Genomic DNA, 72089 nt, shown 5'->3' on the forward strand with positions numbered 1-72089 from the left:
TAGTGTAGGTGGCTCCTCCTGTCACCCCGTCTTGAGTATATGTCATCTACTCATGTCAACCCATTTGTGTTCCCCTGAGTAGCAGCTAAACAGATCAAAATGGACTAATCTTGTTCAGGCTGCTCTCATCTGCTCCACTAGCGGTAACAATCTGTGTCGCTTCAGTTGCATGTTGTCTGACTGTCCATGTCTGTGATGCTCAGCTCTGTTGAAGGGCTATGGATGAAAGGGTTTCAGATCAGCTGTCAATATGGCAAGGGAACTGAAAGACCGGTAACAGATTGAGAGTGACAGTGTATTATGGGCAGATCACATATAATTCGCAAGTCAGACAGCACCGATGCTGAAAAGGAATCTCTTTTTTACACAGTGATGCAGAAGGATCACATGACACAGGGCGTGTCAGCATCTGCTTTATTTATCTTGCTAGTGTGTTATGTAGAAAGTGCATCACCACATAAAGAAACACCAAAGTTTGCATTTTGTTGTCATAAGTGCCTTTAGCATTCTATATAGCATAAAGACAAGAGGACAGGAGTCCTTTCTTTTCCTCTGTGTGTCATCCTTTAATCCTCACTGTTTCCTTTTTTGTTTGTGTTTGCTCTGTATTAAAAACATAAAACATTTTTTGGACTTAAGACAAGAAGTCTCCAAAGCAGGATTTACAGTAAGATGAGAGTGGCTAATCCATAAAATTATGTTGAGTTAGTTGCTCCTAGTGGGCCTCCTGTCAGCCTCTGTGGGTGGATGACTCTGTGTCAGACAACTGATGCTGGTTTATTTAGAAGACGCCACGGCACCACAATGAGGGGAAGCATTTTCCAGTGCAGCTGGGAAATGGTCATTAGTTTGGCAGCTTCATCATCATGATGAGGCTTAAATAGGTCAACCACTGACTGCAGCAGAGAGAAGAGGTGGGAGATTTGATATCTGTGGTGTATGTTTGCAATCATTTAAGTGAATTTGTCAGTTGAACTTTCATAGGTTAAATAACCAGACATGCTTTTATACTTGTATGTAATTAAAATAATATTGATACTGTAAAGTAGCTTTGTGGATTGCAGCTTGATCACTGAGATAACAAAGCGCGGTAAAACAGATACGATAAAAGTCCATTTGTATGCAAACCCATGCAAACAATTCCCCTCTGGCACAACATAGCCCGGGATATGCTCTGCTTTCCAAGACAATAAAGGTGCTGAGGGAGCAAACATAAATTTCATTTCACACACCAATCATAGCTTTACTTGACTCCACCTGTTTGATAATGCTCACACTGTGGCTTATATTGTGATTTTCTGGGTTGAATAGGCTTCTTTATGGCCTAAAAAAATAATAGAGACAAAATATGGATTAGATACACATTTATCATACACTGTGAATAAGTGTACAGAAATGTGCATATAAATATGTAGTTTCCTCAGCCTGAATATAAACAGGTCTGTATATTTAGAAAAAAAATAGCTTATTGTTATTCAGGCATGAGATTCATCTCAGGGTACTTCGCCCTGATGGAAAGCAATGTTCTTTGATGTTCAGTCATTGTTTTATGTTTGTGCACATGAAAAAAATGTGTGTAATTCACTGTTTGCCAATTATGCCTTTTTATTTTTTCTGACACTTAACGTGGATCATTTGGCTCACCACTCGGCTCCACTCCGGATGAGTGTGTTTAATACGCATTTTAAGGAGCATAAGATCAGTTTAAATATATGACAATAGCTTATTATTTATGTATATGTAGTGTTTATTTAAGAGGTATGTCCTTCTCCAGCCCTGCATACACAAAATGCAGAGAACTCCATGTTGCAGTCAAAATGCAGATTTTATTTCATTACATGCACTCTCTAAATTAGGTGGCATATCCTGGCATGTGTATGCACATATATAGATGACTGAACAAGCTGCATATCATATACATAAACCCACATCCCAGTGAAAACGATAGGGAAAACTGACCTTGGGGTTTTAGGTCCAAGGACACTGCCATCGATCTCCCGGTGGAGGCAGTCAGTCTGCAGGTGTAAACTGGATTAGTCTAAAAGGGATGCATCAGAAAGTGTGTGTTTGTGTGGATTTGTGTATATATGTACTATAAATGCCTGTTTGTTCCTTTGTGTGTCTTTGTCCTTGTTAAAGAAGAGAGATGGCACTCATACACACCCATGAGGAGTGAACAGTTGTATAACACAGATCCTTGCAGCACAAATTATCTAATGAACTTTAAAATGTACATCTCAGATACATTCATATCACTGTTTTTGGTGCTACTGTTGCCTCCAGGAAAATAAGAATACCCTCTTTTGTTTGAATAGGAGGACATTTCCTAATGCAATATGCAGTAGAACAGAATATTGTACAGAGGTTTCACACCTATTGCAGAATGAAGAGGAAACCAGTTGGTATTGATTACACATCATTTCTACCAATGATTTATGACACCAAACAGTTGGTTGGGTGTCATATCCCACCTCAGTTTGTCATCTAAAATAACGCGGCATGGTAAGCGAGAGTCATTTTGCCGTTATGTTCCTGGAACTCTGAAGTAGTGCCTTAGGGCAAACTCTTTGAAATATATCTCTGTGACAGTGCAAACCTTCACCTTGGCTCAGATCTGCCTAAATGATTTTAGCTGCAGGTGAGAAATCCCAGCCTTTGATTTAGCAAGGGGGCACACAGGCGCAGATTTCTCAGAGGAGGCCGAGTGCAAAGATATACATTCAGAGGTAAATGTCTACCTCATTTCCAATTATGGTTTAACGAGACGGATTGAGGTCAGCGCCAGAGAGCAGGGCATCAGAAACCTGCCATCAGACACACTAGTAGGAACACCAGTGGAGAGAAGAGGGTACGAGGTGGCAGGAACATTGGAAGTCCTAGCACGCCACCCTGAGTGAGAGGAATGATCTTCCCTCTGTCTCCCATCCATTCTCTCATACACACACCCAGGGAGCAGTTTGAGGCAGGGGGCTGAGATCGTGCCAGACGCCCATAAAGGCTCCAGTGATTATGTGTGGAGAACTATCCTAGCAACCACAGAGAGAAAGTGAAGCAGCCAACTCCTTTCTCTCATGTCCACTTTAATGCTGTGTTTTGGGAGAATATTGTCCTTTATGATAACTCCTCTGGCACAATGCATCATTTTGGATGGACTTGGTAAAAGTGCTTTTAAAGTCAGCAGCAAGTCAATGATAAGGACAGGGGGGAAGTGACATTCGAGTTGAGACTGACAGCTTGGAGACCAGCTGAGAGAGGTGTCACTGCTACTCTGTCTGAAAGGCTGGCTGTTGTCTCTTCCTGTTTGTTCACTTGGTCTTTTCACTGTGGTTTCCTGTAGAAGGACAGACGAAAGTCCCATTTTTAACACAAATCCCTGTTAAAACATCTTGTACTTATAGTTTGCTTTACCTGGAAACAGCCATCTATTTTCCTATTACCAGATGTAATCCCTGAGGTGGACACTAAAGTGTTTAAAAGATTTAGTAAAGCATATACAGTACTCAAACACAGGTGCAGCTGCATTCATACACATACTGTGATCGAAGTATAGACACAACTGCAGCTGTAGATGCAGCTCTATAAAAAAAAAATCACTTTACCTTAATTTTAAATAAGTCAGAATAGCAGAATCTATTTCATGATATTGCACACAAGTGTCTCCTCCTGTCAACACACTGTCAATTGATCAAAAAATGAAAAGCAAATATTGTTTGGTTTATGCAGAGCTGAACTTCCGCAGGTGCAGCAGGTGTTTGGCTGGTAATCTCATTGTCCATCCTGTATAGTAACTCTGATTCAATCTACTGTACTAGCCATATGGAAAGCAACTCATGGACTTCACTTCTCTATTCTTTTTTTTTTCCTGCCAAATGGAATGGAAAATGGAGAAGAAACAGATGTGCTTCGAGGAAAAAAAAAGATGAGTCTTTGCAAAGGTCAGAGCATTTGGTCCTGCGGGATACCGTTCATATTTTTCATGCACTTGTCTGTGGCTAAATCATGTGTATGTCTGAGCAGTTGTGCTTGTGTTTATGTGTGTGCGCACGCAAAAAGTGTTGTTCTTCAAGAGTGTTTTTATCTTGAAGGGCTGCTGCTTGAATCAGTTTACGACAACCCCACAGCTAATGCGATTCAGAGCAGAGAATAAGGCTGTGCATTTTAACAGCTTGGCCAGTGGCGCAAGCCGGCCAGCAATGCACGAAGGACCAACAACAGCCGAGCTATATGTCTGTGCCAGATAGTCTATCAGGGCTGCTTAGTGAGGGACTGCAGTTCCAGCATGTCTCTCTAAGGACGGGCCAGGCTTAGAGATGAGGAAAAGGAACAGAAAATCATTCACCTGTTTATATCTTAGTAGCTCACAGGTCGCCTTCTGTTCCAATCTCCTTTCCCTTTCGTCTTCCCCCCATTCCCAGGCTTTTCTTTCAAGCTCACCCATCTCTCTAACTGTCAACTGCATGTGTGTGTTCATGCATGCATGCTCATAAATCTCTATGAAGGCTACCTTCTGGAGTAAAACCGTTGTATCCATCAGGGATAAGAAACAATCCTGCTTGATGTACATGTGCACAGGCAAGTTGTGCACTAACGCAATAGACACGCTATGATACATGCCTCACATGCTGCACAAAAACTGATGACAGACAATCGGGTTAATTAATGGAGACAAAAGGACCAATATTTTCGGAGTGGACATATGACAGAGCTGCAGAAACGAATAAATGCATCATGTCAAAACGCTACTTTATATATAATAATTTATATATAAATATATATATGAGCCAAGGAGATATATACAAGTATATGTATATACATACATATATATATATATAATATACAAGTATATTGTACATTATACAGTACAATGCAGTTACTGCTACTCTTCTTTCCAGACCTGCTGATTTACTTAAGACAACCTAAAACCTAACTAACTAAGCAGAGTTAACTGTTATAGATAACAAGCAACCAAGAACGAAGGTGAAAAAGGAAGCCAAAAAGAAAACAGGATGTGAAAATGTGCAAGGGATGATTGTAGAATGGGAAAAACAATTAAGCACAGTGGACTGGAAAGAAAAGTAGTAAAATGCAGCAGGAAATAGAGAGGGATCACTTGGAGTAGAGCGAGTGGGGAGAAATCTTAGCCCAATTGATGGAGAAGGGTGAATTAGCAACGTAGATTAGCATGGCAGCAAAGGGGATTGATGACAGCATCTTTCATCACGAAAGAGGGCCGTCGCAGTGTGACGGTTCGCTCCCACTCAGGTCCTGACCCATGTTATTACAGAGCAGCTCTCAACAGATCACCATCCTAAATGAAGCCATTGTGCTGGATGGTGCACAACCTGATGTTGTTCTAATGAAGACAAAGCCGTGTGTCAAATGCCAACCTGCAACTGTTAACTACATGCTCATATGCACACACACACACACACACACACTCAGTCTCAGGCAAGGTCACATCAGCATTTCATAAACACCGTACATGGCAAGTTTCCAGACAGGTGCAGGACGTTACTTGTATTCATTTCTGAAGCTGTGCATTTATTTTCATACAAAATTGTGGTGCTATCTGTAAATTTAGCCGACGGAGCCTTATATTAGGTTTTCAAAGCAGGCATAGCCATGCAAAAGACATTGCTGCATTTCAATCTTTCAAGGTCCTTCCTACTTACCCACAACGCCCACAACCTGCTCCACCAGCACACACACACACACACACACACACACACACACACACACACACACACACACACACACATACACACACACACACACATAAGAGGTTGATGTTTGATAAAGGTCCAGTGGGTTTCTCTGGTTATGTTGACTCATCCTTGTGTGAAACAGAGACCAAACATTTGCTCTTCAAGGCTTTAGTTCCTCAGCACACCTGTTTCCTCTTACCCAGCATTGCAATAATGTTCATTAGATTTCTGCTCATCGTACTCAGCATACGGACTATGAAGAGAAAAATATTGATCCAAGGAGATAGGTAAATCAGCAATGATGCTTTTAGACATTTCAATGACTAAGGAAATATCAAAATGATCCCAAACCAACCAAGACTGAGGGTTCATGTTTTCAGAACAAACTAAGATGATGAATGTTAAACATCCCCATGTTTAAATGGGGATGTTTAATCACCCTGTTACAGCATCAGGCTGTTGTCAGTCTTGTGCCTGAGACTCATGGAGCTGATTTTTTTTGTTTTTGGACTTTTGAACTGCATGTGCCTGTGTGGATTTCTCTGCTTGCAGTTGGATGTGTTTCGCTAAGTGATCCAGCTGTGATACGAGAAGGCTCAGAGAGGCTGTCAGACACTTTTTGCGTGGTGGCAATGCTCCCAGGTCAAACCGATGGCACTTCTTCCTGTCACCACTCCCCTGGGGTGCTTGCGTGTGTGTGTGTGTGCGTGTGGGCAGTGTATACCCTTGAACTAGTGAGACAAACCATAGGGAAACTGTATCAGCTGAACTGTTTCTCCTCCAAAAACGAAAAAGCAGGCGTTACAACAGATGCAGTCAGGAGAGATGACCTCAGACAGACCTTATGCCAACCAACCTTATTTTCTTCACCCAGGCAAAATGACAAAAACAGAAACATAAGCTCAAAATACCTGCTTCCTTATATTTGCCACCTCTGTCATCACTTTTCTTTTTTGCCCATGTATCAGTTGTTTAACTTTTCCGCTATGAAAGTGAATTACTGGAGCTGGAATACATTATGTGATACATGATTACATGTAGTATTAGGGCTGAGATGGTGTGTGTGACATCCAAAATAACCTTTTTTTCTGCTAAAAATGCTACAAATATTTAATCATGCTTTAGTGTGTTTTTCTTTCATAATAAAATGGGTATTTTTTAAATAATTTCTTTAATAATAAAATTTAAGATGCTCGTTGTGTTGTGCGTTCTGTTAATATAGAAAATTAAAGCTTCCTCTGTTCGCTTTGGTCCAGAAACAACCACCTGAAGTTAAAACATTAAAACTCATTAGGTCTGATATTATGAGTGTAACTCAGGGACACACAGAACAGGAGAGTGCCAGTAAGAACCACGCACAATCCCACTGACGGTAATGATGTTCTTTGATAGCCTCTCTCCTCCATCTCGCCTGTGTTAGATCCATGAATCCCCGACTTAATGGACGATAACTGAAGCCATGCAGCCTCTCATAGCTACTATAGAAACACTGTAAGAAACTTCAAGATTCTCATTGGGCCCATTGAGCTGAGACGGCACAGTCCACTGGGATAAGACGTAGCTTCAAATCGGTCTCACCAAAGTATAGTTGCTCATTAGGGGTTGTGATGAAAAGATACTCTGACTACACCTTATTTTACAGTGAAAGATGAAAGTACACCTGTGCAATTTAAGACGATCCCATACAGTGGCTCTATTTAGGATGAATAACATAGGCAAAACATTAGAACCACCTCTTCTCGTAATGCCGTCCAGGACAACTCCTCAATAATAAACACATAGTAGAATTTAACCTTGTAACCTTGTGGATTGTATTAAATTGCACAGGTGGTTATAATGTTATGCCTGATCAGTGTACAGTGTTTGACTAACGCTGTTATTTTTTCCTGCAGGATTCACATATTCTCATTTCTTTAGATCAGTAGTTTTAGATGCATATCTGCTATGTCTTTTTTTAATCACAATGCAGAGCTCACAACATGACTCTTTACTTGTAAAGGCAGACTTCCCCTCCAGCAGTAGAATCACTCCGAACCAGGAGCAGCTGATGCAGAGCCTTTAAAAGTTTGCACTGTGGTGGCTGAAGTACTCAGTTCTAACAAAATCAGCTTTCTGGCAACTGGTTGACACTCCTGAGAAGATAACAACTTCTTTGCAGACCACAACTTCTCTCTTTTTTTTCAGATGCATAAACATGGATGAATGAATGGATGCGTAGATGGAGAGATAAACAGCAGAAGCGAGTGGCTGTTTGGCTGCAGCAGATGGAGGAGCAGCAGGTGTCGGGGTGGGGAGGGACCGAGGTTCCCATCGTCAGTGTTCCACAATGATGCTCTCTGACAGCACAGGGAATGGATGTGTGGGAGAATGTACTTACTCTCTCCCCATTAGCACATCTTCAACCCAAAGCCGCCTGCACTCTAGGCTGTCCCCGCTCTCCTGCTTCCATCACAAGCTAAGGGAAATAGAAACAGGTGGGGAAGGGGTTTTCTCCCTTGGAGGTAGTAGCAGAATCATGTCATGATGTTGATAGACGTGCAGCTGGACTGGTCACATGTCACAGGAGTCAAGGACTGTGCCAACACTTGTCATAATGTGTCTTTTATCATCTGTTCGCATGAGGGTGCATTAAGTGACAGCTGTGAAACATGAAATTTGATCACATTTTAATTGTGTTTTCAAGAACAGACAGTTGGTTTGGATTCTTATTGCAGACTTCAGAGTGTTTGTTAGAGTTTGCATCAACAGGCAAATAGGGTTAATGACACTGTAAAGTCAGATACCTTGCCCATCCAAATAAAAACTAGACTGGCCATATGAGTCCAAAAATCCCAAAGTTGTCTTTACCCACTGGTGGCTTTTTGTGAGAACAATATCTTTCTGCTCTGTGGACAGGGGGTGAGTCTGACTCAGGAAATCACAGGCTCTGGTAAAGACAGAGCAGGAAGCAATGTGAAATGCTCCGAATGAGGCTGGGAACCGTTGCTCTGAGGGACTAATAAACACCCAGGTCGGTGCCTCAGCAGGACACATATAAACACAGCAAAGTGACACATGCACACAAAGCTGCTTGCCATGGGGAAAATCAGTGCAGATGTATAGAGTGTTGCGCAACATTTTTCTGGAAACAAACAAATAAGCAGCAAGTGCCACAACCGATAACACACATCCCTTGCTGTGGTGTGTATGTGTTTGAGGACATCTTATGCATGTGAGCATGGCAGCATTTTTCCCGTTTATTTAACACAGGAACACAGTCACATTGCATCTGTGATGTTTTCCTCTTAATCATATGGCTTTTATTTTTACTCCAGTGCTCCACTCCTTATTCTCTTAAATCCAACAAAACATAGAAAATGACAGCATATTCTTTTAAAGTGTGTGGGTTAGACGTCTTTAGGAAAACATACAGACTTAGTAAATACTAAAGAGCCACACCTGGCAGAAACAGGGGGAAAAGGTGATGTCTCACACAAACAGATCGGAACAGAGAAGTAGTGTTTGTCTCTTGGCCTCATAACAAATGGTGTTGATTCCATTTTGTGATTTGAGAAAGACATTTCCAAAGGCATGCCCACAGTTTTTCTTGTTCCTAAAAACTGAATGACTCAATTTTATTTAACTGCATCACACTGAGACATATCAACCGAAAAAGCTGTAAAAGATCTATTACTGCAAAATAGCAGACATTACTTGATCCCTCTGGCACGAGTACGCTGTGTGAATTGGAGTAAAAAATATGATTGTGGTCTGTTCTGTTATCTTTCAGCAACATTCAGAATTTTTTTCTCATTGGACTCTGCACTGATGCGAGTAACAGCTGCCCTCTCAATTTCAGTGAATTAGAAAAGAGATGAGGGTTTTTATTGATGCAGTAATCTTTGGACTGTAGTCATTTCACTAGATTTCAAGAAGCGTATTAAACAAAGCCAATTTTGAGAAAAAATGCCGCATATTTGTGGAAACATGTATCTCTGGAAAAAGGAATCACATTATGAATATATTCAAGACAGTGTGATTACTTAACGATAGTTGCCATAGCTCTCTGTATCTTGTTTTGTCTCTCTCTTTCATTTTAACACATATATTAATGTGTTTGGATTCATATTTCATACTACATTCATAAAACATTATTAAACCAAAGCATGAGATCCAAATGAATGGACAATTTATTAAATATTCAGTGAGATCAGGCGTCATTAATGAAAATTACCATTCTAATTGATGAATGAATATCTTCCTGTAATGAAATTATGGGGTGAAAAGCTAAAGAGTTATTTTAGGAGAGTCGGATAAGGTGCTTTTGTGGTAATAGCCTTTTTTTATCAAAAAAGATAATAGGCAAGCTCTAATTGGAGTGTTGATGAGGACACTACAATAGGTCCTCCCTCGAGGAGGGATTTCTGGGGGTCTATCGCTTAAAGATAGGCCCACCATTTCACACAGCTTTTAATTGAAATCGTGTAGAAAAAAATAGAAAGAAAAACTTAATAGCTTTTTCCTGAGCACTCAACCAATCACAGAGATAGTGGCACCCATTGACTTGGGTAATTATTTCTGAGTTTAACTCTTGTGTGCTCTGAGCAATTGTACTTGTTCTTTACTGAGGAGCTCCTTCTAAATAGCGGAATGTGTTATGTTTGTAGGCTTCAGCTGAGAGCAGCACCAGGTGGAATTTCTCTTAATGAATTTGTGTTGGTATTCGAACTGATTTGATTGGACTGGTTGCTCCATACCAGGACAGGAAAATACTAGAAACTGCACTATGAAGCTACTTCTCCTCTGACAGGGTTACACTAAGCTGGATGACAGTGATCTATGTCTGGATGTATAATTTAATCATAAGTCTTCTCTAGCAGGGAGAGTGCGGCATCCATTCAACCCTTTTCTCACTTCCAGGTTATTTTGTCAAACCTGCTGTCATCTCATACGTGCAACTTACCCATTGGTGTGTGTACAGGGGAGCCAGTGCAAGGGGTTTTCAATTGACTCCAGTATTACCCATTTTTAACAATATCAGCAGCTGCTCCACTTATCTATTGACTCTTGTTCAAACCTGCATGCTGCAGTGATTATGCTTTATATCTTCCATTTGAAAGCAAAGACATGACAGATTTCATGCTCACAAATAGTTTGTGCATCTGTTTATAGAAACACGAAACTTGATCAACAGACAACTGACATTTATTATTCTTATTATATTATTTATATATGCTAGCTACATACACATGTAAATATTTGAGAACAGCAATACTAAAGTAAAGTTATTACATTTTGATCCAACTGTATGATTGTGCATAATCTACACCTTTTCACCTCCATACTGTGCTGTCTAAAAATTGTGGATTTCATTAACTGGATCTAACTGAGTCCTACATAAACATATTAATCCTAATGTGATTATTTTCCCAGGTACCAACGACAATGAGCTAATGGTAGTGGGAAAAATTGTCTTATGTCAAAGTGTCTCTGATCATACACTGATCAAATGCATAAATTCATGACTAAAACTGTGTGTATGCACAAAGACAGAAATACCGTATGCATTGTTTTTGTTAGAGTTCTAAAGATACATGTATACTTTTGTTACAAATCCCAGTTGTTGTGGAAATAAGCGCATGCGCATGAGCCACATCTCTGTTTCTACAAGTCCTCATTACTTATTGATACTTGTCTGCATGTGAAAAGTTATCATCTCAAGGAGCTGACCTAAGCTAAATTAAGAAGGTAAATGTTGAAAGCATTACTGTATTAGGATGCATGATAGCTTTTGTAAGAACATGTACCAATACTTTAAAACGTGACATTGAGTATCTCACAATGAACACTTTCACAACATGGCACCTTAAAATGTCAAAACAAGAAAAGAAAAACTTAAAAATAACTTAATTATTGATTGTTTTTTTAAAGAAAGCTCCCACAACCCAACCATCACCACCTGCTCCACACACCACCATCCCCTCTCCTCAAACCGCTCATTCTGCTCTCTGAGTACTGATTATAAGAACAGCCGTAGTTATATTTATCTCACTGTTGAGAATATTCTCAGGAATTGTCATTCTCCTGTGAATTTAAAGAGAACTTGAATACAGGACAGGAGGTGAAGGCTTTTAATTTCTAACTCAGTTGTGTTTTCATGGCCTCTAAACACTAACAGGTTGAAGGAACATAAAAACGGGATAGGAGAAAAAGTTATATTCATTTTTACTTAGGCAACTTCCTGCAGTGAGAAGGTCTAAAATACAACACATCAAACAGCACAGAGCAAAACAGATTTTCCTTCTCAGCATTGCAGCTGATTCTGGTTATCATCAATGTAAAAACATTGTGTAGTGTTTTTAAAGAGATGGTTTATGTGATGCTGTTTTCCTCGGTAGGCGTTAAAGTACAGTAGAGAAGGAGCCAGTGAAATGTCAAAAACTTACTTTAATCTTCTTTCAGGTTGCACCGTTTGAAGCACCTGGGAATGCCAGTGTAGAGTTCCTCTCATTGTCATTTTATCTCTCTGTTCTATCTCTCACCCTCTGAATAGTTTCATCCTGTCCACATTTTCTTTTCTTTAATCAGAAACTACAGTATGTGTTGTGTTTCACTGACAGATATTTTGTGGGTTTTTACACAGCAGGCCGTCCCTCTGGGAGGCTTCCCATGTCCAGGCCTGCAGTGGCCCTTCAATTGATACAGTGGTTCCCTCATAGACACACACATTAAAGTGCATCTGTTTAGGGCCTCCGCTTATGCAGAATACACACACAATTCAATGAGGCAATGAGGCATGCTCCAGCCGTAGTATGCTGTACTTACAAATAATTTCCCACTGCATGAGTTAGCCCTGTCTCAACTGCACACTCACACCTGAAATCATATGCTCTAGCTTAAACCCAGATTGAGTTCACGTTGCAGCAGGGTGACAGCTGAATGGGGTGTTGTGTTTATACACAAGACAGTTACTGAGAGAAAGATACAACGTAAGAAAACTTGGGGCCACACCTCCAGCCAATCAGAGTGGGTTCTCACTATTATTGCAAATTTTATGTTAATAGCTTTTGAAATGGCTGTTAGAGGTCAGACTGTAATCTGGACTGTTTAAAATAATGGATTTATTAGAATCCAAGCAACTATGGGTGAATAAAATTGCATTTAAGATACCTAAAATGTTAGCTAAATGGATTCAAATATAAATAACTATACAAATATAGTTACAAAAACGAATGGGTAATAAATGTGTATGTAGGACATTACATGAGTTGATTTTCTTTTCCTCCTTAAATACATGCACATGCACGATGTCAAGGAATCAAAGTATTATGAAAGTGTTGAACACAGATCTGAGATGTATTATTCACATCCATTGTGACCAATGTGATCGACTTGAATAAACATAAATATAAAGCATAAAATATTAATGACTGGGATGTAAATGTGAACAATTGGTGTTGCCAAGGGCACATAAAAGTTTACTATAAATGTTTAAGGGATTTGGCACAGATCAGACTGTGAAAACCTTAGTGCCAATGCTATTGTTTGAAAGCCCAGATTAGCTCCTTAATACTGCAGGTCAATTGATAATCATTATGAGCTTAACTGAACAAAGACATCAGTGATCATTTGAAATGTAGGTGATGAAGATGCCAAAACTGGACAGTCAATTGAAGCAATTTTCTACATAACAAAGTTTCGCTATGTTAGTCTACTGCAGAAGATACTGGAAACCGGAACATAATACTGATCAAACCGTAAAAGTGCTTGCAGAGATGCAAATTGACAGAGCAGTTACTGTATAGATCATATTTGTTGAATAGTGTGAACCTGATTAGAGAGGAAGAGTTGAAGGCCTAAAGCTGCTTTTCCTAATCCAGAGATTAGAAAAATAATAAGAGGCCCTTCTTCCTGCTCACATAGAGACAGAACGGTGGTTTTGGCTTGGCCCTGAAAAAAGAGCTGGTATCTCCACTCTCTCAGAACAGTCCCTTGGCCACAGTAGTGACAGTCCTAACTGGGAGAGCCTTAGCAAACCAGCTAAGCTCATTGCCAGCACAGCTTTCAATGCGAGCAGTGTAGAGAAACCTGCTATTGTGTTTGGTAGAGTAGCCCAATGCTGAGTTGAAGATTAACCTACTAGCACAATTGAAAAAGGTCCAGACGTTTCCTTTTAGACACTGCAGATTTGTTTGAGTATTTAGAGTCTCTTCTGTGTCTGCTGAGGTTCAGTTGTTCAAATTTACTGGAATATACACATTAGGCACCAAAAGTTGCAGACAATTCAGTGCCTAATTGCTAACCTCTGGGGGCACCATTCAGTTAGATCATGAAAACAAAAGCTACATGAATTTACAACGGTTACATTTTAGCAAGTGAAGGAACAACATTTTCTCCCTGAAGGAGCCTAAAAATACCTCACATGGTTGAGAAATCCGCTCCTCTAACACACTTTACTTTTGTGAGAAATACGATTAAAGATTTATTGGACATTTACTTATTTTACCATTCCTGGGACACAAAAAGGAGACAAAAAGATTTGCGATGATCAACGCAAATATCAAACAGACATACAAATATGTGAGTGGAGTAAGAGGAGTGACGCAAAGCAGGGAAAATGGAAAATACAATTATCTGTGTCAGTTTGACCCCAGGGAATTTACAGCATAATGCCTCTGGATCTAATTCACTTGCAAAAGAGTTGAGGAGGATGTAAAGCTTGATTCACATTGGGCTGAGAGCATGAAAAAGCCTCTTTTCCTTCAATCTTTCACACAGACAAAAAGCTGTCGCATCTCCACTCAATGTGAGAGTCACAGCTTTGAATCTGCATGTGGGACAGAGGCACCCCGGCTAAAAACAAACACTCACTGTGAATGAATATATACGTTTGCTTTTTATTGAATGTCCTTTCATTCAAACACAGTGAAAAGGGGCAGGCCAACATACGGTTGTGAGGACTGGCCACTCATCCAACATTAGAGGGAGATCAGGGAGTATATATTTTAATGTATTCTTTTTAAAAACTGCTACTCAGTGGACCGTGAACTGAGCCTTTTCATAGGAACCCATCTCATACTGGTGTGAAATGAGGTGAAAATAAGCAGAAATAAAAGAGAAGGCTTTGAGGGGAGTCTTCCCGAACGTCTGTGGAGGTTTGCTGTGGTGACCCAAACAAATCAGCTTTTGAAGGGAGTCAAGGGTGAATTCAGCGCACTGGGAAACAAGCATATGCAGCCTTCTCTCGCTGTCAGCAGATCTGCATGTCAGAGCTAGTGCTGTTATCTTCTCATTGCGGGGCTTTTATCACATGGTTACCTGCCTTCTGGGCCCTAAGCTTGCAGGACTTTGCCAGTTCCTGGACTGTAACTGTAACCACAGCATACAACCCAACATACAACAGCCTGTCAGACGGAATGCAACGCACACAGAAATACACACAGTACACACAAGGAATACCAACAAACACTTTTAAGGCTTGATTCCAAACTGAAAATATACAAAATATTCATGACAGTTAATAAATTCTGAGGAAAATAATAAACTAAATGGCACCTCTATCTGCAGTAGAGAGCTGTTTCGTGCGAGGGCATCTGTGTGCCGCATATTTATCAAAGTGACAGCAGGCGTCAGGGATACAGGGGCTCCAACATAACCACTTACTCACTAATGGCTTACACAGCCACGGATCATTATCCCTCACAGCATAGCACAGCGCAGCACAACACAACACTGTGCAACACAGCACCATTCTGTACGGCAACCCCCTCAGTCCCAGCAATACATTGGCTTCATTGCAGTTTGAAGAGTGTAGGAGGCAGATTGGATCTTTTGCCGAAATGCTTCCTCACTTTTAGCAACTAAATGGTCACAGAGATTAGCTACTTGTCAGTTAACAGTTTTCAGTTACTAGTCCAGTTTTGTATTTCAGCACATTTAAGTGTTCAGTTCAACAGTTTGCAAATTTTTCTTACAACTTCATAGTTTTTCTAAAAATAATGTAGACATCAAATAATTCTGTCAAAAGATGTTGCAGCTTCTTAATGCTCACAGTTTGATCAGATTATTTCAACCGCATTTATGGGGAGTATACAGTGAAATATGCCAGGTCAACTTGAACCAGGAAGGCTGAGCGTAAACTCTAGTTGTTTTGGAGCAATAATTTTATTTTTGTGTTCGGTTCCCAGTACATTTGACAGACTGGGGCTTTTGTTTTGGCAAATCTCAACATGACAAAGTAATTGTATTTATTAGAAATAGTGCTCAAAACTATTTAAAAAAGATACAATGTGTTGTCCCATCATGTTGAAATCAACATATAAGGTTAATGCTGTCTCCTAAAAATGTGCTTGCATGCAACTAAACTGCAAAAACAATATATATTGTAATTAAAAACATATATATATATATATATATATGGTTTTCATTCGCTTAGTGGCCTGTGAGCAAAGCTAAAACATTCAATAATAACAGTAGTAACATTACTACATTTTGATATAAAAAAAACTTTACATTCCCTAAGCATACTAAATTTTACCAGCGAAGGCTATTAAAACTCTCTTTATAGTTGCCCATGAAGCTACTAATAGTTTCGGTTGGTCAGCAAAATGTGATATATTTTGCCCAGACCGTAACATCATATGTTTCAGTATTGTAGGTAAGTTCCACCTCAACCCACGATTTAAAGTTTAATTTAAGATGTAACATGTAATATTTAAGATGTGATATTCAGCTCCAGTCTTTTTCCTGTATGGTTGGAGGGCAGAGTCAGCTTGTGAGCAAAGAGAGGTAAAAGAGAGAGACTTTCACAGATGGTGAGAATAGGATCGACCCAGACAAAGCATGTGTGAGTTTATGTAACAGGTGAGAAAGGTGTGGCTTGCAGGTACTGTAGATAGACTGATGGTCAGTGGTACTTAGAGGTGTATAGGACAAGTGAAAATGGAGAGACAGTTGCAATGCCATGTTTGTTGGGTACAGGTGTGACAAACAGTGCTGGATTCATTGTTCAGTCAATTAAAATTCAGAGAGACAGAGGGAGAGACACGGCATGGATGAGAAACACGGTGTGGCATGTTTAGAGCCCCTGTGAAGACAGTGTGATTTCACAGGTGTGAATGGCTAACGCAGCTGAGTGAGAGCAGACCCTGAGGTGAGGGAGACATATTGGGTTGGAGGAAGGAATAGTCACAAATCACATGATAATTTATTATATCTGGTACAAGAATAACTCAATAAAAGGTCTTATATACATATTTTAGTATGTTTAATAGATTTTCAATTGTCCAGTTCAGAGTTGACAATACATAAGTCATTACAAATGTTGTGAGACTGAACGATATAAGGTGTTTTAAGACCAAACTGTTCAAGGGACTACCCCTTAGGAAGCTTCCCCAGGAACTACTCACCTTCAGGGGCTTTGTATCTGTTTGCATTCACAATACCAGTCAGAACTGAGTCTGCAGGTGTTCCTACAGTAATATCCAATCAAATTTAGTCAATTTTTCCTTCCCTAAATTAACACATTTAGTGAAATAAGGCTGTTTACCTCCACAGGAATGAAGGTGGACGCCAGTTGCTCAGGAGCCAGGCTGTAGGCTGCAAAGTTCACACCGCTATAACCTGGCAGAGCTGAATTGCTGACATCTACATTGGTAGTTCTGGATTAATCTTAAAGAAAACCAGGGCACTATCTTATGTAAAAAAAGAAAAAGAAAAAGAAAGAAATTTAGCTATAGACTCTAAATTGAAACTTTTTGAAACATGAAAGAAATAATAAAACTTAAACAAAAGATAAAATAATAAAATAATGAAAAACGTTTAAAAACTTAAATAAAAAGCTCCAGTTTTAGGTTGAAAAGTACAGCTTTAAGCCTCAACTCCACACTGCTTGCCCAGTGTTTGACCAATCAGCTTACTGTTAACATTTAAACATGGTTCCCATTTAACTGAGAAACTACCTATTTTGTAGCAGGGGCTAAACAGTCCTTAAAATTGTGTACTAAAAACTTTTATGGTTCCTAGATTCTGCGTTCCAAATACAAGAAAAAGGGGGAACTTTATAACTGGTATAATTCTAAGAATTACAAAAGTTCCTCCAGTCCAGAGGTGCCCATAGAGAGATGCAGCAACCATGAAAATCTGCATGTTCTGTGATCTACCTGACTGTGGTTCTGTGTGCTCTCAAAAATGTCCCATTGTTACATCCATGAAAAACAATTGTTATTCCTCCCCATGAGACAATCGCAATGCTGACAAAGTTGCGTGATGACATCTTCGTAGTCTGAGGAAGAAATTAATTCCAAAGAGCTAACAATATGGAAGAGTACTGATAAAAAGTGACTCATGGCCATAAATATATTAGAATGTTACTATTATCATATATTCATATATTTTTGATAATTGTGTTGCTGATTTTTGTTAAAAGAAGCAAGATACAGTTGGCTAATAAAATGATAGGCCAACAAATAATCGGGCAAAATACAATATGACTTTATTTGCTAATGGTTTCTGTACAGTTTAAGCAATTAGCAAGTCAGGCACTTTGCCTGTCTTCCCAGCTTATTTACAGCATCTCTTCACACATCACACAGTTGTATAACAACAACTAAATGAGTCTGTGTTGTCTCATCACATGCAAAGTTACCTCAAAGTACCTCTTGAACAGACACCACATTTAAATTTGTTTGTGTTCATGATTAGTGTGGTGCAAACACAAATGGGCTATAGCAACTTTCATTTTCTGGTATTATTTAATTCCTGGGACTCTGGTCACAAAGTCTTCATAGCTCTCCATGTGGAAAGAAAGAGGAACTTCCCGAGGGGACAGGGACGAGGGGTGAGCAAAAGGGTGTTAGAAGGCCATGAGTGTTTCTGCAGCAAAGGTACTTGTGAATATTGAGAATGCCAATAGGACGCTAAAAACAGCCCTGCCCTATTTCTGACAGTTGCCCCCCCCTCAAACAATCACAAGAGGAACATAACCATCTATGCCTCCCTGTGGGGTGACTGTGTTTACTCCTACTGCTGCCCTGCTCTGCAATAGTGGAATATTTTTGCTGGCACAGCACTTTTCCGCTGAGGCAGTGGTAATTCAATTAACCAGGCACTTTGTTGGGGTCTGCATTACACATCTGCATGCAATTGACTTGCTCACCTATCATATGAATTCTAAATAGTTACATTTGCATGCTGCTGCACCACAGATGGGGTTTCCTGTCATAAAGTTAATCTGGTTATAGCATGTATGTTTAATGCAGGGTTAATATTTAATAACACAAACAATGTAGAGGTGAGGGACCCCAGTTTGAAGAACATTAAAACAAAAGACAAATTTTGTTGTGGTTCACAACAGGTCAGGAAGGAAAGCACTTGTCTCTTACCCTCTCTGTCCTTCAGTCTTCCAGTCAAAGAGGGAATAAAGTTACACTAGCACTCACTCCGTACAGGTCTGCAAGGTCCCAGACTGGTGGGCAGTGAGAACAGATCCCTTTCTGTGACCAACGAGCCTTGCAGAATAGAGAAAATGACCTCTGAGAACTGCAAAGATCTAGACAAAGGACAGAGAGAGAATTGCAGTGGAAGACATGGGATATTAAAGTTGCAGAGGGAGAAATGTGAAATGATCAGGTCTGTGAGAAAGCCAGCACCAGGGTGGAAGACACATAACACACTGAGTCACTAATGAGACTTGCCATGCCAATGAAGGCTGAGGAGGATTGAGAAAAAAAAAAAGGTATTTCAATATGTCCTTATATTTTGGAAATGGCTGAGATGCATCTGGTTAAGGAATCACTTTGCATGTTTCCAGCCTTTTTTTCCCAGTCATAATGGTGTCACGTTTATAGCACTAGAGCAGTTACTGTCTTCCCGGAAGTGTCCACCTGGTGATGCGCATCATACCACCACCTGCGAGACTTCGAGATTAACAGCTGCAGCTGTCAAGATAAAGAAAGAAGTCAGCTTGTCTATTAATTTCACATATGAAGTATTTCACAGAGTGAATGGTCACTTTGGACAGGGGTTGGGGGGGTGGGGTTGTTATAGACACAGCCTGGTATTCTGAAAAACTAAAGTTAACACGAGTATGTTTTTTGCAGGATTTTTAAATATTAAAGCTACAGCAGCTTTTTGACAAGTATGCTGCAGAGCTTAACTGTGGTGCTGCAATTGCCTCGGTGACATAAACTTATAGAACAACACTGAGAAAAAGACAGAGATATTCACTTCTAAAGGGTTTAAAGTGCACTTCTAACCAATCAGAAAAACTAAACCCTTTGCTTTAAAGTTTGAGAAGAAAGGGTATCTTGTATTGGTTAGTTTTTGGAAAGGGCGATGGAGGCTGGACTGTGTATTGTTTTAACTCAGCTAGCAAATGGAAGTGAATAGTTGAGTCAAAAAAAGGAAATTAACATAAAAATTGGACAAACAGACAAGGAAAGTGGCAACAATAGACAGAGACACTGGAGAAGCAAAAATGGTGCCACAGTGGGGGTGATGACACTCTGCCCTGGCGTCCTTGCATGAGTGTGAAAGATCATCTGTATCCAGTAGCAACAGATGAGATATTCTTCATCCCCTGCACTTATTCGATCAACTGCACTCACCGTCACACAGACATTGTACTTTATCATAGTCCCATGAACATAAAATATACGGGTTATGTCCACTTGGTTTGCTTATGCACTCACACATTTTATTCATTCCCAAGTGACACTATCCCCACAGTGGGTGCCACTGCAGCCAAAGTTGACGAGGACAAATGGGGTGGCAGTGGGTTGAATAACTACAAAGCTAATTAACACAGACACACACAGACACAGCAGTGCCGAAACTTACATTGCTGTACATGGACATGTAAGTACTGTATAAGGGAAAACGTAAACACATATTTGCACGTTTTGCAAGTTCACACAAACACATTTAAATATAGACAGAAAATGACTTATCTCATGGACTCGCATTCACTGATAAACATATGCATATAATATAACACAGGGCATCTGTTTATCTGATGACCAATCTTAATTGGAGCTGCTATTTCTGTCTGGTGTTCTCCTGTCTCCTCCCTCCTCTTCTTACTTCTGTTTCTCCTCCTCCTCAGTCTTCCAAACACTTCTATGTCATCTTTTGTCCTCTACAAACCTTCTCTGTGTTTCTATTTTGGCTTAGTTACGCCAACCTTTCTCTCTTTGTCTATCTGTAGGAGATCCAGAGTTCTCATCAAACATGACCTCTCAGCACGGCCTCTCCCTCTCTAGTCGTCTCTCTCCTCGTCTCCTCTGTCTGTCCTTCTCCTACTCGCCTTTGTTCTCCTCTACATCAAGTGAGGGGGACAGAGGGTTGGGACCTGCAGCAGCGGGTGCTGCTGAGTAGAGGCTTTGATCAGATGGAAAGCCAAGAAAGGTCGCTGACAGACTGTTAGAGCTCATCCTCAGCAGCCTTAAGACGTGAACTGTAGCTCAATCTATTAAACACACAGTGGAGAGTGTGATTTATAGAGAAAACAAGGTGGCTGTTCTGTTATATGAGCCACTCATATATAGTTTTGATAATACAGTATCATGCACAGCAGCTTTGTGTCCTCTGATTGTGCATAACCTCCAATAATTCGTCCCTTTCCAATAATGCATACATTTTTACTGAATGGCTTTCTGTTGTAGTTTTTGTATTTACATTTTACCACAGACAGAATAAATGTCCAACAGATCTCTACAAAGTAATCTAAAGTTTTTAAAACGAGTAAATAAGTGATTATATTTACCCCCCTTAAAGTGACTCCACTAAACAATCACAGCCGCCAACTGGTTTCAGGGGGGAAAAGTGATTTCTTTAAAAAAACACAAAAACAAAACACAGTGAATTCTTAGTGAAAAGTTTTTATAGACACCATGTGGATTTTTTAGGTTTACAGCATTGTTTATATTGGTAATAAATGTGAAAATGTGATCTGTACAAGTATTAGTAGTTAAACTTTTGATAATACCATCTAAACCTCCGGGGCACTTAGAGTGAGGCTATTTTTCAAAGTGAGCCACGCTTTCATAGATTTCCTGGAGAATTCCTTAAATATGCAGTTGTTTTTTTTTAATTCTCCAGTGATTTGAATGAAAGTTGCATTACTGCAGTCTATAACAAAATATAGATTACAAAGAAGACACTGTCAAAGTGTTGCCTTTGGGGCTTCTAGACATTCAAACTACCAACCTGAAGTGCTTAAGCAGCTGTGTATCATTTGTAAATAAATCCTCAAAGGAGTACTGAATAATACCTCTATTGTTCCCACTGCACTAAATGACCATAATCCTGTATATCTGCAGCAGCCATATGGGGTTATTAATCATGATCAGTGACTCAGGGAGCTTTAAAAACATTTCAGCTCCTGCTCTAAACCTTGCAAAATGTGTTGTGCCTCCACAAGACAAAGCAGAGGATAGAGCTGCCTTTTGTTTTTGAACAATTAGTAATTACCCTCACATTGAGTTCAATGTGAAAAGGCCTGGTGGGAGTTGTTATTAGGAAAATATTTGAGATTTGAGATTTCTTTTACTCAACTTTACTATAAACTGGAATACATTTTTAATGTAGATCGTTAAATGTGACTGTACATGTGGAGTATGTCTACCTCCAAGGTGAGGTTCTCACGCTGAGAGTTGTGTCAAGATCCAAGGTTTTCTATACAGTACATCAATCCAAAAATAACTGAATGTTGTGTATGTACTGCTGGCTCCAATGAAGCAGGCATGTTGAAATTTGCAAGAGTCGGTTAAAAAGTGGGAAGCGGGAATACCAAGAAAATCATCAACATGAAAAGATTAAAAAAAGAGAAAATAATGTGATCAACAACTGGAAAGTGAGAGTGTGGAGAACACAGCTTGTTGAGAAGGGTTTTCTCTCACAGGGAAGCAGGGGCTGCATCAGGTAGAGCACAGGTGAGTGCTGGCCCAGGTGAAGTTGTAATTTCCTGTACGTAGTGTGTGTAGTCTGCACCTGCAGAGAGATATCCTGAAACACAGCTGCTCACCCTCAGCACGGCACAGGCCAGTTAGGTAATAAAGATGCTAACAGTATGACTAACTCACACTCATATTTAGCTTCAATCTGTGCTTTTCATCTGAACTGCAAAACCACCCAGTTTCCAGTGTGTACGCTGCTCAGTTTTATACTTTTAGTGGGTTGTTCAGTTCAGAAGGCTGGGAGGGAGGTGCCGGACCAAATGTTAGGTTCGTACTAAAAAGCACAGACACACTGGCCTTTTGGAGAACATTAAGCAAATGCTTTGAGCGGGCAATGTGAAAGAAACCAATCACAGCTGGTGGTCGGAGAGAATACTAATGACTGAGCTTGACCATTTGAACATCAGAGAATAATCTAGTGATGCCTGTAGAAATCAAATAAAAGGGTACTTGAAGCTGAATAGTAGAAAAATGGGCATTCAGTTCTTTTGGGCAATTAGAATGGGCTGTGTGACTTAACATCAGATTTAGCAGTCTCTCAATTACCTTTTGCATATGTAAATGGGACATATGTTTAGCCAGTAGCTGTATCTTTTAATGTGCTGTTATACTGAAGTGCTGATATATTAGCTTCATAAAATAATTATTATATTTAGTTCCATCCAGACTATGCTAATCACCCACAATGTTTTAAAACATCTGGGGAAGAATATCAAATTGTATCACTGCACTGCACACTTTGGTGGGCTTTCACTGGTATAAATATTAAAACAGACACATCCACGTGATAAAATAGTGATAATTGAGGGGGGGTAGATGTGGCTAATGTCAGGATTGTCAGTTGTGCAGTGGGGAAGTCGGTAGGAACATCAATAGACAATGGCCTGAGGTGGGACTGAATAATTCAGAGTGAGGCAGTAACATGTACTGTTTTCTCTCTCCCATTAGGGAGACACATAGTGTAGCAAGAGCTTGGCTGCACTGACTTTGATCAGTTCCTCTTTCTGAAGGAAAACAATTAAAACAATTAATTAATATGAATTCATTCCACTACAATGAGTCATGATGTTTAATCCTGTTGCGACAGGGTTACACCACCATGAAAAGGATCAGCTGAGATGGACGGATATGGCTGTTGAGACTCTTCCAACATTCATCACACATCATGCAGTGCCTTATCACACATGTAAACACTCTGGTGTGGGACATTCACAAATTTAACATGGAATATTTGTTTTAGTCTCCTTGAAAATCACTATAATCAACTTGTCGTACATTTGTGTCTCACTGTTCACTGCTGAAACAGACCTTAGTGGAGTGGATGATGCTGTTTTCCTCACATAGTGTTCCCAATCCTCCATCTTCCTCCCTACAAAGTGAGCGTTTTTTTTTTTTTTTTTTACTAGTGTTCTATTTTTGATGATAGCAGATTGCGTTTGCGTAGGGTCAGCATTTTATTCTACTTCTGGCTGCATGAAACCAACATTTTGTACTTCTTCAGGCAGTCCTCTATTGTTTGATCTGCTTCAAAATGGTTCAATTTTCCCAGAACAATGGAAACTATGTCCAGTCAATGGCCCCAGTAAAGGCAAATAAACATTAACATTTCACAACTGTTTGAATAAAGTGAATAGGTAGAGGTTTTTTTATGCTTTCGGTTTGTTTTTCTTAAATCAGTCTTAATGAATTTTCAAGTGTATCTATCTATCTAGTGTTTGTTCATTTCTGACACTAACTTACACACAAATACTTGCACTAATTCACGAAACCCCACTCTGTCTCACAAGCCTCCTTAACGCAGACAGGAAAAAAAAGGTGAATGAGTGAATTTAGACTGAGGGTAGGAGGGGCTAGACATGGAGAGGTGAAAGACTGAGGATAAAAGGAAGAGGAGGAGGCTTCACAGTAAGTGGTGCTCCTGCACGGGTGGAGGTGGGGAAAGAGGTCAGGAGGGGGTTAAGTGATGTAATTGGCATAGGACGCAGGTGCAAGTGTTTTTTCAGCTCCTCAATTTGAAAGCTCATACACACACACACACACACACACACACACACACAGACACACTCGACTGCAATCTTGTAAAAGAGAAATCCTACCTTCGACAATTAGTAGTTGTTGAAGGGCAGTGAAGGTCAACGTGTGTTAGAGAGAGATAAGTCTCCCATTAATGTGTAAGTATATGTTCTTGACTGTATAAGGTCTGAGTCACTTTTACTCACAGAAACAAACTCACAGACGTTGCACACCTATTGTAGCTATGAATTCTAAAATACACCTTCTCATGTTCAGCCAGAGCATTGTTTTTGTTTGTTGTCTTGCCACACATCAAGAAGTAATTCACAAATAGTTTTCAGTTCAAAATGTCAAAAAAAGAGTGAAAGTTAATTGATTTTTATGTGCTCTTTGCAATATTCTATATTGTTCACAGCCTTTAATGAGACAAAAAACCAGCCCTACTAATTTTGAATACGTTTGTTATGTTGTTTTGTTGGAGCCTATTTTGCAATAAAAACAAATCTGCATTGCTTACCTTTGTTGTAATTTAGATTTTAATTTTACCATGTTTACATAGTTATTTTATTTTAACAAGCAGTCACTGGGTTTGGGTGTAGCGTATATACGGAGAAGCCTTCTGTCTAGGTGAACACTAACCTTAAGTCTGTATCTGTGCTAATGATTTTATGCAATCGGTTCTAGATTTTCAACAGTGATGTTTGCATATTACATATCTATGTATGATGAGAGCACAGGTTCTGTGTTTTCTATAAATCTCCATTATTTCATGTTTTTGTATCCCAGTTTATTAAATAGATAAAATAATATTGATCATCATAAAACCAAAATGTCATTCAGTCAATTTAATAATTTGCATTAATATTAAAACATTTTGTACAATATAGTCAGATTTTAACCACATGTTAAAGTCTGTTTCTGTGGTTGGTTTGGATTAAAGTCTTTCCTGACTGCTGTGTAGATGGAAGATGGGCACTTCTAAGTTTTTATAGGTACATTCAATTGTTGGGAGGAAATAAATGTAAAAATAAACAAAATAGAAGATAAGCTGTCACTGAAGTGGATTTGTAGCTTTTGTATACGTATGTATACTTATGTACAGTAAATTGTTTTAGATAGAAATGGCACTTTAAAATGTTGCTTCCTCTTTATTCCCTTTTATATCCATCTGATGATCTGCACAAAAAATAAGGGCCATACAAATATACACAATAATATCTGTCACTGACTCACAAACTGTACACCTGTATTTCCACAACTATAATTTCCACCTCATCCTCAGTTCTCACTATTTATTGTGCTTGTTACATATGTCCCTTCAGTACCTTCTCCCACCGTAGGTTTCCATCAGCTGGTCAGAGAGGAGAGTGAAAAAAGAAATGTGTGAATCAATAGAGTCTTTAGACACCTACAAATCAATGGCAATGGGAAACTAAACTGTAGTCTTTGAATAAATTGAAAAAATTGGAGCACACAACAAAACAGCGTGGTGCAAAATAAGTAAGCCTGGTCAGATTAAAATGTAAAGGATGTTTATTGGGCTGCACTCTGGAAATGCTATTCCACAGAACGCTTGCCTCTGTTTAGTGTCTGAGAAAAGACACTTTTGTAATGGTGGTGTCCTGGAATAAAATGATAACCAGTGTATTCAGTCTCCAAAGAGGCAACAATCGAAGGTACTTTATGGGAACATGAGGCAATATTTGACAATCTAAGTAATATATGCCAGCCAAGAGAGACTTTTGCAGAGAAGGAGCTAAATAAAGAAGACAGTTAACGGATCGGGCTGTTTCTCACCTGTTTTATTTGCAATTCAGACTCTCCTTACAAAAAGAAAGTGTGTTACCTGTGTAAAAGACAAAATAACTACTCTGGGATTTGTATTAGAGAGAGCAGCTTGACACCTTGGCAAGAGCAGAACACAGCACTGAAAATAAAGACGATTCTTCTATACGGTAAATACTGAAGTGTTATGTGTGAGGAACAAAGATCAAAAATCTATTTTAACAAGCAAGGGATTATGGATGTGATGTTAAAGGGTAATATAAAGTTGATTTTATGCTTTACTGAAGCGGCCATGACAGGAAATTCAGCAATAATGATTTGGTGTTGTCTTTTTCTTTGAAATTTAAAAGATAACTATTACCTACTGCAAACTGTGATTACCAGGACTTTACCCATACTCTAAAAGTCTGCACCATGATCAATAATTCATTCCAACCCTGGCAGTTTATTTCAACTTGGAAAAACAACATAAACAAAAAAGGGTGAGACAGGGGAGACAAAGAAGAAGAGAGAATGAAATAAAAAGACCAGCAAAAGAAAGAGCAAAGCAGAGAGATAGGAGGAAAAGAAAATGATGAGACATAAAAAGGGAGAAAGAAAGTGCGAGTCAAAGAGAGTGGCTGACAGCATGTTGAGTGAGACAGAAAGAGTTAGAGAGAGGTAAGCTCTGTTATTTCTCTGAGGACCTGTGTGAAGTAGCTCATACTAAGGCCTCTGGCACCACATCACTCCAACCAGCCTAATTGCAGTCCAACGGGAGTGGAAAAGCCTTGTATAGACCCAAAGGATTTCTGCATAAAAACAGCACCAGAAACCAGCAACCTTGTGTTGCATAACCAAGTCAAACTTCTGTAGTTTCCAGGATTTTGATCATTTTTTTCACCCCTGTATTTTCAATTTGATTTTGGTGTGATTTACAGCACATGGCTGGGGTTATTACCGAATAAAATCAGCAAAGTTAAAAGAGGAACCAAATCAAGTGACTTTAGATCTATAGGTGTTGGTTTGAAGTTACAGCACACGGTGGTCTTATCGAGGGGAATGCAGAAACATTCAAATCGCTTCTTTAGTCTCGGCCACTGGGCTCTGGTTAAGTGGGTAGGGCAGTCATCCACGAAGCGCTAGGTCAGCGGTTTTAAACTCCTGGTTCCTCACCCCAGTGAGCTACAACATTAAAACCACCATGTGCAGTGTGCAAGACAGTCTGAAGTAGAGGTGTTAGGATAACAGGGTTAGAAACTTAAAAAATACATGTGGGAAAGCTGAAGAGTCCCAGAACTGTGATTTAACACGGTCTCTGAACCTACATTTACTAAAAAAGGTAACTTTAACATTCAGAGGGAAAAATCAAAGGACAGTATAGATCACCAGTTGCTTCCATGCTGTTTTACATTTTCATTTGTTTTCTGATTAGAAACAAGTCTGCAGGACAAGGTAAAGAAGTTACTTACGTCTCTGACTTCGATGGTAGTCAAGCCTTTTAGTTCATTTGAAAAATAGCATCACTTCATAACGTAACGGATCAGAAACATAAAGATTTTCTGGCTTTTCCTTTTCCTCATAATACAGAATAATCTAGCCCAGTACAGGCTTTTGTCGATTGCATTTATTCTGATTTTCACTGCCTGAAAAGAATAGTCATGTGATTGCAAAAAAGTAATTTAACAGATGTCACGATTATTTTAAAAAATGTATTTATTACAAATACATATTTCAGCCATTGCGAAGTCAAGGTCTAACTGCACATTATCCACAATTGTAACTCAAAGCTAATATATACCATGAAGGAGAAAACACATGTAAAGAAAGTCCATAAATGACTGCTCCTATTCTGGTCCTGAGTTATTTCAAAATGGTTTGAGATAAAAAAAGAAAAGTTTCCTGTGTTTTGACATGCCAAAATTTGAAATTGTTTTTGGAAATTATAGATGCCAATTCCTCTAAGCTAAAGAGGAGAGAGAACATCTGGCTAGTTAATAGTGCACTGTTCAAAAGTCAGCGTCTATGATAGTATGGGTGTCCATTGTGCATGACATTTGTTTAGAGGTACAGTGTACTACAATAGCATGAGTCCAGAATAAAGTAATAAGGTCCAGGAGATAAACGTGGCTGTGGTCATTGCATTTTCTTTTTTGTGTTTTGCATGGAGTCCCACCTTTTGGGGGAATGGGGATGTAATTTTATAGTAACATGAACCAAAAGTTTTGCCAAAGAAACAGACAAATCTAATGTTTTCAGTTTTTTTCTGAGAAAAAAAAGCAAAAGCCATTTTCTCAACACTGACGCTAATAATTGTGAGATCTTTCTTGTGTGATGACAGTGGCACACCACGGGGACCAAAGGTTGCCATCTAGAGGAAAAGGATGGGGTTGGCTCTGAGGAAGGGATAAAGAGCTGGAGGGCAAGATTGGAAGGCAATATGAAGCAGAATGGCAAAAATATCACTCCACTTATTCAATATTCATTATTGTCATCACCCCACACACAGACATCTGTGCCCTGAGGCTACTGCTCACCAGACATGGTCCATCACTGTATGTATGCCTGTGTGGTTTGATGAATAGCCGGGTTCATACAGTATGTGTCTGGGCAAGTGAGGATGTACAGGATGGGAGGCTGCATGGATGTAATTATGTGTGCACTGTAAGCTCATTTACAGAATGATGAGCCAGTATAGCTTCATCACAACAGCGGTGCTTAGTGCCATAGATGACAATCTGTAGTGCAGAAGTCAGCAGGTTTACCAGCTGGAGTTCAGACCAGGTGTTACATTCTAGGCCATGAAAGCCTTACAGTAAAATTCATGTAGCAGGTTATTGCCAAAAGGTTATCTAACATCCATTTTGAGCAGCTCTCCACTGACAGCATGATTTGATTAAAAAAATTACGTCAAGGTGTGAAGAATGGAAGAACGGAGAAGGGAGACGAAAGGAAAAGGAGTAATGGTTTTGCACAGTGAAAGGGCAAAGAACCCCGTCATGTATAATCTACATGCACAGTGGTGGAGGCACATTTTTCTTCATAAATGATAGATCTTAAGGCAGTGGACCTTGAACTTGGCTGCTCTAAATGGCATAATTGCTCCTGACGATCAGACCCACTAATTACTAGCCAATAGATCACTGCTATTTGTCTGTGTGTGAATGAGAAGAAAACTTTAAAGTATGAAGTGCAATAAAAATACATTTAATAGTTATGAAAGCTAAATGCTGTTTGTGGTCACCTGAGATCATCCATACAGCAGTGAACAGATTGATTCTTTGGGGTTTTTTTGATACCACTGAAACTTTCTCTCCCTTTTGCTTTCGTCTTGTTATATTTCTATTTGATCAGCAAGGAAGAGACTTCCCCACCTGTGCTGAATGCACACACATATACACACAGCAGTGTGGTTCTGAAAGAAGTAGTAACACTACATATAAATCTGTCCTGGCCACTGAGCATTCTTCACTCACCGTATGCAGTACTGTGTATGCTAATGTAGGGTGTATTTCTTAAGTGTGACATAAGACATAAGCGAATTGCCACCTAAAAAAAACCCAAAGTAGTTAATCTGCTAATATATTTGTGGTTTTCAGTTCATTTGATTTGAATTCTAATGGGAACAATGCGTTGACATGTAAGATCTCAGCTGGGTTGGAGGACTTTTTCTGTAAAGGCCTGGTTCTGGCAATGACCAGTGGGTACTGCAGTGTGCTTAAAGCCGAATAGTTTGAATGAATACTAGTTTTAGCCTCCTTTCTTAATCCATTCATCATTTTTATTCTTTGTTCAACCTCTTGTACTCTACTCTGCCAGCACTCATCCAGAGCACTGCATTTTCCTGGCCTCCCACTTTGTCTTTTATTCAGTTCAGACATTTTCTCACACCTGTTTTTACTGTTATTTCTCCTGGCTTGTAGTCCCAGCTTGGGCTGGTGATCAGATTACCCTTTCCCTTTCTATGAGCTGAATGCTCCTCTACTCAGTTCACTTTCTGACCTACAGAGTTTTGACTTTTAAAATCATATTTGAGGGCAGCTTGGACCCAACTTTTGTTCTCTGCACTTGTGTGACCCTGAATATGTCCTACTTACAGAAATCTCCCTTCCATCAGGAAAAATATTCTTGTAACCCGCCTTTCTGTTGGGCACTTTATGTGCAACTTTATGTTCAAAAATGTCTTATTTGAATTCAACATTTGCTCATTTACCTACTTCTTCTGTAATGGCTCCCTCACAGCTGATTTTTTAATCTTTCTTCTAACCTAGTCCTTATTTTCTTGACTTCTCAAAATGCAAACAAACATTATTACAAGCATATATAGCTAGTCTTCCTGACAATATTTAAATTAATTAGATATTTGTATAATCATTAATCATGGATTACTTATAATGTAATACATTGTGTTACAGTACTTAGCTATACAAGACATAAATAATTTGGCATACAAAAATGCTAATAATTATGAGCTAAATAATCATGTATCATTACCTAAATGTATTAATATATTTGCATAATACATTGGTGACCTTTTCGTACATATTAGGTTTCAATATTAGCCTGGGAATGAAAGCACAATATTGGGCAAATACGTAATCACTGTATTTGCCCCTTATACATATATACGTTATATATACATGCATTCAATTTCTTGAAGTTCTATGTGTATGTGTGCACTGTCAGGGAGGGTGCACATTAGAAATGTCTTTCTCTGCGAATTATGTGGGAGGAAGTTAATTTAGTCCGAAGCTAATTAGTATGAATAAAAGATAGCTTGGAGTCCCTCAGGGCACCACACACTGTCAGGCTTTCCTTCAGACTCTCTGCCTTCCGCAGCCCCCCTCCCCAGCCCCCCTCCCCAGCTTTCTCTCAATTCAAATTCTGTTTTGACTCAACAGACCTATTATTGGCAAGGCACACTCAGCATAGTTATGACTGAAACTCACTACAATAGTGATACAGTGATACTAATGCTATTAGTAGTTAACCTGTAAAGCTAAACAGTGAAGTGAATTAGGAAAATTAATACAGTAAACACTTTTAATTTATTTTATCTTAAAAATCATTTCATAATCATTTCATAGGACAGTCATTATTTTTCTCTGTTTTCTTTCTTCCAGAAAAGCAGCGCTTCTGGCTAAAATATTGATCATTGCCCAAACATAGTATTAATCCTTTGATATGAAGGCATAATATAGAAAGGGGAACATCATTAGGAGAAAGTTGCTGTTACCAGGTAAATCAAGGAGGAGCCATCCTCGCTCCCTCTCGCAGCTCAGGCTGTGATTTAAACGGAAAGGCAAGTATGCTGAGGGGGAAGGACATCATTGTCACACTAATCAATAGCTGTATTTACTTTAAAGATAAGTCACAATGAATTAAGTTATTTTATCTTCTGGGACTTTTGAGTGTTGCTATAGCAAATAGCACCTCGAATCAAGCTGAGAAGCTGAAACATGTAATCCTTTAAACATAAATTATTACCCTTGATCTAAATGATTTTATGGTAATAGTACAACAAAACAGAATAGGTAAATAGCTATCAAGTTTAATTCAGTTTTGCAGGTTGTGTTATATAATGGATGCTTTTTAAATCTCTCTGTCAAGTAGAATGTTTCATCCAAAGGATCTGATGAAATCTCACGAGTCTTCCGTCTTCAATTTATATCAAGCCAGCCTCACAGTTTAGCCTCCCCAAATCTACCAATGCCAATCATGCTCACATAAAAGGGGGCAAAAGTCAGTGTTGGATTCCCTGTTTAAATTATGTGATCACAGTAATAATGTTTGAACTCATTTTAGGTGGATTTTTCTTGCCAATATCAGCAAACATTCCTCAACTGTGGAATTAAGTTGCACCAGTTTATTAAAATTAGGGTAAGACTTTATGGCTGACATGATAAAGTCAGCTCTCAGCTGTATTTGGATTCTACTGTGTTGATCTGTGTGCTGCTGATGAGGCAGAGTAGGTCAGTCCATGTGAAACTGGCTAATTTGACATGATTTAATGTGAGGACCGAAAACAAAAGTGAAAAGAAACTTGATTGTATGCTTTTTAGACATTAGGATTTTGTGAGTATCCAAAGAACATTGAGGTTTTGTATTTCACTTACAATATCCAGATATCATAGAATCCAAAGTGATCCACTCAGATTGTCCCCGATTTTCTCGTGGTTTTCTTTAGGCTTGTGCTGTATAGTGACATGTTACACTTAATGTAGCAAAGCTGTATAGAAGCTAGTGGCTGAAAGCAGCTCTCATCAATGATTTCATATTAGCATATAGTACAGTACCTATAAAATCCATTTAAAGGCAGACCCCACACGTTTTCTAATGAAAAAAAATGTCACCCAGAGTAGCTGTGTGGCTTACTGGTGTGTTTGAATAGTTTTGTATTTATTTTTTTAACAACAATGGAGTTCTACAACACTGACTATTAATCTAAACAAGGCTCTGAATTCATAAACGATAAGGTGACTAGAAACAATTCGGTACTGGTCTTAGTCTCTATGCGATGGTTTGAAAATAACTGAAATATAGAGAATATCTCTGCTTTGCTACCAGTGCTGTCCTGCGAGTCTGTAACAGCTTTTGACAGCACCTCTCCACATTAAGATAAGGTATTGAGCATACTTCATCTCTATTATTTTTTCTACAGTATAGGTATATACTGGAGCAATCAAATCTGAATTATTTATGCAAGTGACAATTTTGTGGATGCAAATTTTCACTGCGTGAACTGCAACCTAAAAATATGAAAATTTGAAGAATCTCATGAAAAGCTACTCCTCTGCTGTCTACTCTGCCTTGACCCCAGATTGCCATTAAAAATGTCTGCATTGAAAAGAAATGTGCAGTAACAAACAGCTAGTACATCAGTGTCATGGTCTTAATCATAATTCAGCACTTGTTTTAAACCCATGTCAAGCTTGCACCTTATCTAGAACAAATCCTATTTGCCAACAGTAATACAGTCAGGGATACAAAGTCAGGCACACAAATACAAATGCTGATTACAGATCTGCAGCACTAAGTGTGTGGGGGCTGTGGGAGCATGCTAACGGACTTGGAGTAAGTTTTATGATCCTAATTACAGCCTTGTATCTCCACGAGTGTAATGTTCCCTAGAGCAGGGAAGCAACAGCAGATGTGTGGTGTTTCTCTGTTGTATCTCATGTCATATACGGTGATCTGCCTGATAGATGTGATTTATCTGTAGCATGGGGGAATAACACTTCTCCCCTCTGACATTCACACCCACTACACTTGTACAAAACACGCACACCACGACGTACACACTCTGCCGTCTGTTCACTATTCCCAGCTCTGACATTTTGCTTCCGCTGTTTCACATTTTCTGAACTCTGTGGAGATAATTCTCGCTCTCTTTCCCTCTCGCCTTCTCCCCATCACAGCAGGGACGGCACAAGGTGACAGCATCCATCACCCATCAACCATCACATATCATCTGCTGACTGGTGTCTCAGAACAAGGAGCCTTAAATAAAAGTCGCATTTCCAGGAATTGGATTTAAAATTGTGTGTGTGAGTGTGTGTGTGGTGTGTGCTTGTGTAAAAGAGAGACTGCATTTGGCCTATAACACCAATCAGTGTGAGTTTTACACAAAAATGTGCGTGTGCACGCGCGCACACACACACACACACACACACACACAGAAAAAATCCCTCCTGTCTTTGTCACATAGCTATCACTTGTGTCATTGCTTGACCTCCACATCTGCTTGCATACGTAGTTCTTTTGCTTCATTAGCATGATCAATACAGTCACATAATGACGTTCTGCATTAGACCATGAGTCAAAGTGCCAGGGAGTACACAAAGCTAAAGAAAAGCAGTAATAGAAGCAGTTTTCAGTGCTTAAAATTCCAGTATAAAACACATGCTTGATAAGTTAATATGATAACGTAGAAAGTGTTTAGTATATTTATGCCTTTAAAGTGTTACACAATCATAGGATTTCAGTATTGCTGACATAAAAAACACAACTGGGCTGTCCAAGTGCCTTTGATGGGAGGCAGCTTCCTCTGAGAGAATTATTGTGTTTTGCCTGCCTAGGCAACAGGCAGAATGTAGTGGAGAAAGACAAATTCTTCCTTTCAGTCAAAAGCAGATAAACAACTGGACACTGTTCAAAAACTGCATGTGGTGAAGCTTGAAGAGAGCAGAAAAGAGGAGAACATACACCTCAAATACAAACATCATAGAGTGAAGCAAAAGACAAAATGCAGACACATAACGGCCTAATGCGCTCCTTCAAAGAAAGAGACAAACATAGGTATATGCACCAACACCCTCTTATCCCACAGCATCAAATATTGTCACTTTTTATGTCTTATGGAGTCTCATGATGCCACTGGTATCCGTTTCTCCCCAGGAGTGCCACTATTTGACCCTATGGCAATGACTTAACGTTAAAGTTAGGCAAAATTACTTCAGGGTAAGGCAAGGTTGAAAGATTAAATCGGTTAGGGGTCGGCACAAAAAATTTAAGGTAAGGTTGAGTTAAAAGACAAATAAGGAAAAAAAAACGTGCATACCTCGTGGTGAGTTTAATTAAAATCAGTTTTAATTAACAATATTTACATTTAGACGTTAGAATTATTCAGTAACTGTTAAAAGATGTTACTGTTAATATTTCAAAGTTTAAGTCCCTTCAATTGTTTTAAGGTGGTAGCAGACATCTCAGGGATAGACATTTGCTGTTGCTGTCAGGGGTAAAGACTTGGATTCAGGTTAAAGGTCAAGGTAAAATTAAAGGTTGGGGCTAGGCATTTAGTTGTGATGCTAAGAGTTAGGGTTCCATTAGTCTCGAACAATAAATGGCCAGGTCATCCCACTGTAGAAAAGACCAGGGAATGCATTATAGCACTGAGACTTTCACACAGATAGTAGTAAGATTTTAGTGTGTGTGTGAGAGAGAGAGAGCTTGAGAGAGGGACAGATATTTTGCTGGAGCCTTTGTTCTGTTTAGCACTGCCTATTTTCCTGGGAAATGTTATTTTGATCTTTTGCATTGAGAGTGATTATAGTTCACTTTGTTCACACATGCTGGCAATAAAACTTTGACAAGCTGCAGTGGCGAGAGTGTTGAATGTGTTAAAGAACGTGTACACATTGTATGTTTTCATGTGTGTTTCTGTGTGTGCCTGCACATCCACCTTAGCCAGAATCCCTGGTGCTTGCAGATGGCAACCAGAAATGCCAACAATACACAGACACACACACACACACACACACACATATACTCTCACATACACACACCTCCGGAGCCAACCTGGAGTCTGGGCCTTGGATCCTGGAGGTGCTTGCTGCCAGGTTACAGCTCTCTTGGACAGTGTGGTATTCCAAGATGCCCAAATGCCTCTCCAATTGCCACGGACTCTTATCAAACTGGGATTTGGGTTTTTCAGTTTCTTTATAATCAAGGCCAGCATGACCTAATGCCAACACGAGTACAAGTTGTGTATTCTGTGTAGTATGGTATGAGTTAGTTTGGATAGATTTACAATACAGCACTTACAAGTATAATGCTCAAACTACTACTGTATTATGATATAAAAATGAGTACGAAAAGAGCAGTTAAATGTTGAGTTCTTTCAGCAAAATGGCCAAAAATAACATTTGTTTACATTCAAGTGACAAGTGCTTGTAGCGGCCAAAGTCATTACAGCTCATATCCCATGGGAGCATGCAAGGAACATATGTGACATTATTTAAGAGCTACAAAATAGACAGAGGTAGGTCATTCACTCTGGGAGGTAAGAGTTCCAGAAGGATGACTGTTCTTGGTTTGTTTTCTGTTGGTTTCACAAGCCATCTCTACATATGTGATTATTGTTGTGAGCAGGATGGAAAATGTTCCCTAATTTTAATCAAAGCCATGTTAATTGCAGTTTTAAGTATTTTCAATAGTAGGAATTCTAATTGAAGTCCTAACTTACAGAAGAAAATATTTGGCTTGTGTGACCCAGTGTGCATAACAGCGGCAGCCTAATGTTTCATGCAAATATGCAGACACAAATATGAAAGCACTGGTAAAAATACAGTAGAATGAGCTGTAATCATCCAAATAAACAAAAATATATGCACATGGAAATGTAGACCATCCAAGACATTTATTTAAAAATGTTGGATAAATTAATGTAAACTTGCTTTCTACTTGTCACATAAAAAACAAATATGTATGGAACTTAATATGGAATATAGTTCTCACATATGTAAATTTATGTGCCAGTAGTGCACAAGGTAAACAGGATTGTTGAGAAGTAGGCTTATTGTAAAGTTAATTTTGAACCAAAAAAATCTGGTTTCTTTGTTTCTGCCTCTGCATGCAATAACAGCATTTCAACTGATTTTTTTGTTTTTTTGTTTTTTATCACTTCGAGTGGTTGTGCATCCTGACAGTAGCCTGCAACTTGAACTTTACCCTTACTGTTCAGCAGCAACTTTGAGCCACATTTAATCATGGGTCAGCTACTGTAGTAGCATTTTCTCTCTGGTATAATATTGATTTAAAGATAACTGTGGGTAACAGACGGATCCATGTTGAGCTTTGCTGGTGTTGTCTGGTTAATTTGGGACCCATGTAGGATCCTGCTCCAGTCATGTTTATTTATTTGTTTTATATTTTCTTTAACCACAACTGCAAGCATTTTAAACATGATTGGAAGGGGGAAAATGCAAAAATAATAAGAGACAGTAGTTGAAAAAATGTAGAATATTTCTACTGCTGTGTGGTAATTACACAGCAAATTAGAAGCTTTAATGGTCATCAGTTAAATTCATTCTCTGCAGCTACAAGTGCTGCCTGGTGAGCTAGTACTGAGTGTCTCGCTCGATGACACACCCGGTGGATGGGCTAGGATTAAAACCAGGACATTTCTTTACCCACTGAGCCATGAGGCCTCATGTAGGTATGTACTGTAGGTGTAAAATTGCACTCCTTTTTGGACATATGGTTTCACTATATGCAGATGACATGTTGCTTTTCATGTCTGATCCCTTGCACTATCTGGCAAAACTCTTGGAGCTACTAAAAGATTTTGGTGAGATATCTGGCTACAAGGTCAATTTACAAAAAAGCTAATAAATGCCCATTACAAATTACACAGGGAAGGTCTCTATATCAGTGCCATTCAAATTTAGTCCCAAAAAAAGTCAAATATCCAGGAATATGGATTACAAGTAATTATGCTGATCTCTACAAGGCAAATTATCAACTTCTACTGTCTAAAACACAGTGTGATTTTGAACAACAAGAATTGCTGCCTCTCTCTTTGGGTGGAAGAATAAATGTAATCTAAATAAATATACTTCCAAAATTTCTATATTTAGCCAGTGTGTCCAAATTCTTCTGACTAAAACCTACTTTAACAAGTTAAATATCCAAATCGCTTCCTTTATCTGGAATAAGAGACAGGCACTGATCAGGCAAAATATACTGCAGATGTCATGGGAAGCAGGTAGCATGGGACTGTCAAATTTTCAATACTATTGCTGGGCTGTCAATATTAGGGTAATACTCTACTGGGCAAAGAAGTATGTCAATCTACCGGTATGGCTGACCATGGAAAAGCATCCACTGTTCCAAACTCTCTCTCTCTTGTCTTTACTATGTACTAAAATACCCCTAGAAAAGCCCATGTCTTCTTATACTACAAAACCAGAAATTCTGCGCTCCCTCAAAATTACTTTTCACTTGATGACCCATTTTTTATAGCATCACCTGAGGGACACTGCATGTTTGTTCCTTCATACACGTATGATGCTTTTGGAATGTGATCAAAGTGTGGTATCATTTTATTATATAATTTTTTTACAGACAATTATTTTACTTCATTTGAACAGTTAGTGCAAAGGTTTAACATCCGTAAAACTCACTTCTACATGTACCTGCAGCTCAGAATTGTTTTGTTCTAACTCTGACTCCTTCCCTGTATGGCCCTTTTCATCTTTTTGGATTTATTAATGTAAGACAGATACAAAGAAAGGCATAAGTATAATACATGAGATGCTAAATAAATGCAATTCAACAACACTGAAGATGCTTCAAAGTAAATGCGGGGAAGGCAAGAATATAAAAAATTAGAGAAGGCTTTGACCCCACATGCGACTGTTGCAAACAAGATCCTGCGACATTTGTGCACATGTCCTCGACCTGTTACATAAGTTTTGGAGATTTATTTTTGATGTTCTATCAGAAATATGTGAAATTCCACTTGAACGATCTCCCTTCATTGCCCTGTTGGTGTGCACCCAAGGATTTGTTCTTCTGAATAATTCTCAGGCCAATCTGATTGCCTTCTGTTCCCTCCTTGCCAGGAGGATGATTCTGCTTAAATGGAAAGTACCATTACCACCAATGCCTGGCCACTGGATTAAAAACGTCATGTATTACATCCATTAAGAAAAGATCAGATACAGTGCAAAGGGATCAAATAAAAAATTCTTGAGCATTTGGACACCTTTCATGACTTACTTCCAAAGTATGGAAGCAGAGGTACTTGATTTATAATTCACTCTCCTACCTCCTTATGTGCTGTTGACAATGCTACCTTAAATAGTTAATAATAAAAACAAATTCTATTCTCCATTCTTTTATTACATTTTCCTTATGGTTGTTATTATTGCGTTTATTATGCTACTTATTCTGTACACTATTATCTGGCTAACATGTTCTAGATAGGGTGATAAGGTGAAGTTTCCTCCATCTAAAAAAGTAATTACGATCACAATGTGCAGGCCCACAGTAACATGTTTATGTTGGTCATTTTTCTCTGCTTGAACAAACAACCTACATAGTCATATTTTAAAGGAGGACAGACTCAACTCAACCTTTTCTCCCACACAGTGCAAACAAGTTTTCTTGGTCCCAGGAAAATTCACAAACATGGGTCAAAAAAAAAGAAAAAAGAAAAAGAATAGCCCATAAAACTGGCATTTGGATTAATGCTGGTGTTGCACTAGCAGGAAAATAGACCCCTTGGTAGTCTTTAGATTCTCAGGCGTAGCATTAAATTGCCTCTCAGCTGGAGGTCTCATCTTCCTCTAGTATTGACATATGTCCGGGGTTGACCTTTCCTCCATTTACTTGATATAAAAACTTTTACTCTCATGACACTTCCTTCATCCAGTTCTCTCTGTGTTTGAAAAGAAAACAAAAGTGGCTGAACTGAAAATAAGTAGGGCATAGAGCTAACCCAGCTGCCTAGCCAGGCATTCCTTATTCCTTTGGCTTTTAATGTTGGCTGTTATAAAATATGCATGGCGTGGCGTGGAGGGGAGCTACTTAAGGTGGACTACTTTATGTGCATATAAAGCCTGTAGTTGTCTGCATTGCTGTCATTGTGTGTGTGTATATGTGTGTGTAGTACAGTGTAGATAATGGAGTCCTCTTTAATGGGCTAGAGAATAGGACACCCACCCCCGTTGCCCTTATGGACAGTGTTTGACTGTATCTGCATTTACATATACTGAAGATGCTACTGCAGATGACATTAGAGGAAAATAGCTGTTCCAATAGGAGAAAGACCTGTAGTAGTATGAGGCCAACCAAGATGCATAATACATGTAGGATTATGGTGTGTGTCTTGATAGTCCATTTGTTTGTGGAAAAAACACATAACCTCACACATTAGCTGATGTGTTCATCAGCTCCAATTGGAATTTAAATGACCACAATGCACTCATGCAATAAATTTCATACTAATGTTGACCTGAGGTTAAAAAGATGAAGGCTATAAAGCAGTTACAACCAATTTAACACACTTTGTCATGCATTAAGTATGACCCAGTATAAATTTGAGTTCTTAGAGAATCTTTCTTTCATAGTTATTTTTGTCTCACTGTGATAAACCTGACTTATATCAATCCCTCTGAAAGCTGACAGACTTATGATGCATTACGTTCTGCTGCTCAGCTATGACACACCATTACTTTTAAATCCAACCAAAGTCATCTTCATGCCCATAGTTATTTGGTTCACATAGTTTTTTATAACATACTGTATGTATGACTCATCTATTTTAAATTAGACTCCCCCACACACAAATCCTCCTACAAAGGTCACAGTGTTTGCAATTAAAAGAGTGGTTATTTGCACTGTCGAAGAGGTGAGTGACATTAACTTAACAAAAGAAGTAAATTACATAAAGCTGATAAAAATTACTTTGCAACTGTCAACAGCTGAGCACATGCACTGAGGAAAGAGTGCTTCATTAAAGGTACTTAAATAGACCATATTATGCATATTGTAGGTTTAAATGTGTTATTCTGGAGCTCTACTTAGATAGATTTGGATAGTTTACAACTTAAAAACATGTGCTTATTAATATTTTTTATACCAGTACTTTATCCATCTCTTATGACCCTCTGTAAAACTATTAATTTAAGCTCCTGTCTCTTTAAGGCCCCCACACCCCACTCTGTTGTGATCGACCAGAGGCCTGCCATTGAGCAGCACATCGTTCTTCTGCCAGCTCTACATAAATGAACTGTAAATGGAGAATATTACATCCTCTGCTTTCATTTGTCGCAGCAGCAGCGCTCTGGAGCTATGACGGCAATGTCAGCTGTCGCAGTTTTATCGGCGATGCCAGCATATGTGTTGGCTTTTCCAGTCAACAAGCTGGACTGCGATGATATAGAAATGGCAGAAATTCCACCTCATCTCTCGCTTGTCTTTGTGCTTCGCATTAAAAGAATGGCCCTGTGTCTCCATAGATGTTGTTGCATTGGCCTGGACTTATATCACCAGAATTCTGCAGGTGAGCGAAGTTACATGGGTTATGTCAGAGACATTCGCATAAGTGTTCCTGGTATATTTGCACACCAAATATACATGTCCACAAGGGGCTGTGTTGTGTTTAGCAAACCAGTATTTACTGAAGTAAAGTTACCCCAGTGTAAATAATTTACAACAATAAATTGTAAAATGCAGAGAAAGAGAACAAAATGGGCATCTTGTGTTTATATAATCTAACGTCACCTGCTAACTGCTCCTTTAGCTTCTCCATCTTCCCTTCTGCTAATTTTCGTCATTGCTTTTGTTTCCTTTCTGTTTTAATCCCACTGCCTGACTCCATAATGTTTACTGTTCAGCTAGTTAACGCACAACTCTGCACAACACATTGTTGAGAATTGGAACGTGTTAACCTACAACCTACCCATAACCCCCTTCTTTGCTTAGTTCCATGCAGATGATACATATATATAGACAGAGGAGCATAATTTTGCTTTTGCAACAACAGCACCTGACGTAGGTCACCTGTTTTCTTAAGCATTCTGAGCCAGATATGAAGTTACTACGGGTGGGTGTTACTTTCGTTGGTGCACAGCAAGTTTCACTTTTGTAATGTTTACAATATGTAATACAGCTGCTTTTCTTGGCCATATTGTCTAGCCACAGAAAGCCTTCCATATCAGGAAGTTAACTTAAAACATGCAAAAAAAAACATGCCTGCCCCTTCAGAGGTTGCCACAGAGTAATGAGTTCCACACGTTGATTTTGCATCCCACCAGGCCCCCTTTCCCTTTTAACCTGTCAAAACCTGCATTTTCAGTCATAACTCCATAGTTTTGTCAGGGCAAACACATCTAACTTGATTTTTTTACTAATCTCGCTTGCTCATTCACCTAGCTGTGCGTCTCTGGCCGATTTAATCAGGAAATCTGTAATACAAAGAGAGCTGAACCCCAGCCATCTGGCTGCTACAACATTTCCGAAAAGTCCTAATGGTCTTGTCAAATATATCAGAAGAAGCTAACAATAATGAGCTTTCTTGTATGCTTTGGAAACTGCCTGAATTAATGTTCCTCCAATCATCTTTATCTCACCACTCCTATTCTACACATACACATATACCCACACATACCAATCATTATACAGGCTGTTGAGGGCTGTGCAAGTTTGCTATAGCATAACGTACTGTCATTTTGTACACAGTAACTTAAGATAGTCTAAATAACTGCATTTATCCACATCACAGCGTACAGAATTAATTCAAACAGTAGCTGAGGGTTTATGTACAGATCCCCTACACACACCCAAAGTTTGTTTTTTATTTTTGCTTGTTAGCTCGTTGAGATGCAAGACATTTAGTAAATGATGTGAAGACATCCTAAAGAGTGTTTGAAAAAGAAATTGCTGTGATGTTCTGTTTTTATATGTCTGTACTGTTTGAATTAGATGTGATGTTTGGTTTTTTTTTAATCTTTTTCAAAAGATGTCAGATATGTCAAAGTCAAAGAATTTGTTAGCATTTTTTCACTCACATATTGCTGCTGTGTGAAACTGAAGATGGCTATTGTCATTACAGCCAACTCTGTCTATTCAAATAGAAACAATTACCAAAGGTTTTGTTTGTCATTGATAGGTTTAACAGATAAATTCTGATTTAACTGCCTCCAGCAGTGATGAGAATCTCCTATTTCTTCTTGCACTTTCCAAATAACACATGCTTTCATTTTAGTTCCTAATCCTACCAGCACAGCTAATAAGGCCATGCCTTTCTGAGTTTCTGTTATTGAATCCTGACCTTTAAATTGATCCATAAACTAACATTAAGACAGCCACGGCAAAAAGGCAGGAGCTGAGTTTCAGACCTCAAGACACACTCTTCTGCATTTGCAGCTCTGCCTAGTGAAACATGTCCGACAGGCTTCCTGGCAGCTGGCTAATGCCGTCATCAGTGTCAATGTAAATGATCAGGCCATCTCAGCCTAAACCAGCTCTCTCTGCTCTGTACAGAATGACAACATCCCTCACTAACAGCCCCCAGAGGTGACACACAACCCTGATTACATTTCTGCTACAGATACTGTATAACCATAGAGGAAACAAAACAGAATAAGTCTTTTAGAACTGCTCCATACTTGAAGCCTTGTTTTCAAGAACCTGCTCAAGAGATTCTTTAAATCTCAATAACGGTATGGTTAGGCACATGTTTCTGCCAGACCTGAATACACAGGCTGGCAAAAGTGCAGACAGACACATTTCTATAAAAACAGTAAACACACAAACGCACACAATACACAAAGATGCACACATTCAGTGTCACACACGCATACGTTCCAACAGCTGTGTGTTCTGGCAGTGTGATTGAGCCAGTGGCAATGATTGAAACATAGCTCTTTAAGCTGGAAGCCTGAGATATGGCTCTATCTGCTGGTCTGCACAGTCACACAATCCCCATTTTAATAAACCATAAAGCCTCACAAACACACAGCTTCACTGAGCCATTACCTTAACTCACCCTCACACTACGCAGCCAGAAACTTGTCCACTTTCTTTACCTATTCCAAAACTCGGTTGGTTTTGCTCTCTTCCCCCATTTCCCCTCATCCCCTTTACCAATCATCCTAGACACTATTTAGCCCCAGGATCCGTCCAAGGGTTCTAGGTGCAGTAGAAGTAACCATTTGGTCTTAAATACTTTTTTCCTTAAAAAAAAAAGCATCCCCTCTCTGATCAAGGCCCAAATATTAGATACTCAGTCAGTTCACTCTGCTATCCATGTCAGTGTAAACAAACACTGCAGCCAACCCCCTAGGGGTGGGCCTTGTGGTTCTATTGTGCAAAACTACCCTAAAAAAATCCATAAAATCTTCTATTTTAGTATCGTCCTGCTTTATGGATAAGTGGACAAAGTCTCTCTCTTTCTGTCATAACTGTCTTTTCATTTTCTGTCTTCTTCACCTACTCTATATTTGCTTCACCTCCTTTCTTTGCCTGTGTAAAATGGCAGAGCCACCAAGGGCGTGTGTGTGAGAGATAAAGAACATGCAGGAGTGTTTGACTGTCAGTTACGCTTTCAGGATCCAAGGGCAAGCTGAAGCTGTGGGTCTGTTCCTTTTAAAATAAAAAAGGCCCAATGATGTACCATTCTACAGAGACAAAAACAGCCCTGACATTGAGGGTCTTGTGGGGCTGTCACCAGTGTCACCATGCAGAAAAGCAAGAGTACTGAAAGGTGCAATGTGATGACAGTGTGACTTAGGAGAAAAGACATTCAGGCACAACAGAACTCATGAATGTACATGGCAGACTCACACTCAGCAGACAGGTTAACATTAAGCAACCATAGCCTTTGCCTGTAGGGTTGCAAGCTAAAGACAAAAGCACATACCTTAGAAAATCAATATGAAAACTATATAATACAGACATAAAGAGATCAGGTTATGGTAAATCACAAACACAAACAAAAAAGAATGAGAAGAAATGGCAAAATTATTGCCTCGTTAGCCCACACAAAATAACTTATCTAGTGATAAGATGCAAAACTCACAAATGGTAACAAATTTGATTGGCAGATGTAATAATTCAACCAAGGGAATTCATCAGTGAATTCTGACGGCTGTGTGTGTGTGTGTGTGTGTGTGTCTGAGTATGTGTTTATGTCTAAGAGACAGCTGTTTCTCTGAGAGAAGGAAAAGGTTGGTAGAAAAACTATTGTCTTCTTGGCAGAATGGCAGCAAAAAAACTAAAATAAAAATCACTGCTGAGAGACTGGCAGAACAGTTCAAAGCAAGACTGAAACCACATCTGTGTTTGTGTGTGTGTGTGTGTGTGTGTGTGTGTGTGTGTGTGTGTTTGTGTGTGTGTGCGCACGTAGGTATGACAAGCTGTCAGTTAATGTGTACGTGATTGAATATAACAGGAAGTCTTGCAGTTATAGGCATATGAGATGTGTGTGTGTGTTGTATGCTTCTTACCATTATCACTTTCATTCCCCACTCCTTCTCCTTGACAGCACATTGATCCACCAGTGTTCCTCTCTCCCAAATCTGTTTAGTTAATACAGACAATGGGACACAAAGAAAAGGGGAAAAGTGCTTGTTGTCTAAAGCTTTAAGACAGCAGACACACCTAGTACACTTATGTTTTTCTCAAGATCTTTTCTCTGCATTCATAAAAACTGTCCAAGCTTCCTAACTAGTTGACTGTCTACTATAGAAATATGAAGATGTTAGACAATAACTACTGCTGATGAACTGTTTACACACGGTTCATAAAATGAAAACGTATCGAAAGAAGCGCAGGATCGAAGACCACCTTCAAAATAAGTCCACCTTAAGACAGAGACGTACCAAGCCGACATCAAAGGACTAGAATTTTCAAGACCAAGTGTTCCTTCGTCTCATGTCACCTTTGTTTGAGACACAAGGGGGCAATTGAACACACCGGAAAGACTACATCTAACAATCAACATATGTTTAGTGCCTGTATGCAAGATGGGAACAGCAGAAGACCTTGGACCACTTTATAAAAGCTGTAAACAAAGCAACGCTAACGTAACCTTTTCACACCAATCTCGCTCACCACAGACAGTTTATACTGTAACTACATGGAATCAGAAATGTGTCTGATAAGACGTGGCAAATAGTGCTATACAATCTGTCAACACTATGCTCTTTGCTTGTGCACTGGTTCGCTAAGTACACATAAGTGATAAGCTTTAGAAAAATTATATAGTGTAAAGTGTTTTTAATTTTACATTTAGTGATGCAACTTTTAATAGTCTCACTGTTGATATTGAGCACTAAATGCAGTGTTGCCTCACTTTTATTGCATAGGCTGATGCAAATATTGTCTTAATGATTATAGGCCGGCAATTTCATGTCCCTGGTGTTACCCTAAATATTTGCTGAAAATATTACTGCTTATTATTTGTTTGATAATTGATATATAATAAATGGTTTGCTCTTTAGTGATAATTTAGATAATTTAACAAGTAATTTGAAAAGAGCAACATGGATATAATGCGTCCTGATTGATTGTTAGTATTTGCACGTATGGTTGTGATAAAACTTTGGAAAAGGCTTGTTATATAAAATAACAAGCAGTGTCTGTTCACCTTTACTAAGAGGAAACAAGGTACAGTATTAAAAACAGATCAGTTTCAGCTTCTCATTTTGGAATTCCTTAAATCCTTAACATTTTATCACCATTTTGTATAACATTTAATATGCCTCTCAGGTGTTTTTAGCACTGCTTTACTTTTATCTCTACTTCTGTGCCTAAAACTATGTCCCAGAATGAGAGAAATTAGAAGAGAGAGAGGCTGGGAAACATGAGAGGATAATTAAAGTGCCCAGATGGCTCTCCCTAACTAATAGTCCAAATTATCAGTAATGGGGAAGGTTTGGGATCAGAGCAGAAAGCAGCGGACAGCCATCTTTAACCAATCATGTGTCAGAGGTTAATGAACCACATGTCACTGAATCCAAGACGAGGCCATACAGTGTGAGTTACATGAATCTCTCCATTCTCTTTTTCACTCTGTCCCCCACTGACACACATGCTAAAATAAATGCTACAATATGATAATCTACAATAAATAATATACTAAATTTTCTATATTTAAACAGTAACAGTACTTTTCAGCATGAAGTGCGAATTTAAAGGTCAGTTTACCAAAATTGTAGCCAGATAGGCTTTTAGATACTGTACACTTCTACTTCCAGTCAAATACAAAGGGGACACGTGGAATTTAGTTTGTGTTCCTTCCAGACACTCAGGGTGATCTCATGTTGCTTTTGAATTATTTAAACACTGTTTTTCCACTCCTGGGAGAACCACAAACTAAATTCCATTCACACACATGTTATCCAGGTGGTGGGAAAACTTTAAAAACACAGAAAAAGGGAAAGTAAAATCAACATTAACAGTGAGTAAAAATACAGGTTTGGTTTTATTATACATTTTGTTTTGTTATTTCAGCCAGTGGCTCCTTTAATCACAAAGGCAATTTTTAAAGATGATGGGAGAGCTATTAAGTACTGTAGTGGAGTCACAAACTAAAACTTTTTGACTTTTCAAAGTTGAATTGCATTAATTCTGTCTTTTCTGAATTCACTTTATTGCACCTGGCAGGTCAATAGGGATTGATTTTGACTGCATAATCCATGCATTACTGAAATGGGGATATCCACAGGGGGCCTCACAGTGTTCATAGGATTTCACTGTGTGGGCTGCTACACCTGGCAGAGGGCCAGTGCTGAGAGACCATAGACAGATCCCACACATATACAGGTCAACACAGATATTTAACTCTACTCTCCTCTGGCCTCTTTCTAAAACATGCCCCTCCAGAGCCCAGTGAACTTGCTACTGAGGTTGCATTTAGTCACACACACAGAAAGAGAGAGAGAGAATGTTAAGAATAAACAGAATTTTGCAAACTAAGCAAAAATAATGAAAATTCTAGGATTTTTAGAACGGCAAGGCCGCATCACAAATGTATTGAAGCAGATACTGTATCTCTGCATCACTGCTACAGTTGTCCTTGTATTCTGGGTCACAGCAGGCTTTGACAGCATCTCTCCATATTTATGCCACATTTATTGATCATATATTGACCTTACAATTATATTGCTCCATATCAAATAATATACCCCCGAATATTCAACATCAATATATATTTATGTATTTTGATTATTAAAGATACAATGAAAAGTGGTGGCTGCAGCTCAGTTGGTAAGGTCGTCCACAGACCACAGGGTTAGTGGTTCGATCCCCTGTCCCGGGTATATGCCGAAATGTCTCTGAGCACCGAAGACACCGAACCCATAACAGCCCTTTCTTATCCCCAGCTGTGCAGTGCCGGTCCAAAATTGGGGAGGGTTGCGTCAGGAAGGGCATCCAGCAAGTGTGCTAAATCAACATGCGGACAATGATCTGCTGTGGCGACCCTGAACTCACAGGACAATGAACAGAAAAGAAGACTTCATAGCTGTTAGCAAACAATTCAAATATATGAGGCATTTAACTTACAAGGCAAACAAGAAAAAGTTTTATTTCACACAAAACATGTAATTCTCCTAGGAGGCTGTTGTTGTATATGTGTTTAATTAGCTAACTCTCTCATCTAACTTTGTTGTTTATGTCAGCTACAGACTGCTGGTACTCAGGGACACATAAGGGATTGGGCCTGTTCAAAGCAGAACAGCATTACTGATGTTGATGCGACTCCCTGTGACTGCAAATAAGACGATGTCACATGTATTTAATGCCCCTTCAAGTCTTTGTTTCAAATGCTTCTAGTAGTTATATAATATGTCTTTTAGTGTTGTGTTTACATTTCTGTTATGCAGATACAGGGTATGGTGGCTGCAGCTCGGTTGGTAATCATCCACAAACCACACCACAGGGTCAGTGGCTCGATGAAAGTGGATAAAAGTGTCTGCTAAATGACTTATTGTAATGGTAAACAAGTTATAATTCCCTCAGATGCAGATCATTGAATGTCTAGACTTTGTGGGCACTATTATCAATTCAGCTGACCTCAAAATTTTTACAGTATGTGTTTTCCTTCTAACGTGACAGGTATCTTTACCTTTTATGCTAATGGATCACATCGCTTGTCCTAAATTCCATCAAACTCAGTTTTCCCCTTATCGCTAAAATAGTGGAGTCATGTCCTGTCACATGCAAAACGTATGTATTCTGCACGACAACCTTTCATTGTGGCTAATACTGAATTATTCTTCTTATACTCAGAGGTGCTCTGTGCCAGCAGGCAAGGCAGGCACAAGCTTGGGGCCTAAGACCAGTAGGGGGGCACCTGAGGGCTGACAAAATTTCAACTATGTACAGCATTGGCTGTGTGCAAAGTTTTCAATGACAGTACCAGTCACAGAGCTCGTTCCTAAGAGGGTCCCAACTCTCACTCCTCTGCAAATGGCATGAGATTCAGTGCAAACCAACAGATCTAATGCAACAGCAAGAAACAGCGAAAACCAGCTGATGTAAATGAAGGGGAGTTATCCTTCTGCGAGCAAAAAGAAGAAGAAAAAAGAGTTAGAGCAGAAAAAATCAAGATTGTGGTAAGTGGAGCAGATAAAAACAACTGAACAGAATACTTAATAGCATTAGCTAAATGCTGCTAGTGTAGCCGTAATTGTGGTAAAATGAGCTAACTTAGCTAACTAAGTTAGCAGAGCAGCCTAATGTGTCCAGCTTTGCTGGAGTCACCAGAAGTCAACTTGTTAGCTTAGCTAGCAGGCTGCAAAAAACAGCTAACTCTGAGGAAAGTAAACTGAGTAAAGCTATGTCCGACCAAGCTAACTGTCAAGCTATAAATTCGTAAATTATAAAATTTAGATGAAAAGACATTTGGACAAGTGTACTATAAATCACTATGGTATAAGTTATTGTGCTGTGTTGTTTCTATTTTATTTTCCATATCTTAAGCATAGCGGTTTTATGAGGCCTACATTTTTAGCTAGGGCCCCAACAGATTCTAGGATCACCGCTGCTTATACTGTAGTGGATGTCCTTTTCTTCAGAGGTGTGGGTACAAGGGAATTAATCGCACAAAATTCTTAATGTTGTGGTTGTACCTGGAAAGCCTCATACGCTCCCTCTGTGCATGTTGCTGAATCATTCTGTTGAAAAGACAAAGACAAATGCAGAAGAGCAGCCATTTCAGCTGAGTGCACACCATGGAAATAACTGACTGTATATGTAATTACCTCTGTCTTCATTTGTTTGGCCATCTTGCACTTTTGTGAAGGAGACAATCTTTTTCACTGATCATTATGGTTGTTCGTAGTTTTGATAGAATGTTATGTAGAGTCACTACAGTGCACTTCTCGTTACTCAATTTCTTGCTGCCCTGCCCTCTCTTGTATTGTTTGCTACTTAAAGTGGCAGCTGAGATTGATAATCAACATTTATCTGCAGAGAGCAGACCCCCCATATGGGAGATACACATTCATGCACAACTGTACATGTGCACACACAGACACGCTTTGCAGGTTTGGCAATTTGCCACATATACTAAGTGTGTGGCATCTGATGAGTTCTCGAATCGGTGAGTTTTAATCATGTTGAAATGATGTCTGCCCCAGCAAGTCGAGGTAAAGCACCATTTTCCACAGACCCATTCATAGTGCTGATTCAGCAGACTTGGATAGATGGTAGGTTGGGGGATGGCTGTTTTCTTTAAAAAAAGGGGGGGGGGGGGGGGGGGGATTTGAATTTTTTCTATTCTATTCTTTATATTTTTCTATTGTACCTCTGGTTTGGAGTTGAAACTGTTTTTGAATTTACACATGCAATTATGATGCACCTTCACAAGTAATATAATAACTTTTTCTTTATCACGTTTGGTTTGTAATGATGCAGTTTAATAGAATGGACAGAAAAATAATTCTACAAAACCAACTGGTTTTCCACATTAGTAGATGGAAGAGCAAATGCTTGAGAACTTCGTTGGTTTATAATAATATCTTTGGTTATTTCATGAAGCAGGCTTTAATGTGTTTCATATATTCATCATATTTCAATTTAATGAAGCACACTTAAGACTCCACAAGACAGTTGTGTTTAGTCAGAATTCAGAGAACTGAACAACAAAGTACATTTATATTAACAGAAATTGTTAAGCCTTAGAATTGATTCCTTGGGGTCTGACAAACATGTTTTCTCCTCCTGCTCATTGATTGATCTGTATATTGAAAGACCCATTTCAGCCCTGATGAAAATGGAGCGGACCCAGTAGACTAACATCATTCCTGCTACATGGATAGAGAGCACTGGTGGCCTATTGTCTAGCCCAAACAGATGAAAACCAGGTAAATGTCAGTTGTTTTTGAAGAACGTCAGAAGCTACATTTCACATTTTTATCCCACTCTTCTCCTCCTCCTCCTTTCATCGCCTTCCCTCTCCCTGATGCCTGTCTCTCCAAGATAATGTCAGTGCCTCCAGGGCGAATAGTGCAGTGTGATCCCCCCCTCCTTCATTTCTCTCCTCATCCTTTACACCTTGTTTCTGTGATCTGCTCACGCTTCCTTTTTGATAAAATCCAACCTGCCTCTCCCTTTCTTTCTCTCCCTCCCTTCCCTTCTTTTCCTCTCTCTCTCTCTCTCTCTCGCTGTCCCTCTCTCGGTCTGTGTCTCTGTCAAAATTTAGAGGGGGATAAAATCGCTAAGCTCTGAATTATCTGGCTCTGCTAAAGGTCACAGTCCTAATCATCCTAGATGATTGTGAATGGAACCAGCAGCAGGCATTAGCACTCTGTCTGGAACCAAACCAAAAAAAGGATGACAAGAACACAGTTTTTGCTCCAGATCAAATGGAAAAATAGCCAGGCAGTGTGATTAACGGGCATGATTTGGAAGGACAAAATTTTATTTTGTTTTTATTTCTGCCCACAGTACTACAATATATAGTTGAATACCGTTACAACATTAGTTTTTAAAGTAGAATGAAACAAAATTTATATAAATTGGCACAAATCTTCTTTGATGGTTGTAGTACATCATATTGGCTCAGTGAGAAATGACAGGAGCAGAATAACAGTGCTAAATCATGATGGTAAAAACCACTGACGGGGGAAATGTAATCAATAATAAGTGTTTGAGACACAAAAACCCAAAGGGCATCTAAAAACATCAAACAGTGAACAACAAACAGAAAGAACAACAGTAAAAAGAAAGATCAAGACGACAAGCTAAGACATGACTGTGTTGATAACACAATCTAAATTATAACTCAAACCAGCATGATGAAAAATAACTGCAACAACAATGAGATGTTGCATATAAGGAAATAAATCAACAGAAATAAAATCAAATCACCGAAATAGTAGGAAATAAAAATATAGATGTGTGTGTATGATTGTTTGTGAGTGTGAAATAGTGTGAAATATATCCATGAGTGATAGAGATGTAGAAAATAAGGTTATAGAGATTATTATAATATTAGGACCAAAATGTGACTAAAACTAAAGACTAAAACTAAATCAAAATCTGGTGCCAAAATTAATCCTGGCAGCAAGATGCCAAAAACAGCTTTGCAGCCAACAACGGCTGATGAAGACTAATAAACAGGCATATTAACAGTGCAGGTTTCAAAGCATTAAAATGTATTTTCAAATTCACATCTGAAGCCAAATGGCCATCTTTCAGTGGGAACACCACCTGATGGCCACCTGTTGCATGACCAACACTGACATATCTTTGTTTGCCAAGCTGGAAGTTAGCATTGTCCTGGTTCCTTCAACATAAAGCCAGTTTGAATTTTTACATTGACTTTTTGAGTGTTGCACAAAATAAACTCTTAATGATGAACAAACTGCATTTTTACAACTTTTGACAACATCCAACTCATAGTTAAAAGCTATTGTTGGGCCATAAATAAACTTCAACTCAGTTGCATTACTTCGCCATCACCACCACTAAATTTTCAATTTGTAATTTGATGTACTGCACTTTCTTAGCATGAACTATAGTTCTATGTAGTGATCATGACTATAAACACAAGAAGATGTGTTAACATGTATTACATCATATTTTATATTTCTTGGCAACCTCTGTAGTCATATCTAATTTCCTTTTTAAGACATGTAAAAGCAAAAAAAAAAAAAGCGTGAGTGGGGTATTTGCTGAATTTTATGACTTTGTGTTAACCACAGACCTTATTTCAGGTCTTATTTTATTTCTACAAAAAACCATTAAAAAATATACTTTAGTACCAGGGAACCCTAACTGCTAAATCCTAAATGGTTTACACTTAATTACAACTGAACCGTCTCCATGACAACTTATCAAACCTCTACCATCGTGGTGCAGTAGGGGCAAACAGACACTGAATGAAGAAATGCATTCAACATGCTAAAGCCTGAAGGAGACACAGACTCCCCTTTGTGGGGAAACACTGCCTATAAACATAAAAGTTTATTTACAAGAGGACATCCCCACGAGAAGCCTTAATCAGGGTATCTTTTGGTCTTATACAATGCACAGTGCTTTAGAGATTTAGTAACTGGCAGGTCTACACACCGTGTAAGACCACAGACAGAAAGCTTTGCATAGGTTTAACAGTTCTAACCATTTCAGAGTAGCCAGTATTTCTTATAGAACCAGCAAAGTACTTTGTTTGGAGCTGACAGAGCTCCTGTCAGCCCAGTGGCAGGCTATCTCCCTTTCATCAGTCCATCAATCAATCACTTGGCTTTCCAGCGCCTCTTCACCCCCACTCTCCTTCTGCTAGCTCTCTATCAACTCTCTGATGCCATCTATTGCTCCAGCTAGCTATCATTCCATCAGCCCTGCAGCGTATCTTCTCCCTCTTCCACAACCTCCTCGAATCCACCCGCACACCCACCCACATCTCGCTCATGGTCTCCCCTCTATCTCCTGTTGTATTTGAATTGATGACTTGCTTGCTGTGCTGAATGTCAGGCCTTCTGACAGAGGACACACCGACTGTTGGAGGTACGCCAGGGGACAAGTACTAACTTTGTGTCCACACAGCATCAGCATGACGATTGTGTGTGTGTGTGTGTGTGTGTGTGTGTGTGTGTGTGTGTGTGTGTGTGTGTGTGTGTGTGTGTGTGTGTGTGATGAGAGGAGACCATTGATTCTCACCAATCACTTTCACAGAGGAGTAGGGCAGGTAAAGGTCACAGGAGAGTCAGCTCAATCTCAGTGCATACAGCGTAGGTACAGTGTTTGTATGTATGGCAAAAAAGGCATAAACACAGCAGAGACTCAGCGAAACATCTCTCTCAGATAGAATAGAAATGTCATTGTGACATTTTCAGTGTGTTATCCAAGCTGAAACTCCATTAACTGTTCCCAGAATGTTTACGCTGCTGCAGGACTTTCCAAAATTGGTATTATAAATTATGTAATAGAGATGGTGACTAGTATACATACAGTGTGCCCCTACTTTAGAAGGGGCTACAACTACGATTACAAGAATAAGTTTGCCATGAATATATTTTTTGTTTAAAGCTGTTTTAATTGAGAGACTTAAATAAATATTTGACATATCTCATTTGTCCATGAAGATCCTAGAATCAACCAATGCAACGTCAGGGTGTTTTAGCATCTGTCTTTGCATTGTTTTCCATATGCACCAGTCAGTTTTATTTAGTGAAAAAGCTTGTTTAGTGAGACAGACCAGACAGACAAGGTTAAGCAACAAACTGATGAACATAAGGGAGCATCTCAATGACCAGATGTTTTTCTGAAAAGTTGGCTATGATAAGAAACTAGTAAATTTTGGACTTAAAACAACTCACTCATCACAATAAATGCTACTGTTGCTTCATGTCTGTTGGGTTTATATTACAGTAGCTGTAGAAGTTGTTTCACACACGTTTTCCGTAACATCTTTATAGGTGGCAATCATTTAAAGTGCGTTTAAAGCTTGTTTCAACGATTCAAAGTGCCTGAAAAGCAATTTGAGATGTATCCTGTTTTGTAAAATGACTTTTATCTACAGTACTCTGTTGCTTCTGTTTGCTTTTTGATAGCTTTGAAACCGAACCTCAGAATAATGTGAGGATTGGTGTTTTCCCAGGTGCCAACAGAACAGCTTGCTTTGTAGTGTATCTGCTGAAAAAAGTCACACAATGAGAGGCAATGTTTATCTCCGCTGGTGCCATTCCAGTGTCCCTTCTTGCTTCCTTCCTCTTTATTTCCTTTTGTACTTCACCTTCAACCAGCACATAACGTCATCCACACACACACACACACCTGCTCCACTTGAAGTCACCAAAGGTCAGTCTCTTTAATCTCAACTGACACAATCATTATTGGATTCTCTTCTGCACTTCTAATGAATATGGATACACTTACACACAGGCTTGTGTACATGTGCATGCACAAACGATAACACACAGACACACACACACAGACACACACCAACTCCTTCTTAATTTCTATCTGTTGACACCACTAACGGTTCATGTAGATGCATCTTGTTGCTATTACCCTTGTGAATTGCAGGCCATAAAAGCAAGAAATGTGTCCTTCCTGATACTTCTCCAGTTGAAACGTTTTATCAAGAGAAATAGCTTTCTCAATCAGATATAAGGTCGTGATAGCTTTAATTTCACACATGTGTAGGCACCATGGATGTGAGTGTGGTGGTGTGCACCACTGGGAATATGAAATGTATTTGTTTCTCTGCTTTTGAACGGAGCAGAGCCTTGAGAGCTACAGATCTCCAGTGAGTCAACATGGTCATAATATCAGCCTCATGGGAAACTTTAAACAAGCTGATCCCAATTTTTCTTTTTAATTGTTACTGACATGACAATACAGCTAAAGACTGTGAGGGAAAACAACAGCTTTGGAGGTTTGCTCAAAAACATAAATTCAGTTTTATTACATTTTCTGGACAGGACTTCTCTGGTTGTGCAAATAATGACTGTCTTTGCTGTTATACCACCACAAAATGTCTAAATAAGGGGATCTTGATATACAAATCAGACAAGGCAGTTGCATTTATTTCCAACCAGCAGTCAGCAGTAGTCACTTTTAACTAATATAAACTAATATTACTATTGTTATTTATTATCAACAAAAAATGTGAATAAACACATTCATAAGCAGCCTTATACTATGAAGATGAGATTACTAAATCTATACAGTTTTGTTAAAGAGATTTTTTTTTAAATTTGCAAATTAAAAAAATCAAAACTTATGAAAACCAAACACAGACACGTAAAGATTTACCAACAAAAACAAATACAATAACAGAGTACAAGACATATGGAATATGTCAGTGTAAAGCGCTTTGAGTGCCAATAGGTAGAAAAGCGCTATATAAGTGCAGACCATTTATGAAATATAGAGCTATTTTCAAGTTTTTATAAAGCAATAGACTTAAGTTTAAATGGTAATAGATTATAAAATATTCACTGTGATTTACATTCAAATGCTCAAGGGGGCATTGATGCACCTATAAGCTGTCAAATGTCAATAATCAACAAAAACAAGTAAAAATTATATATAAAAATACCAACACTAACAAATACAGTTACAGTATCAAAATCCACGGTATTTCATTACCATAAACATTAGTATTGCTAATGCTAATTGTTGCATCTATGCAGACTTATCCAGATCCAATATTTTATCATCTTTTATGTCTGTATGTCTGTACTATATGTACAACCCCAATCCAAAAAATGTTGTATGTGTAACCGTAAATAAAACAGAACGCAATGATTTGCAAATCTCAACCCATATTTTATTCACAATAGAACATAAAGAACATATCAGATGTTTAAACTGAGATGTTTTACCATTTCATGGAAAATATTACTAATATATACTGCTAATATAACTCATTTGATGGCAGCAACACATCAAAAAAAAGTTGGAAACAGGAAATGTTTAGCATTGTGTAGCATCCCCTTAGAAACTAGAAACTACAGGTGGTTGTATCATAGTTTGTGAGGCAGCCACTGGCCCAAAGTTAACATACATCCCATTATTGTGGCTTATATTTATTTACATTTTCTTCTCCCAGCCTAAGATGAGTCAGTGCTTGTTGTTGGTCTTAAGTAAAATTTGACTATGTTAACTTTTGCCATCTGGCATTTAGAAAGCACGCTCTTGTCTTGAAGGTTAGAATTAATTCTTTTTGGATGTGCACCAGCATTACATAAATTCACACAACACAGTTTATTTGGGAAATGCAACAGTAAACACACAAGCTGGCATTCTTTCTCCAAGCTATGATTATTCTCCAGCCAATTACAACAGTAAGACAGTCACTTCATAATTTAATATCCTCCAGGAAATAGCCAGCTCTCTATATTTAACTTCAGTGCAAATAATGGATGTAATATGAGAATTGGATATGGTGTTCCAAGATGGCGCCTGATTCATACCAATTGATATTACTGTCATGGCCCATAATGCATTAGCATCTTTCTCTGGCTGAGCCTGGCTAACTGCCAGGCATGAATGATGCAAGAACAATATGTTCATACATTTTGTCCTGGCTTTTAAAAACAGTAATCTAATAAAATAAATAAAGGGTCATTTTTGAACCCATTTAATATTCAGGACATTTTGTTCATAGTTTTAAAGCTTTTTCATTTATAATGGATGTATATGATGAAATGACTTCCAGTTCCTCTGGGGACAACATTACAACAATGAATTCAACTTATCCCCTCTGAATTCTGCACAACAGTGCAACTTAAAACATAATAAAAACATGACAATATGCAACAGTTCTTGAGAAAAACTGTTGTGAATCAAGCATTTTAGGCAGCACAAAACCATCCATAAACTCTTGGAGGGACTGAATTTCTGAGTAAAAGGTGTTCAGATGATTTCCGTTAATAATTATATTTTTAAAATGTATACAAATAAAAAAAAAAAACTAAGGACATTACAATTGCAGTCCTTACAAGTGCTAAAGCACTTTTATTTAAGTCAAACAGGATGCAATAAGTGAATTCTTTTTTTTTTTTGTATTATTGTTTTTGATTGAAAAAAACATTGTCTCACAAATATTGAAGCACTTGGGTTTTCTTTGTTGACTGTCTTGACTAAAAGCCCCATGCAACTAGTAAAACTGAGCCTTTAGCGTCAGCATGTAATGCAAAAGGACTGGACAAAGCGACATTATTTGTTGCCTTTGGAATGACTTCAGGCTAATACAATCATCAGCATAACAGGTAGTGACTCATTCCATGAAAACTTGGCATCCATATTATACTTCAGGAATTGGTGTAGTATTACAAGACACACTGAGTTCATTTAGATGAGTAAAGTCTCCAACTTTGAGGCTCAAAGATGTCATTTGTGCTTCCGTCTCATACAGATCAAAGAACTGTTTTAGGATTTTGCGCAGATGATACAAATAATTTCACAGGCGAGCATTTTCAGGTTCGCAATGAGCTAAATAATTTTGTGAAAGTAACCCAAGAGGCAAAAAGGCATTTCACTTGGTAAAGGCAAAACTAGAGCCAAACATTTAATATGAATTAGACAGCTGCAGTAAAGGTCCGGGAAAGTATCAACAGCAAGGAAAACCTACTTTCAGCCTTCACGTAGCCATGGCATGCAAACGATTTGCAAGAAACAATTAAACCACACAATGTAACTTTATTGTTTTATATTTTCAGTTCTCTACATTTATGAACCACAAAAACTGGGGATCGATCAATACAAAAAACTGCAATTCCTACACCTGTTCTTTCAGTATTTTTAACCAAACCTTTAAATTGAAGGAGACACTTAAAACACCCTGACGTTGTGTGTGTGTGTGTGTGTGTGTGTGTGTAAACCTTCACAAATCTAAAGGTGAGTGACTGCAAAATGTGCATAATGCTTGTGCCACTCTTGCTACATAGATTTGCCTATTTTTCAGCTTTGACACTAAACTATTGAAGCCAATTGAACAATTAGCTTTAGCTGGATACAGTAATTATTGTTAAAGAATTCTATGAACTGTATAACGGAAGTAGTCTTATTAGTGCTACTATGTGCCAGTGCCTAAAGGTAGATCTTAATGACCATTAAAGCATGATAGCTCCCCTCTCAGGAGTACATTGTTAAGAAAAGCTGTCGAAATAAAATTTTAATTCATTCTCGAAGGGCACCATTTATCGTTTCTATGCACCAGCAGGTACACCAGTGAAATTATAGATTGCACCATTTTATATTTCCCTCTCTGTCTCTGTGGCTCTCTTTTAACACTGAGTCATAATAGCATCTCCTAATGAGGGTTGGCTATTTGGAAACCTCCCATTTACACTGCAAATTATAGGAAGCTAAAATTAAACCTCTGCAACGTCAGCCCCATTTTCAAGACATTCACACTGATGAATTATTGAGTTTAATGCTTACGCCATTGCATCTGTTATTTATGATATAAAAATGAAGGTTTTATTAGTGTACTGACCACACAAGCATACCTTGCCAAGCACACACATACAGTTTCAACATGCTGACAAGTAATGTTGCATGCATCTAAGTAGGAGAGACCTCTGATCTCTTTTACACTGTCTGTTTTGAAAATACAGACAGTGTTGGCTATACAGTATGGTATTATATTAATATATCAGAAGAATAATTCATATTTTCTGGGTCAGCAACTGTGTAGAGGCCGAGGCAAATAATGAAAGAGGGTCATTTTCAACTCCATCTTAACCTTTTCACACTGCATCTGGAGGGAAAACACCTTTTAGCTTTTCAACTTTGCACATACAGCTGGGAGTGAGTCTCAGCAGAAATGAGGATGAACTGGGCAACAGAGAGAAGAGCCAGGTCCCGTTAACTGTTACAGTCTAAGATAACAGAAAAAAACACTTAACAAAACTTAAAATCTAACAGTCTCAGTCTCTATCTCTTCACTTGTGCCTCATTTAAAGAGGAGACAAGAGCACAACTTACTATACAGATCCTCCCTTTTGAAGTCATGTGGCAAAAAGTGCAAACCCAGTGTGATTTTATTCCATGTACATCTTGTGAATACAAGATAAAATAACTTTCAATGCTTATCTTTTTCAAAGTGTGTCTACCACATCATGAGAAAATTAAGTTGCAGCTATGTCTTTTGTAGTTTCTCAGCCTAATTTTAGTTTTGCTGATTAAATATAACTTGCTGCTCCCAAAAAACCCACAGTGTTTTGCTCCAACTTCTGATTACATCAGATTTCATATTTTTGCTGGGTCACATTGTTTTAATAGAGAGTAAGAAAAGTGTCAAAGGGCAATAGAAAATGTGTTGAAGGAACTAATGTGTGTGTGTGTGTGTGTGTGTGTGTGTGTGTGTGTGTGTGTGTGTGTGTGTGCATGTGTGTGCGAGTGTGTGTGTGTGTATATCTGCACTAGCAGCCTATGAAGTCAAGAGGTTACTAAGGAAAATAATTGAGGTGATGTGAGAAGCTTGAGTTTATTCTGGGTTTTCACAGAACAAATAATTTGTCTAAACCAAAGCTGTATCATCACAGTAACTTGCTGCTTAACAACCTTAACCCAGCTCCACTCCACAGAAATGGCTCTGAGTGATATGGCCCTATCTGAGGGCAGTAACCTCTTCCAGGTTATGATTTAATCTTCTGGAAATTATGTGGATTTGACATAATTTGTGAAAATTTAGTAATAGGTATAAAGTTAGTTTTTTGTTTCATATCTGGCTGTAAACCGTAGGTCCAAACTGGGTCAAAAATGGAAAACTGTTCTGTGGTTAGATGAATGAAAATTTTAAATTGTTTTTGGGAAACCATGGATGCTGTTCAAAAGCATGCATCTCTGATAATATAAGGGCGCATTAGTGCACAATGGCGTGGTCAGCTTACACATCTGGAAAGGCACCACCAATGATGAAAAGTACATAGAGGATTTAGAGCAACAGCTGCTCCCATCCAGAGAAAGTCTCTCGCAGAAAAGGCCTTGTATATTTCAGCAAGACAATGGTAAACCACATACTGCATACATCACAACAGCATGGCTTTACAGGAGGAGAGTCCAGGTGCTGAACTGTGCTGCCTGCAGTCCAGACCTTTTACCAGTAGAAAACATTTGGCACATCATAAAACAAAAAATCCAGAAAAATAGACCCAAGACTGTTGAGCACCTAGAATCCGGCATCAGAAAAGAATGTGTAGTAATTAGTAATAGATTCTATATAGTCTAGTATTACACATCAGAATTGATGTATGTTATTATTTGCACATTGCTACTACATTGTATTACTATATATGGTGTTTCTTCATGCCAGGGGAAATCTGTGTGGGTCAGTGATAATATTCCTCCCCTAAAACTATAGCAACTGGTCTCCTCATCTCCCAGTTGTTTACAGACAACTGTTGAAAGAAGAGGGGATGCAACACAATGGTTCCAAATGGTTCCAAATTTCTTGAGATACGTATGTTGCTGCAATCAAATTCTAAATGAACTAATATTTTCCATGAAATGGTAAAATGTCTCAGTTTCAACATCTGATATATTGTTTATATTCTATTGTAAATAAAATATGGGTTGATTAGATTTGCAAATCTTTGCATTCTGTCTGCATTTTTTGAGGTTTTACTTTTTACTCTGCCTGTTACAAATACAATTTGTGGAGTTTCAGTCATATTTAGTGGTCACATAATTTCACAAATAAAATTCACATTTAATATTACTAATTGTAATAATAATTAGAATTAATAATTGTAATTATAATTTATTTGATTTTTTAAAAACCAAGTTAAAAAAGAATGCTACAGACATTCATGCAGGATAGGAATTCTGAAGTTAATTTATTCGCCAGATCAAATTTATACTGTGACATTTACCGACATATTTTTTATTAACAAAACACTAATACATCAGATCAGACAACTTTATTAATCTCAGTGGGCAATTTTGTTATGCAGTCTCCCCAGTACAGTTCACGGATAAGATGAGATAAATAAGAAGATAAATTAAGAATGCATTATGGTGACTCTCCATCTGAAGACCTGTAGCCTATTTTAACACTGTGGTCATGCAAGTTATATTTACCAGTGATGAGTAGCTCATGTGCCCATAAACTTATTTCCATGGTATTTTAAAAAGAACTTACAAAACCTGGGGCCCTAATATTGAACACATGTATAATTTACAAGTGTGTGGGTGTATATAAAGGCATTTGGAAAAGAAAAAAGCATTTGAAATTAAGTATCATAGAAAAAAAATATAACTGATTCAATTCAATTCAATTCAACTTTATTTATATAGCGCCAATTTACAACAAAGTCATCTCAAGGCACTTTACAGAATAAAGTCCAGACTACACAAGTATGTAGAAGCAACCCAACAAATCCCCCTTGAGCAAGCCATAGGCAACAGTGGAGAGGAAAAACTCCCTTTAATGGGAGAAACCTCCAGCAGAACCAGGCTCAGGGTGGGCGGCCATCTGCCTTGACCGGTTGGGGTGAGTGGAAAGTTGAGAAAGAAAAGAAAAGAGCAACGAAAGCAACAACAAAACAACAAGAAAAGCAACAACAAAGCATCGTACAGGTTGTAGGACATAGAATTAATGGTATACAGTGGTGACAAGTAAATGTATAGAGAAAAGCTAGTTCAGGTTGAGTGAGCAGTTTAACTATAAGCTCTATCAAAAAGGAAGGTTTTAAGCCTAGTCTTAAAAGTAGAGAGGGTGTCTGCTCCCCGAATTTGGATTGGAAGCTGGTTCCACAGGAGAGGAGCTTGATAGCTAAAGGCTCTGCCTCCCATTCTACTTTTGCAAACTCTGGGAACCACAAGTAGGCCTGTATTTTGGGATCGAAGTGGTCTAATCGGGCGATACAGAACTATGAGATCTTTTAAATATGATGGAGCTTGACCATTAAGAGCTTTGTATGTAAGGAGGAGGGTTTTGAACTCTATCCTAGATTTTATGGGAAGCCAATGAAGAGAAGCTAGTGAAGGTGAAATATGATCTCTCTTTCCTAATCCAGTCAGCACTCTTGCTGCAGCATTTTGGATTAATTGAAGGCTTTTTAGGGAGTTATTAGGACACCCCAGAAGTAGGGAATTACAGTAGTCCAACCTAGAAGTAACAAATGCATGGACCAGTTTTTCGGCATCACTTTAAGACAGGATGCTTCTAATTTTAGCAATGTTCCGTAGGTGGAAGAAGGCTGTTCTAGAGATTTGTCTTATATGTGATGTAAATGCCAAATCCTGGTCAAAAATAACTCCAAGGTTCCTCACCGTAGTACTGGAGGCCAAAGTTATGTTATCTAAAGTAAATATATTGTTAGACAGCATATTTCTCATGTTTTTAGGCCCAAAGAGGATGATTTCAGTTTTGTCTGAATTTAGAAGTAGGAAATTGTAGGACATCCAGGTCTTTATGTCTTTTAGACATGCTTCAAGTTTGACTAATTGGTTAGTATCTTCTGGTTTCACAGATAAATAGAGCTGGGTATCATCTGCATAGCAGTGGAAGTTTATGGAATGTTTCCTAATAATTTTGCCTAAAGGTGACATGTACAGATTAAAAAGTATTGGTCCTAACACAGAGCCCTGTGGAACTCCATAGCTAACTTTGGTGCATAAAGAAGAGTCATCATTAACATGAACAAGTTGGAATCTGTCTGAAAGATAAGATTTAAACCAATGTAATGTGGTTCCTTTAATCCCAAATCCATGTTCTAGTCTCTGTAATAAAATGTTGTGGTCAATGGTGTCAAATGCGGCACTAAGGTCTAGTAAGACGAGTACGGACACAAGTCCATTATCTGAAGCGAGGAGAAGATCATTGGAGACTTTTACCAGTGCTGTTTCTGTACTGTGATAAAGTCTAAATCCTGACTGAAAGTCTTCATACAAATTATTCCTGTAAAGGTGATCACATAATTGTTTTGCAACTACTTTTTCAAGGATTTTAGAAATAAACGGGAGATTTGATATTGGTCTATAGTTGGCTAAATCACCTGGATCAAGACAGGGTTTTTTAAGTAATGGTTTGATTACAGCAACTTTATAAGCCTTTGGTACATAGCCAGTTTCTAAAGATAGGTTAATCAAATCTAATATGAATGTGTCTATTAAAGGTATAACATCTTTAAGCAATTTGGTTGGAACAGGGTCTAAAAGACATGTTGTTAGTTTTGAGGAGGCGATAGTTGAACTTAGCTCAGTGAGATCTATGGGTGAAAAACAGTCTAAGATGGATTGGGGCCTTATTGAGGATTCTAGAGCTGTTGTACATGAAGATCTATCTGTAATATTTGTAGGGAGGATCTGGTGAATCTTTTCCCTAATTGGCTGCAATTTTATCAGTAAAGAAAGTCATAAAGTCATTGCTGCTCAAAGTTAAGGGTATACTAGGCTCAACAGAACTATGGCTCTTAGTCAGCCTGGCTACAGTGCTGAATAGAAACCGGGGGTTGTTCTTGTTTTCCTCTATTAGTGCGGAATAATATGCTGTTCTGGCATCACGGAGAGCTTTTTTGTACATTTTTAAACTGTTTTTCCAGGCTAACCGGGATTCTTCTAAATTAGTGGAACGCCACTTCCTCTCTAATTTTCGTGACGCCTGCTTTAAGCTGTGCATTTGTGAATTGTACCATGGAGGTCGGCTCCTCTGATTCACTGCCTTCTTTTTCAGAGGGGCAACTGTATCTAGTATCATACGCAATGAGGCTGCAGAATCGTCAAATAAGTAATCAATTTGTACAGGAGTAAGATGGCTACTCACCATAGTATTGACACATGGTGGTGAAAAAGATGAAGAAATAATTTCTTTAAATGTATTCACAGCATTTTCAGATAAACATCTGCTGTAGTGGAATTTTTTCCTAACTGCTGTATAGTCCATTATTGTAAATTCAAATGTTATTAGAAAATGGTCAGACAAAAGAGAATTATGAGGAAATACTATTAAATTATCAGTTTCAATGCCATATGTAAGTACAAGGTCCAATGTGTGACTAAAACAGTGAGTGGGTTTATTTACATTTTGGGAAAAACCAATTGAATCTAGTAATGAATTAAACGCAGTGCTCAGGCAGTTACTTTCAGCATCTACATGAATATTAAAGTCACCCACTATAATGACTTTATCTGTACTAAGCACTAAATCAGATAGAAAATCAGAAAATTCTATCAAAAACTGAATAAGGGACTGGAGGACGGTACACAATAACAAATAATAGTGGTTTTTGAGTTTTCCAGTTTGCGTGTGAAAGGCTAAGAGTAAGACTCTCAAATGAGTTATAACTATGTTTAGGTCTAGGAATTATTGATAAGCTAGAGTGAAATATTGCTGCTACTCCTCCACCTCGGCCTGTGCATCTAGGAACATGATAATTAATATGACTTGGGGGGGTTGACTCATTTAAACTGACATATTCTTCCTGCTGCAACCAAGTTTCAGTGAGACAAAGTAAATCAATTTGATGATCATTTATTAAGTCATTTACTAACAGAGATTTAGAAGAGAGAGATCTAATATTTAATAATCCACATTTAATAGTTTTGGGTTTTGGTTCAGTATGAGCATGAGTCTTAACTTGTATTAGATTTTTGTGATTAACTCCCCTTGTGTTCATTTTTGGTTTAAAAAGTTTAATTGGTCGTGGAGCAGACATAGTCTCTATGGGGCAAAGAGCAGTGTGGTTAAGATCATAACATTCAGCAAAATAATAATATTCCCTGTGTGAAAAATTAGAATCCATAAGAGCTGCATTTTGTCTGCTGGTAACGTCAGATTCTATAAATATCTCGGACTGTTTATACCTGTGGATGTTGTCGGGTGTTGGAGCGGAGGATGTGTGCACATCAGAGCCACAGGTGTTTTCAATGGTCAGTCAGTCTGATGGACATGATTATTTTATACAAGAACAGTATGAAACCACTTGAGCAATGCTAATTATTTTTTATTTGCATTTGTTTTCCAAGTGGGCAGATCTTCTGAATTATTAGATAAGTCCAAGAGGCTTTTTTTTTTTTACTTTCTGCATTGCACTACTTTTTACAGTATGATCACATATATCCCACGGTTTGTACTGTCTACACTTTTAGGATGTACTCACTGTAACTTACAGATCATTGTTAAAATGATATGAACAGTGTAAAATGTGAAGTAGCTTCACAAGGTTCACAAAACTTGGTCAGGTGTATTGTAAGATACAAAAACAAATAAAACCTAAAGTTGTATGACAAACTCTTAGACAGTCATGTTTCACTCCCCTTTACTTGGAAAAGAGCTACTAGCAGTGCTTTACAATGCAGATTCCACTGTGTCCTTTTATGTGGAACCTTGCTAACATGCCTGTCATGTCATACTTTCTAGCAGGGCTGCTTTAAATGCTGCACTCTCAACACCATGGTCAGGATCAATGGCTCCACTGCTCTTAACCTGGAGTTAATATTTCATAAGTGGAGAAACTCTGAGTCAAACTGGGTTCTCCCAGAGCAACCCATCGTCACTCAGGTGCACTCATGATAGAGAATTATTTAGATGTGAATAGAAAGGAATGACAGTGAACATGTAAGAGAGGCCTCTGCTACTACCTCTGCTCTCTTCTTATGGTTTTTATTGCCAAGCTATGGTCAGATATTGCATCATGTGTTTTCTAAGGAGCATAATAATTTTGCATAAAGTTCTCAAAGGTAGAGAACAATTAGCTTTTGACCTGTTTTGACACACATATTTCTCAAGTGGTATACCCTACAATTTAAATTGTCCACTTGCTTTTACTGTATATTCTTTATGATTAGAGAAACACCTTCTGTTGGTATTGGGTGGCAATTTCATTACCAGGCTGAATGGAAGAGCTTAGAATGAAGCACAGCATGACAATAAGGCCTGCAAGAACACTGATGTCCTCTGATGTCCTCTACCATCTTCCAGTTCTCCCAGAAAACAAATATATCTCCTTATCACACACAATTAGTGCAGCCAGTGTAAGCTCAGAAATATAAGCCCATGCACATGCAGTCACATACACAAACTAAAACACACACATGCATTAAACATTGTTCTAACATCAAATCAATAAGCCTGCCCTATGATGATTAACAACACAATTAAAGCACATTTAACTGCCTGGTTGGCTATTTTTGTTCTGGATGTGTTACTTTGTAGTCGACACAGACCCCAATGATTTTCATAAAAATTCATATCAACATGCCAAATGCTATTAGGATCACAGATGTATGAGTATCATATTGAGGATGTCACCTCAGGAGAAATGTGAGCTGTACAGCATATTGAATGGAGAATTTGTTTCAGCTTTCCAGTCTCATCTGTTTTGTGGTTTACAAAGATGTGATTCATATGACTATGATTCCGTGCAATTTGCATTTAAAGATGTCTTTCCATGCTGGCAGGAAGGAGATCATAATCTTTTTTTTTTAAATAATACATCCATTACCCTGTATGCTGTAATATCATAATGTATTGTCAGGTAAAGAGGCAGATGCAGAATATGGATGTATGTATTTTGTACATGACATGACTAATAAGAGAAAACATACTATCCCTTTGTGAAGTTGTTTTATGGTGATCTGTGGATGCTGACAATGTTATATATTCACTACTGAAGTGGGCATGGTTTGGGTTGATGTCTGTGAGAAAATGAATGCCTTTTTGAAACCTAATGTGCAGAATTTTGCCTTAAATAAAACTGCAACAAAATTTGGAGATAAATTGAACAGAAATAATCTAAAGTCCTTGTGTCCTTTGTAATAAGATATAAAGCACAAACATGATTTTAAAAATCTGCTATTTTAACAGCAGAGTGAAGCTTCACCAAGACAGTCAACACTACAGTAGGTAGCTTAGTATGTTCAGTATGGTATTATGTCAAAGAAATTGTAATAAACTGAGAAGATTAAGTATTTTTTTATTGTTTGCAAAATTTATGCTGAGCTACAATCTTCTTAAGGGTTTAAGCCATAAACACTAATGTACAAACATCTACTGTCAGTTCAACGTGGGTAACAAATGGGCATACAGTTTGTACTTGTTTGCTAAGTTTAAAAGTACCTTGATGTGCTGGGTTTGTCTTTGTTGTGTATGCTATGGAGTTGTTCTACTTTGTCCTTAAGACATTACTTGTTCCCAGACTTGCAGCTTGTCAAATTACTGTTGTTGCCTGTAGGGATCCCTTGCCTTAAAGGTTAAAGTGGTGGAATATAAGTATCGCTGTGCAATAAGTACCACAGATTACATGAAAAACTGTCTTATTTCTGACTTCAGCTTGGCTATAAGATGTGCATTGATACGTGTCTGTAGCCTTACTTTAAGGTGCATATGTGATGGTAAAGCCTCCTGAAAAATATTTTTAAAGAACAGCTGCATAATGGAAAATTAAGCCATACATTTGTGTTTACACAGGATGAAAAATGTCTAAATGGCGAAACTGATTTATTTGTAGTGAGACATAGTTCTCAACCCATGCAGCCTGAAAAGACAATTCACAATAACACTGAAGTAAAAAACAAGCACAGCAAACACCAGGACATACAGTATTATCAAAAAAAGCTTTGCTATCAGCAGATTCAAACCTTCTCTTTCACAGCTGAATTGTTTGAGTGATGTTTTGAGCACTGTTTGTGTGATTTCACAAACAGTATAAACATGTGACGTCATCATTTTCATGATTGTTCGGAGTAATTAGCTGATACACCTGATATTTATTCGCTGTTGTTTATCTCTCTGTCTAGTTCTGATTTATCAGTTACACAAAAAATATTTATAGTTCCATACTAAACATACTAATCTCTTGCCTAAATCTAATATTCTGATTAAGAAAATAAATTGCCAACAGTGCAAATATCACAAGGGGCAATGACCAACAGCAGCAAACCTGACTTTTAAGGAAATTAAAAAATATTGATAAACTACATGGCAGTAACTACCTACGTACACACCTTCTAAAAGGTGCCCCAGTTGCTCCCTCACTGTTGTTGTTAAGGAACTCCCTCAAAGTATTATTTAAATCTATTAGTGCTCTTTGGTCGAACTCAATTATTTCAGTCAGAAAAAGGTAGAGAAATTCTCTGCAAAAGTTTTTCAATAAAAGTTTCAGGATGAAAGATGAGTCTAATAAAAAGCAATAACACAAGCACATCCTCATTAAAAAGTGTGTTGTCATATTTCAAGTCCAAAGGCAACGTAGGAACAGGAGACATTTATTAACCTATTAGCATGCTAATTACTCCAGACGAACAGAGATGGGTGCTCAATCCCACCAGGTCATTTTATTTGCCTGAAATGTGTTTTGAATTGTTGAGACCTATTTTCATGGCCCATTTCTCATTGCGACAAAACGTGGGAAATGTTCAACTTACTGCTGAAAAACGATATTGTCAGTGTAATGAAGGAGCCGCATTTAGTAATTCGGGCTTTACTGTTTGCAAACAAGCATCATTCATGATCAATATCCACAACTATGAAACGTGATCCTCCAAGCTTTTCTCAGAAGCTCAATTGATTTTATTTTGTCTTTTGTCTGAGGTTTATGAGTATAGTTGAGTGCCACACAGCAGCAGCAACGCATTCTCTTTAATGCATCACTAGTGCCACAAGGAAAAAACAAACCCGGCTTTGGAGGTGGGATCATGGGCACAGTTTATCAGCAGTGATACAAAATGACTACATCACTCAGCCTTTCAGATTAAAATTGTTTCTGTTGGCAGAAAGCCAAAACACCTGGTTACCACACTGTTCTGTTCCATTCAGTCTGCTGTGGGAATTAGTATTTCAAGGTACCAGCCATAGTGGGATTATAGAACTGCAGTTTCCATTTTAGTTGGAGAACCAACATGGCAGGATTGACAATTGTACAGTTTTTACCCTGATAATGGATGTTATTAGTTCCAGGCCTGCTGCCATGAATGTTGTGGCCCCTGACAATTTATAATGTACCACAGGTAGGTAGAAAAGTTAGAGATATTATTATTTATATAGAAAATAACGCTCAACACTACCTCACTGTAAAATGCAATAGTAATCCAAACTTTTTTTAGTTTACTCAGTTATTAACAATATGCACATCTTACTAGTTTTCATCTAGTCAGAGATAATTGCAGGTTGAAAAAAAACCTTTACTCATTGTTTTGATTGAAGCTAACTTAAAACAATCAATTAATAGAAATAAATGAGCAATAAATGAGGGGAGGGGCGGCTGTAGCTCAGTTGGTAAGACAGTTGTCCACGGACCACAGGGTCAGTGGTCCCGGTCAGTGGTCGCAGATAAATGTCGAAGTGTCTCTGGTCCAAGCCCGGTAGAAATTAGGGAGGGTTGCGTCAGGGGGGCATCCAGCGTAAAAACTGTGCCAAACTGTGCTGTGGCGACCCTGACCCTGATAAGCCGAAAGGACAAAAAAAAAAAGTCTACTTAACCAGTGGGAGGCAGTAATTCACAAAAAGGTTCTTAGTCTGCTAGGAAAACTTTTTGGCAGGTATTAACAGGGTCTTGAAGTTAAGATTTAAACCCATTGCAATTGACCCTTGACGGATTTCTGCAGTTGGAAAATCCTTTGCTGACATTTGCTAAGGACAGAGGAAGGATTACATTTGTGCATTGCTGTAAGTAAAGTTTATTTTCCGGTTATGAAGTACAGTGTGTAGAACATTGGGTAGACTAATATAATCTTACACTTTATTGCCAAAAGAAGCATTCTTAGATGGAATGGCTGAGAGAGTGGGGTTCTATCCACCTTTGTAGTACAGCATAGTATGTAATAGCATAACATTGTGCTATAGGGTAGTACTGTTAAATAGTTAAGCACGTTCATTATTTTGTGGAAAGGGGCGTTAACAAACTATGACTGAAGACAATGCGACCAAAGTAGAAAGTTTTGTGTGACAGAAGTTTGGAACACTAAAATTACACATATAACCATTACTTGATCGTTTTAATGTAATGGTTTTGCAAGGTTTTAACAACTAAATCAGACGGCTGTAAACGTGACTGCCACTCAGACATTCAAAGTCGTAAGCAATGTCACCCTAATTCGCCAGAATTCATTAAGTGTGTTGTTTGAAAGACAGCATGCAGTACACTAATCTTGAAATGACATTGTTTGAAATAATAATTCTGAGTTATAATAATACTGAGTTAAGAGTACACAATAAGTATTTTTTAAATACTGTACAATTGGGAAAAAACATTAGAGTCTACTGGAAATTGTACCACCCCGCATACCACTGAGGGTTGTATGGTTTGTCTTCCATAGATGAAAACCTTCTATGAGCGCATCATTCTCCTTAATACATTCATGACAGGCCCACCTGACATTACATAAGGGACCATCATAAATGAACAAATGAATGACATGTACACGATCGTGTACATTTTCTCAGCAACTCCACGAGGCTGTTGTTGTTGCTAGTGCCCACATCAATCATCAGATCAGTTGGAACTGAGAAAACCTGATGGGGAGTAGAGCACCTTTGGATTTGATAAAGGCATAACAACATATTTAGAGGGTTTCTCAGCCAAACGTGAGGGCAACGATGGTCATCATGTAATTTATACCCTGGTGATTACTTGGTGGTTGCTTTGTGGATTTATGAGCTTGATAAAAATTAAAACAATTGAACTACGTCGTATTCAGATGAAACCTCAGAGCATGTGGGGCCAGCTGCAGCAGCCTAGCCTATTCGGAAGGCTGGGTCAAGATGCTAAATATTTACTCTTTGCTCCTGTGGGAGTTTTAAACTATGTTAGATTAGTTATTAGTTTAAAGGTAGTGAAGGTTAGGGCTAGGGAATGGTGTTGGCTGTCATGGGGCCCAAATTGTGTGTGCGTTGCTGTGTGTGTTTATAAGCCAAAGACAGAAAGACAAAGAGGGGGAGTTTAATGGAGTGTCCCAGGGCGAGCCTCCGTTGTTCCCCCTCATCAAGCACGCTGGCAGTGCTTCAGCCCCATAATGGCTACCGTGTGCCCTGAGCCACTACACGCTCCACAGTTTCCTCTCACTCATTGCTCATCCTTATAGGCCAGGTGCAACCACATACCATACGGGGGGCAGGGGGTTGGAGGATGCACGGCAAGAGACAAGAGGCAAGTGGCTTCTTTATTGAGGGACCAAAAGGTCAGGAAGCAGGAAGGGTGGGGAGCCAGAGGATAGGTGACGGGCGCGGGCGAGGGAGGTTTGTGAGGTGATTATAGAAGAAATCCACATAACAGTACAATCTAATCACAGAAACAAACTGCTGCCAGCCTCAGAGAGGGTAGTGTTTGCCATCATTACCATGTCCATCTAGATCAAGTTACACACATCATCAAACACACATGGAAAAACTCACGGTGTTTCATGTGTGCACACATATCAAAACCATCTCTGACAGCAGCCATTTAGATGAGACGAGTAATAGTCTGGGGCAACTGAAATGCCCCTCATTTTTTAAAGGCGCAAAGCCATTTCAGACAAACATAACAGTGTCATTCAATGC

The sequence above is a fragment of the Channa argus genome, chromosome 2 (genome assembly GCF_033026475.1).
Source record: "Channa argus isolate prfri chromosome 2, Channa argus male v1.0, whole genome shotgun sequence".
Lineage (NCBI taxonomy): Eukaryota > Metazoa > Chordata > Actinopteri > Anabantiformes > Channidae > Channa > Channa argus.